Here is a 68,043-nt window from a genome sequence, read left to right on the forward strand (position 1 = left end):
GCCCACGCCCCATCTGCACGCCAGGACCCGGATGTGCAGCGCGCGGGGCGTCGGGGCCCGTGGAGCGTGCACCGCGGTGCGCTGCAAGGCGTCGCACTGCACGCACTGGCGGTCGTTGCGGCGGAGCAACCGTCTCCTCCCTGACGCCGCCGGGAGTCTGGATACGCACCTGGCGGAAGAAGCCGCGTCACCTGGCCGCATTGTGGTCGCTGCCACTGCCCCCCTCCCTCCTTCCTTCCTTCCCTCCCTCCTTCCCTCCTTCGAGGCGACCCACACCCGTCCCCACCTGTGCAGAGCTCGTACCCCTTTAAGGAGTCAGACGCCGCCAGGGGTGGGCGTGGTCGCCGCGAGCTAGAGAAGACGAGGGAAGGAGGGAGGGGCTGGTGTAGGGCGGACCTGATTGGCCCTAGGCCCGGGCGGCGGCCGCGCGCGCCTGCGCAGGACGCAGCAGCGCCCGCCGGCGGCGGGAGGAGCGCGCGCGGGTGCTAATTGGCCCGGGCGGCGGCCCCGCCCGCGAGTGGTGGGAGGTCACGTGACGCGACGGCTGGGGGCTCCCGGCGCGGGGGACGCTGGTGGCCAAGATGGCGGCGGAGCTGGTGGAGGCCAAAGTGAGTGAGCGGCGGCGGCGCCGGCCGGGGCAAGTGGGCGAAAGGGCGGGGGCCGGGCCGCGGGTCCAGGTCTGCGCCTTCCGTCCGGGGCCCCACAGCGCGGTCCGCCCGCGGCTCGCCGTCCCGGCCCCCAGACCCCGACCCCAGGGCTCAGGGTGAGGGCGGGGGGGCGGGGAGGCCGGGGGCGGGGCCCTCCTGCCTCACCCGGGTCTTCGCGCCAGGGGTCGCTCCCCCAGCTTCAGGCAGGGTTCCCCCACCCAGCCGGAGCCTTTAGGGTCCGGGTCCCCAAGCGCCGGGCCAGGGCCGCGCCTCCCGGTTCAGGCAGCGTGCCCCCGGGCTGCGGGATGGGTTGAGCTTCTCGTTGCCCTCTTGCTTCCGAGCCGTAGTCCCTGGTATTTGTCCGGTTTGTGTCGGGAGGAGTGTCTGCGCTTACCGGCCCGGAGGGCTCCCAGGACTGGTGTCTGGGTCTTGTCCCCGCCCAACAGGCCAGGCTGGGGTTCGCGAGTCCTCTGCTCCGAAGGGTCCCCTCAGTCCCGGATAGCGTCCTACCGCCGTCCAGGTGGAGAAATCAGGGCCCTGAGACCACCCCAAGACACAGCACGTCCTCTTGGGGGCTGGAGCCGGTCTTCAGCTGCTGCATTGGTCCCAGGACCCCGCCCCCTTCCCGACACGGTTTCTCAGACACCGGAGTGGACGCTGGGGGAACGCTGGGCTCTTTACCCTCGCCATGGGATGGAGTCCCAAACGCTTGTCTTGGTTAGAAACCTTCCTTGCTCGCCCCTTTTTAAAAACAAGTCTGACATCCTGGACCTGTGTCGTTCCCCGCGGGGCAGAATCTAAGGTTACTGGTTTTGCTTCTCGTGGTTCTAAGCCTCACCTGTGCAGCCTCAGATACTGTCTCCAGAGTTAGCCGCTTCTGTTTCCTACTCTTGAGCGAGTCTGCTGCGAAGATCAGACTCCCTTTCTCCCTGCACAGCCCCCAGCACCTGTCTGCACCCCAGCTTTGGTTTCTGAGGTTCCTTGTCTTTCTGCTTATACTCTTTATTTTGATCTTTGGAGGGTCCCCACTGGGTCCGAGGCCGGCCTCTTTAGAATAACTTCGGCTGCTTCTCTGTCACGGTCTGGGCCCTGTCCAGGTCCCATGTCCGGTAGGTGCCGTCTCCTTCTAGCTTGGAACACCTTTTAATCGTCCTGAGATGGAGCTCAGAGTATCCCCGTTCCTGGGGATGTACCTTCTTGTAGGTGGCTACCTAGAGCTGAGGATCGTCTAAAATCTTCAGAAGTGTCGTCAAGGCCACTGCTTCCAGGGAGGTTAGGGGATCTCTCCCTCCCTCACCCCACTTTAGGTCTTCCCCGCCGGGGTCCTGACCTGTACGTATTTTCTTCCCTCATCACCCGCTGGGATCTGAAAACACAGCCCTCAAGGTTCTGTGATGATAGCATCCAATCCTCTTACCCTTCCAAGCCTTCACTCCGCACGCACTTCTGCCGCTCCCTAGAGTTTTGCAGAGTGGAGACACCCTGGAGATGTGGAGGCCTGAACTCTGTAACCCCAAGGCGGCAGGCTCTGGGCTTGAAGTTCCATGGAGACCTCGCAACTTGGAGCTGTGACCCTGGACCCCACCCCCACCCTGGCTGAGGGCAGGGTCTGCACTCTTTCGTACCATCCAGGCCTTGAAATACGATCTGACGAACTTTTCCTTGACCCTTTGGTGGCTGGTACCCACCCCCGCCCCCCAGTTAAATCAAGTTTGCCCCTTCTTTCAGACTCTCTAAATTGCGAGCCTCCATTCAAGGGGGTGGGACCTTGGGGGGCCGCCTTTCTCCTTGAGTCCGTTTCTATCCCTCCAAATGCCTTAAGGGTCATCGAAACATCCCCTTTTTTACAGGGGCTTTCCCCAGCCTGTCATACTCATGGCTGCAGATTCTGCTTTTGGGGTGCATCACAGACTGCTCGGAGGGTTGAATGGTGAGGGCTTGTTAATGAACTTTGAAATCTGAGACCCTCTGCTTGGGGTCTGGAGGCGGGTTTTGGGGCAGGGGTGTCGTGAAATAGTCCACAGCGTTTAGCACAACACACATCTCTGTTCTCCTGGAGAGGGGCGCCTTCCTGAGCTTCCCCGGTGCTCCGAGGGCCCCGTGCTGGAGGAAAGGTTCAGCGCAGCTGCTGTCTCTGGGCTGCTGTCTCCCCACGAGGCTTCCCGGCAAGCCTGGAGTTGAAACTCGGAAGGGCCTGGGCCTGGCGCTGTTTATAAACACAGCTTTGAGGGCAGGTGGGTCAGGATGAAGCCAGGGCAGGAAGTGATCTCGGGGCATTGGGTGCTTCTTCCTGAATTCGTGTCCTCCTGCCCCCCTCCAGTGTCCAGGGCAGGCTCCTCCGAGGTGGCAGCTGCCGGGAAATCTGAATCGTGAACATATGGCTGCCTAAGGGGTGTGCTCCGGAAAGCAGGAGCTGCAGCTCCACTGTCCAGCCTGGGCAGGGCAGGGGCTCCTGGGGTGCCAGGACGTCAGCGGGTTCCCAAGCCCACCTGCCTTCGGCCGGGCTGCCAGTGCGAAGTGTCCACATGACATCGCCTCTCCTTGCTAAGGCCTGGGCAGCTTCCAGAAGAAACATCTTGTCCGCAAGCCCTTTTGTTTTCTGCATGAGGTAGGAAGTCAGGCCGAGAGGGATGAGGCATTTTTGTTTGCAAAGCCTCGCTGACTCAGGCCCAGCAGACCACGCAGGTCCCCGTAGCCAGTGTGCTGGTGAGCGAGGGTCCCCTGGGCCTCGGACGGGAGCACTCTTGGGGGCCCAGGGGCCGATGCCACCTCCGTGCTTGTGCTAGGGAGGCTGTGGGCCAGCTGCTTCCCTCTGTGAGCCTCGGTTTCCTCACCTCCATGATGGGTGTGGTCATTGTGAAATTGGCGACACGGGAAGGCCCTGCTGGTGCCTGGCAGGGAGCAGACACTTGTGTCCCTGATTCTTTACAGTCTCGGGGTCACGCATCCCTGATAGGGAAGAGGGTTCTCCTCAGGCTCTTTGGGCAAGACTGGGCCACCTGCACATGCGTCCCTGTCGTTTTCAGCCTGGACAGCCTCTCCGTCTCCAGCAGGACCCTGGGCCGGTACAGCTGGAAGAAATGTCAGCTGGCAGATGAGGATTCCGCCACTAGGCCGGGGCTGCTGCAGCCTTGCTGCTAAAATGTGCTGCTGGGCTCCTGGCCTCACCCTTGGGTAGCCGGGAGCCGGAAACCCCTGTGCCTCCTGGCACGGAGGCTGCGGTGCAGACTGCCCAGTGAGGCTGCCTCTAGCTTCGCCCCTCAGGGTCTTTCAAGAGTAGTTTGAGGGAGTGATTTCCTCGGGTGCCCGTCAACTTTCCTCAGCACCCTCGGCACCAGCTTTTTCCCATTCCTTCCGGAAGTTTCTCCTTCCCACGTCTCATTCATCCCAGGCCAGCTTCCGGGCCGAGGGTGTGTGGCCCCGACACCCTGCCAGCCGGCCCTCGAGGACACCTGGCTTCTGCGGCTTGTTGAGGAGCCCTCCTTCCCCTTCAGAGTCCTACCCCTCATGGAGGGGGGCCAGAGCCAGGCTACCCCCAGTCAAAACCTAGGGTCAGCTGGGCTCTGCTGTTGCTTTTGATTTCACTGCAGGGCTCCTGCCGGGAGATGAGGACCACGTCCCGCAACAGCCCCGTGGCTGCTGCCCTCCCCTCAGACTAGACCCCCAGGGGGAGTCTGGGCAACATCTGGACATGTATTTGGTTGTTATGAATTGGGAGGTGCTTAGCACCCTACAGTGCCCGGGACGGCCCCAGCGTCCACAGGGCTGAAGGGGAGAAACCCCACACGGGATGATGAGCAGATGTTTTGGAGGTCCCTGAGTTGACTTTCGGAGGTCCCTGAGTTGACGTCCGGAGGGTAGTGTGGGAGCAGGAGCCGCCCCTGGTGTCAGAGCCAGGCCTGGGCCTGAATCTTGTCACTGCTGCCCCTAAGGCGGCAGTTCCTCGTTTGTGACAGAGCTTGCACCAGCCAGCAGAGGTGTTAGAAGGGTCAGAGTTAAATATGTAATCACATGACCGGCTCGGTTCCCGGCAGGTGATTAGTGCTAAGTAAACTGGCTGCCGTCGGCGAGACCCAAGGGAAGTGTGTTTGTGGCCGACGGGGGTCGAGGCCTGCCCAGCCGTGCTTTCTGTTCTTATCGTCCCGATGAAGAGACTGAGGGTCAGAGAGGCACTTGGCATTTGCTGGCTAGGCACTGGCAGAGGGGGTTTAAAGCACGATTCCCAGTTCCTGCCCCAGGGATACTTTCAGGCCGAAGACAGGGGAAGAGAACCTAAAATAGAAGGGGGGCCTAGTCAGAGGTGCTTTTGCTGCGTTGGCGGTGCTGGGGAAAGTTTGATGAGGAGGGAGGGGCGAGGCTCTGCTGGGGGGGGGCACCGTAGGGGCAGGGCACACCACCGCCCCCGCCAAGGCTGGTGCTTCCTGGCGAGTGGGTGTTTCTCAGGCCCCCGTGTCGGGGCCTGGCCTCCACGGCACCCCCTGCCTCGGCAGCTCTGGCCTCTGAGAGTGTTTGTCTGCTTGCTTTCCCTCAGAACATGGTGATGAGTTTTCGAGTCTCCGACCTTCAGATGCTCCTGGGTTTCGTGGGCCGGAGTAAGAGCGGACTGAAGCACGAGCTTGTCACCAGAGCCCTCCAGCTGGTGCAGTTTGACTGTAGCCCAGAGCTGTTCAAGAAGATCAAGGAGCTGTACGAGACCCGCTATAAGAAGACCTCGGAGTCTGTGCCACAGCCGCACCGGCCCCTGGACCCCCTGACCATGCACTCCACCTACGACCGGGCCGGCGCCGTGCCCAGGACTCCGCTGGCGGGCCCCAATATTGACTACCCTGTGCTCTACGGGAAGTACTTAAATGGACTGGGACGGTTGCCCACCAAGACCCTCAAGCCAGAAGTCCGCCTGGTGAAGCTGCCCTTCTTTAATATGCTGGACGAGCTGCTGAAGCCCACTGAGTTAGGTGAGTGGCCGCCGCCCCGGGTAGGCTGCGCCCAGAGGTCTCGCCGAGGCCCGCCCAGCCCAGCGACGTGGCTGACCTCCAGGGAGGTCCTGTGTGGCGCAGCCAGGGCGGGGAGCCACAGTGGCAAGGGTGTTCTTCCCGGGAAGCAAAGGGACCATCTTTGATATTGTTCACCCCTTGGTGTGTTACACGTTACCCGCAGTGGAGTGGCCGGAAGCAGTGGCTGTCTGTTAGGTTCACTGTGGGACGTTGGGGCACGGGGCTCTCACAAGACTCAAGTCAGGCTGGAGCTACCTCATCTGGAGGCTCGACCGGGGCTGTAGCAGCCACATCCTTGTGCGGTGTCTGGCAGGCCTCAGCTCCTCGCTGGCTTTTGGCCACAGTCCCCAGGTCCTCACCGTGCAGCCCCCTGTGTTGTCTGCCTTGTGGCTGCCTCGCCCTGGCCAGTGAGTGTTGCCCACCAAGCTGGGAGCTGGAGCCCTTTTTATAAGCCAACCTCAGACGCCTCACCGCCTCCCGCACCGAGTCCATTGCTCACACAGATACTGTGGCGCAGGCAGGGACCACACCAGGCTGTGATTGCCGGGGCCATTTGGGAGCCTGGTTTCCCTGCTTATTCCCCATGGAAAGGGTGCTGGACAGGGGCATCAGCCTTCCCTCCTTTCCCCAGGCTGTGGCTCCTTGCCTGCAGCCTGCACGAATAGCCTTGGTCAGCGGGCTCAGGCCACTGCCAGGCTGCAGGAATGTCTGCCTCAGCCATAGCCCTGAGCTCAGGGCCAGGGAGGCCTGAGCAGCCCCAGCCCCCAGGGCAGAGAGAGTGCAGCCTCTGGGGCTCCCAGATAGTGAGCAGAACCTACGCCCTGAGGAGCTCTGGTTTACAACCGGGACCCTCCGTGCCTGGAGACCTCTCCGTTGCTTCTTCTTCCTGCCTCCCCTCCCCTGCCCCCACTCTTTCCTTCATGCAGTAAACATCAGAGTGCCTGCTGGGTGGGTGCATGACGGGCACCAGGCGTGGGCACGTGGCAGGGAACGGGACCAAGGCTGCAAGGTTCAGAAGCCCTGTACACGCCCCTCCCACCCTGCTGACCCAGCGAACTGCCTGGCCCCTGCTGTGGCCTGGGGGCCCCTCTCTGGCACTATTCAGTCCACTGGGTGCCAGCTGGCCCCCCTCACCCCTGCTTTGGGAGGTGGGGTTGATGGGGTGGGGAGAGGGGGTATTGGCTGCCTTTCCCCTCCCGCCTACAGACCTGGGACTTTGTGAGGTTAGGCTGGAGGGGCTGAGCTTCCTGGTGACAATGGAGGAGGTGGAGGAGGGAGAAAGGCACTGCCAGTGGTTCCTGGGCAGCCGGGGCTCCGCCCTCCAGCCTGAGGCTCCGCCTTCCCAGTGAGGCTCCGCCCCTACCTTTCTCCTGGCGGGAGGTATCTAGCACAGCCTCCCACAGAGCAGGTTGGCCCAGCAGCACCTGTCCTGGGGGACTCAAGGCCTTGGCCTGAGTTCCTTCAGGCTGACTTTCTGTGCCTTGCTCCCTCGTGAGGGAAGCCATTCTCCATGCTGGGTTCTGGGGCAGAGCCGGCTGTCTCTGAAGGTCAGGTCTTGAGAGGGACCCGCGTGGCAGGGAGGCTGGGCTTTCCTGGGAGCGGCAGGGCCAGCTTGGTGCAGGGTGGGGGAACGGCTTCCTTCCTGCACGGGGACCAGTCGCTCCGCCCTACAATGCTTCGCTGTGCCCTGAGCCCCCAGGGACCCCGGTCACCTGATCTCCGGGAGAGCCTGCTCCCCTGTCTACACCAGGATGACTCTGCTGGCGGCTCAGAACAAAGAGGCCAACCCCGCCCTGCCTCTCCTGCCCGCTGCTCCCACCCATCCCAGGGCCTTGAAGGGTGCTTCCCTCCGGTGAACCCTCTTCCCTGGACTCCCATGCTCTCGGAGGGGCCCCCTGGGTTCTCAGAGCATAGATTGGCCCTGAAGCAGTGGTCCGCATGGTTTGAGGACCTGAGATGCCATCCGCATGCCCACACTGACCCTGGGCTGTGTCCCTCCCCAGGTGCCCTCTCTGGTGCTGGCGTTGCTGGGGTCCACCTCAGGAGGACTCAGCTCCACTGGTTCCCCTCGCCCCAGCCTGTGGCTGTGACCCACCGTCTGCCATGAGGCCCACTGCTCTCTGGTCTTTTTCCCCGGAAGAGCCGCCGGCCGGCTCCAGGATGGAGACCGCACCAGGCAGACAGGAGCCATAAATCACGCGGCGCGGAATGCCGGGCTGGGGGAGGGGGTGACAGAGCCGCAGAGCGGGCTGCGGGGACCTCGGGCCACAAATGATCAGCTCCATCGGGGGGGTGCTTGTGTGGGGAGGGGCCGGTGCCCAGAACAGTGCGGAGAATGGCCCAAGGTCACACAGCAGCCCGCCTTCCTCCTCCCAAGTCCTCTGGGTTCTGCTCCTGAGCAGAGGCTCCAGCCAGGACCTCATGAAAGCTGGAGACTGTCCTGTCTCTCAGCGAGATAGTCAGCTCCACCCCTGCCCAGCCTGCGCCTCCGACTAGGGGGCTTGAGCCTCCTGTCAGGGCGTGTGGGGGTAGAGGCTGTCAGGAGATAGAGGGCAGAAGGAAGGACTCACTGGCTGGGCACAGAGCTGCTCTCCAGGGCCTCGGCCCTCAGTGGGCGCCCCAAGGAATCTGCCTGCCCGCCCACCTGCCATGCAGAGTAGAGTCCCTGTCTTCGTGGCTCCAAACGCCCCCAGAGGCAGGTAGCCCTGGCACCGGCCAAGAGCCGCCGGTGTAGCTGTGCTGTGCGGAGGCACATGTGCCTTTCATTCAGCCCTGAAGCCCTCAGGCCAGTATTGCTCAAGCTGCAGGCAGGGTAGCATGGTCCCTGCTCAGGCGCAGCACAGCAGGTGACGAGACAGTGCCAGTGATAGGTGTCTCATAGCAGATGGAGGGCTTTCAGGGACAGCTGTCAGTAAGTAGTAGGAGCCATTTACTGTACATTTGTGAGGCACTGGCAGTCAGGAAGGCTTCCTGGAGGCAGCAGCATTCCAGTCCAGACCCAAGGGTGACTCCCAAGAAGCCAGGCAGAGAGGAGGGGCAGGGGAGTGTGTTCCAGGACGAGGGCAAAGGCCAAGGCGAGAGAGGGCTCTTTCATGAGGTTGAATGGAGTCCATTGTGACCAGAGCATGGGGCACCCAGGAGGAGGGACACAGCAGCCTGAGTGCGGGCAGCAGAAGCTGGAACCCGAGCACGCTGGGCTGAGAACGGTGGGCCCAGGGAAGGCTGGGGGCTACCCTCCCCCACCTTGTCCCAGGGCTGCAGCACCCCTGAGGTTCCAGGGAGCTCTTCTGGTCTCAGATTCTGGTGTCATTTTTGGGGTCATTGAGAAAACTGAGGGGTACAGGAGGCAAGTGGCCGCCAGCTATCTCCATCCAGGCCTACCGCCTGTCCATCTGTGCACTGGGAGACAGGGTGGGCATGGCCATCCTGTGTCACTGTCCCATGTGCGGGGTGGTCTGACTCACGACCCACTTGGCCTGCCGGGGCCTCCCATGCCTGTGGTTGGGGAATGGGGATTCCGCCACCTCTGTCTCAGGGCCTGGCCTCCGGGGACGCATACCTGGTCGAGGAGGAGGAATGAGCCCACCGTTACCCGTTGAGGGGTTGCCGGCAGCCACCACAATGTCCCAGTGGTTCTTCTCCTGTCCCCTGTGACCCCCTGCCCCGTCCAGCCCAGTTCCCACCTGCCCGCCAGCCGCAGCCTCCTGCTCTGCTTCTGCCCGCTGGTCCCCTCCCATGGCAGCTGGGAATGTTCTTGGATAGAAGGTGAGCCACAAGCCTGCTCCCCTCATAACAGCCCCCACCCCGGACCTCGTTGCCTCTCCTGTTGCGTCCCCTTCTTCCTCCCATCCCCTCCTCACTCTGCTCAGCCACACGGGGCTCCCTGCTGGGCCTCCTGGATGTTCACCGTTCACAGTTCCTCCAAGGCTCCAGGCAAGGTCTTGCCGTTGGGCCTTTGCACGGCTGGGCCTGTCACTCACCTCACCAGACCCTTCGAGGCTCCTCCCCGGGCTCCTTGTTGCCCTCTCAGAACAGCCTCCCAGTGTAGACTTTGCTTTTTATTTCTTTATTTTTTGATGTCGTTTCTTTATTTGTGCGTCTTATTTCACACTGGGGACTTGGACCGCCTCGTTCCCTCTGGATGGGTCGGAGCAGGATTGGGGGCCCAGGTCAGGGAGGACAATGAGAGCAACAAAGAGCCAGCGTTCCTGAGCCCCTCTCTGCATGTCCCGATTGTCCTGATGGCCCCGCTGATGGGAGGCAGCCATCCTGCTTGGCTGAGTGTGAAGCTGAGGCCGAGACAGCCTGGCTCCTCGCTGTGAGTCAGGGAGCTGGGGTTAGAACCCGGAGCCCCAGCTGGGCGTGTCGTGCTCTGTCCATGCCAGGCAGCCTGGCTGATGGGTGGAGCCGTCAGCGTCGCCCCCTGCACCTAGCCAGCGGCACTTGTTCCCCACCCCTCCAGGACAGGGCCTCCTGTGTCCCTCGTACCTGATGATGCTGCTTCCACTCTTGACGTGGGAGAGCTGGGTGGGGAATCAGTGCTGATAGCTCTTGGCTGGACGGGTGGGGCCCGGCGTCAGAGGACTTGTATGTGTTCAGGAGGGGACATTCTAGAGGAGGGGGCCAGCTGGAGGGGAAATAGTCCCATCCATCAGCTGCTGCTGGTTTTTTTTTGAGGTGGAGTCTGACTTTGTTGCCCATGCTGGAGTGCAGTGGTGCGATCTTGGCTCACTGCAACCTCCTGCCTTCAAGCAGTTCTCCTTTGGCAGCTCCCCAAGTAACTGAGATTACAGGCACACACCACCATGCCCATCGCCTTCTTTTTTTTTTTTTTTTTTTTTTTTTTTTTTGAGACGGAGTTTCTCTCTTGTCACCCAGGCTGGAGTGCAATGGCGCGATCTCAGCTCACCGCAACCTCTGCCTCCTGGGTTCAGGCAGTTCTCCTGCCTCAGCCTCCCAAGTAGCTGGGATTACAGGCACGCGCCACCATGCCCAGCTAATTTTTTGTATTTTTAGTAGAGATGGGGTTTCACCATGTTGATCAGGATGGTCTCGATCTCTTGACCTTGTGATCCACCCGCCTCGGGCTACCAAAGTGCTGGGATTACATGCTTGAGCCACTGCGCCCGGCCTCTTTTCTTTTTTTTTTTTTTTTTTTGAGAGAGAGTCACTCTGTCACCCAGGCTGGAGTGCTATGGTGTGATCTTGGCTCACTGCAACCACCGCCTCCAAGGTTTAAGCAATTCTCCTGAGTAGCTGGGATTACAGGCACGCACCACCATACCCGGCTATTTTTTTATATCTTTAGTAGAGACAGGGTTTCACCATGTCGGCCAGGCTGGCCTCAAACTCCTGACCTCATGATCTGCCCGCCTCAGCCTGCCAAAGTGCTGGGGTTACAGGCGTTAGCCACCTCGCCCAGCCCTAATTTTTTGTCTTTAGTAGAGACAGGGTTTTAACATCTTGGCCAGGCTGATCTTAACCTCTGGCCTCAGGTGATCCACCTGCCTCAGCCTCCCTGAGAACGCCTTCCCCACCTTCTCAGTGGCCCAGTGAGAAGGATCCCAAAGTGCTGGGATTACAGGCTTGAGCCACTGCACACAGCCTAACTTTTTGTATTTGTAGTAGAGATGCGCTGGGCACGGTGGCTCACACCTGTAATCCTTGCACTTTGGGAAGCCAAGTGGGGGGTGGCGCGGATCATGAGGTCAGGAGTTCAAGACCAGCCTGGCCAACATGGTGAAACCCTTTACTAAAAATGCAAAAATTAGCTGGGCATGGTGGTGCATGCCTCTAATCCCAACTGCTTGGGAGGCTGAGGCAGGAGAATTGCTTGAACCGGGACCCAGGAGGTGGAGGTTGCAGTGAACCTAGATTGCGCCACTGCACTCCAGCCTGGGGTACAGAGCGAAATTTCTTTTTTTTTTTTGAGACGGAGTTTTGCTCTTGTTACCCAGGCTGGACTACAATGGCGCGATCTCGGCTCACCGCAGCCTCCACCTCCTGGGTTCAGACAGTTCTCCTGCCTCAGCCTCCTGAGTAGCTGGGACTACAGGCACGTGCCACCATGCCCAGCTAATTTTTCTATTTTTAGTAGAGACGGGGTTTCACCATGTTGACCAGGATGGTCTCGATCTCTTGACCTTGTGATCCACCCGCCTCAGCCTCCCAAAGTGCTGGGATTATAGGCGTGAGCCACCACGCCCGGCCCAGAGCAAAATTTCATCTCACAAAAATTAAAAAAATTAAAGAGGGTTTCCTCATGTTGACTAGGCTGGTCTTGAATTCCTAACCTCAAGTCATTCACCTGCCTTGGCCTCCCAAAATGCTGGGATTACAGGTGTGAGCCACCGCGCCCAGCCCCAATTGGGTTTTTTAAATCTCCGGGTAGCCAGGTGCAGTGGCTCACGCCTGTAATCTCAGCACTTTGGGAAGCCGAGGTGGGCCGATCGCAAGGTCAGGAGTTCAAGACCAGCCTGACCAACATGGTGAAACCCCCTCTCTACTGAAAATACAAAATATAGCTGGGCACTTGTAATCCCAGCTACTCAGGAGGCCGAGGCAGGAGAATTGCTTGCACCTGGGAGGCAGAGGGTGCAGTGAGCCAAGATCATGCCACTGTACTCCAGCCTGGGTGACACAGTGAGACTTTGTCTCAAAAAAAGGAAAAAACAATCTCCCTGTGTTTAATTTTTGTTTAAACTTTTGTACAATTACGAACTTGTCTTAGAAAACGAGTTGGCAGTGGAGCGGCTGGGCCGGCGCCCTGCCCCCCGGAGTGGCCGTCTGGGTGCACCGGGCCGGTGCTTGCCGCCTTCTCCCTTTGCATGTGTGACTGTAGGAACATGTGGCTGTGTCCTGACTGCTATTTTATAACCACCCCCCATATTGTGAGCATCTGCTCGCAGTGTTAAATATTCATCATCAGCAGCATCTCGTGAGGCTGCCTGGCAGGCTGGGGTGGAGCTGATGGCTGAGCCCTTCTTGCCGGGCTCTGGGATCGTGCCCAGGGGCTGCTTTGCTTGCTGGGGCTGGAGGGCCTCGTCTCAGAACCCGCTCCGCACGGCAGGGCCCCAGGGGTCACCCTGCCTTGCACCTGGCCTCGAAGGTGCATTCTGGTTCAGCGGCACCTGCGTCTGTGTCCTGCAGCCCTGTGGGTGCCAGGCAGCTCACAAAACCATCTCCTCCTCGGGGAACTGCATGCTTCAGTAGCCCAGCGAGGAGGAGCATCAGAGTGATGTGGGAGAACAGGGTCGGTCCTTGGGAGGGAGAAGGTTTGGAGAAAAGTGGGGCAGGAGGTGTGGCTTTTAGATGAGGTGCTCAAGCAGCCTTTCCTTCTGGTGACATTTGTGCAAAGACAAATACAGGGCCATGAGGCTGGTTGGGGGAGGAAGGGTCCAGAAGAGGGAACGGCATGTGCAGAGGCCCTGAGGCAGCATGGCTGGTGGGGCAGGAGGAGGAGGCCAGGGTGGTGGCTGTGTGTGTGGCAGGGTGGGTATGGCCCTGAGCAGTGGTGCTGAGGGCCAGGGGTCCCCTGCAGAGCCAGCCTAGGGAGCGGCCGCCAGCTGCTGAGCCCAGCAGAGCTAGGGGAAGGGGTAGCAGCAGGTGGGGTTTGCAGGCAGAGCCGACAGCGCTAGTGGAGGGAGTGGATGTTTGCAGAGACGGGCTTCCTGATGCCTCCCAGGTTTCTGGCCCCGAATAGCTGACCTTGAGGGCAGAATCGCAGTCTCGTGGTTACTTCCGCAGAGTAGGGGGGCTGGGGCCAGTGGCATAGCAGAGCAGGCAGAGCACAGGCCACCTGGCCTCCTTTAGAGGGAGGGCCCCTCACAAGGCAGGGACCCTGGAGCCTTGGGCCCTGTCTACTCCGGGCACAGGCTACCAGCAATCCCTGGGCAGCTGGGTGGCTCCCTTGCTGCATGCTGGGGACCCACCCTCCTCCTTGCCTCCTTCTGAGACACTGAGGGCTGTGGTGTCAGTGTTTTGACCTCCATCCCAGCCTCGGAAGCCTAGGGCCCAGCTCAGGTGTCAGCTCCTGGGAGGCCTCCCTGCCCCTGAACCACCGCTCCCCGATCCTCGGGGCAGATTTGGGCACATCGGCAGGTGGCCCGTGTGCCCAGCCTCCCTATTAGGCAGCCTTCTCAGGAGCCCATCACCCAGAGACCAACTGGCTGTGCCCTCAGAACATAAACGGGAGCTGGCTGTGGCAGTGTGGCCCTTGTGGCAGTGCCATGGCTACGGCAGCCTCCTCTTCCTGAGCACCAGCCAGACCCGGCACCAGTCCCCAAACAGGTCAAGCCAGGTGCAGTGGCTCATGCCTGCAATCCCAGCACTTTGGAAGGCTGAAGCAGGAGGATCACCTGAGGTCGGGAGTTCGAGATCAGCCTGACCAACATGGAGAAACCTTATGTCTACTAAAAATAAAAAAGTCAGCCGTATGTGGTGGCACATGCCTGTAATCCCAGCTACTCTGGAGGCTGAGGCAGGAGAATTGCCTGAACCCAGGGGGCGGAGGTTCCGGTGAGCCGAGATCACGCTGTTGCACTCCAGCCTGGGCAACAAGAGCAAAATTCTGTCTCAAAAAAAAAAAAAAAAAAAGAGGTCAGCATGGGTAGGAGCAGGGCTGGGATCCAAGCCCTGGCAGTCTGGCTTCTGAGCCTAAAGCAGATGTGTTTTTACGTCGTTACCTCTTCTCGTGGGTTTTAATTCAGAAAGTTCCAAGTCAGTGCTGGCTGTTGAGGCCGAATCCCACGGCTGCCAGTTTCGGAAAGGCCCTGTCATTGCCGCCCTGGGACGAGGCAGTCTGTGGTCATGACACACACAGTGTAGCCTGGACGGGGCCAGTTTGCTGCCCCCATTACAAAGGGCTTGCCGTCGTCTTCCCCAGCCACTCCGAGTCTGCCGCTGTGGCCGGACTCTTGCTCCGCTGTGTTCCTCCAGAATCCTTTGCACTCATAAACAATCAGCTGTTCACTCATACGCTTCCCTCCCTTTTCATTACAAAACAATAGCAGAGCACATGCTGGGCAGCGGTTTTGTTTTAGATCTGTATATACACACACAGCCTCACACAGCTATATATATACGTGTATGTGTGTATACAGACGGAGTCTTGCTCTGTCACCCGGGCTGGAGTGCAGTGGTATGATCACCGCTCACTGCAGTCTCCACCTCCCAGATTCTTGCAGTTCTCCTGCCTCAGCCTCCAGAGTAGCTGGAACTACAGGTGCCGCCACGCCTGGCTAATTTTTTTTATTTTAGTAGAGACAGGCTGGTCTCGAACTCTTCTGCCTCGGCCTCCCAAAGTGCTGGGATTACAGACGTGAGCCACCATGCCCAGCTATATATATATATATATATAGAGAGAGAGAGAGAGACAGTTTTGCTCTGTTGTGAGGCTGGAGTGCAGTGGTGTGATCTTGGCTCCCTGCATCCTCTGCCTCCCAGGTTCAAGTGATTCTCCTGCCTTGGCCTCCTGATTAGCTGGGACTACAGGTGCGTGCCACCATGCCCAGCTAGTTTTTGTATTTTCAGTAGAGATCGAGTTTCACCAGGTTGGCCAGGATGGTCTCAATCTTTTTTTTTTTAAAGATGGGTTTTCACCATGATGACCAGGCTGGTCTTGAACTCCTGACCTCAGGTGATCCACCCACCTCGGCCTCCCAAAGTGCTGGGATGACAGGTGCCTGGCCTAGATCTCTCTCTGTGTGTGTGTGTGTGTATATTTTTTGAGATGGAGTTTCACTGTTGTTACCCAGGCTGGAGTGCAATGGTGCAATCTTGGCTCACTGCAACCTCCGCCTCCTGGGTTCAAGCAATTCTCCTGCCTCAGCCTCCCGAGTAGCTGGGACTACAGGTGTGCCCCACCATGCCCAGCTAATTTTGTATTTTTAGTAGAGATGGGGTTTCACCTCGTCGACCAGGATGATCTCGATCTCTTGACCTCGTGATCCGCCCACCTCAGCCTCCCAAAGTGCTGGGATTATAGGCATGAGCCACCATGCCCGGTGATCGGTAGATATTTTTAATCATAGACACAATTTTGCCGTATTACCCAGCCTGGTCTTGAACTTCTGAGCCCAAGCAATCCTCCCACTTCAGCCTCCTGAGTGGTGGAGATGGCAGCTCTGCACACCACCGCACCTGGCTTATTTTAAAACCTTTTTTTTTTTTTTTTTGAGATGGAGTAGGTAGGGCGCGGTGGCTCAAGCCTGTAATCCCAGCACTTTGGGAGGCCGAGGCAGGTGGATCACGAGGTCAAGAGATCGAGACCATCCTGGTCAACCAGATGAAACCCCGTCTCTACTAAAAATACAAAAATTAGCAGGAGGTGGAGGTTGCGGTGAGCCAAGATCACGCCATTGCACTCCAGCCTGGGTAACGAGCGAAATTCCGTCTCAAAAAATAAAAAAATAAAAAGAGAGATGGAGTCTCGCTCTTGTTGCCCAGGCAGTGCAGTGACGCAATCTCGGTTCACCACAACCTCCACCTTCAGGGTTCAAACGATTCTCCTGCCTCAGCCTCCCTAGTAGCTGGGATTACAGGCATGCACCACCACACCTGGACAATTTTTGTATTTTTAATAGAGACAAGGTTTCTCCATGTTGATCAGGTTGGTCTCGAACTCTTGACCTCGGGTGATCCACCCACCTCGGCCTCTCAGACTGCTGGGATTACAGGCGTGAGCCACCGTGTTTGGCCTAAAAACATTTTTTCAGAGACAAGGTCTCACTGTGTTGCTCAGGCCTGTCTCCAACTCCTGTGCTGAAGTGATCCTTCTACCCTACCTTGGCCTCCCACAGTGCTGGGATGACAAACATGACCTGCCATGCCTGGCCTGCAACTCCTTTTGGATGCATGTTTCCATTTATTTTTTATTTTATTTTATTTATTTATTTTTTGAGATGTAGTTCCTCTCTTGTTACCCAGGCTGGAGTGCAATGGCGCGATCTCGGCTCACCACAACCTCCGCCTCCTGGGTTCAGGCAATTCTCCTGCCTCAGCCTCCCGAGTAGCTGGGATTACAGGCACATGCCACCATGCCCAGCTAATTTTTGTATTTTTAGGGGTTTCACCATGTTGGCCAGGATGGTCTCGATCTCCTGACCTTGTGATCCACCTGCCTCGGCCTCCCAAAGTGCTGGGATTACAGGCATGAGCCACCATGCCCGGCCTATTTTTTATTTATCTTTTTGAGATAGAGTCTCGCTCTGTTGCCAGGCTGAAGTGTGGTGGCGCGATCTCGGCTCACTACAACTTCTCTTTCCTGGGTCCTGGTGATTTCCTCTGCCTCAGCCTCCGGAGTAGCTGGGACTACAGATGCACTCCACCACGCCCGGCTACTTTAGTACTTTTAGTAGATATGGGATTTCACCATAGGGTCAGGCTGCTTTCGTATTCCTGACCTAGTGATCCGCCCACCTCGGCCTCCCAAGGTGCTGGGATCACCGGTATGAGTTCCTCCACCCAGCCCTGTTTGCATTTATTGAGGAGATACTTTGGAGTGGGATTTCTGGGTGAGGGGTAGGTCTGTGTTTACCTTTATAAGGGCAGTTTCCCAGAGTGGTTATACCTTCTTTCAGCCCTGCCAGCCGAGAGTTCTGGCTGCTCTGTACCCTTGCTACCTCTCAGTTGTCAGTCTCTTAATTTTAGCCACACTAGTGGATGTATAGAGAGGTGTTTTATTTTATTTTATTTTATATTATTATTTTTTTGATGCAGAGTCTTGCTGTGTTGCCCAGGCTGGAGTGCAGTGGTGCGATCTTGGCTCACCGCAGCCTCCGCCTCCTGGGTTCAAGTGATTCTCCTGACTCAGCCTCCCAGGTAGTTGGGATTATAGATGTGGGTCACCACGCCTGGCTAATTTTTGTGTTTTTAGTAGAGATGGGGTTTCATCACATTGTCCAGGCTGGTGTTGAACTCCTGACCTCAAGTGATCCACCTGCCTCAGCCTCCCAAAGTGCTGGGATTCCAGGCCTGAGCCACCGCGCCCGGCCTGGCTGTGCGAGAGGTTTTCAGCCAGTCTTGCATTTCCCACACAGATCCCAGGGGCCGGAAATCCTGGCTGAGATTTTGTGGAGGGTTCCATGTCTGTGTTCATGAGGGGTATTTATCTGTAATTTTCCTTCCTCGGTGCTTCGTTGTAAGATTTGCGTATCAGAGTTATGTTGGCTTTGTGAAATACGAAGTGTTCATTCCCTTTATGTTTTTTCTAAGAGTTTATGTACGGTTTATATGGTTTATTTCCAAAATGTTTTATAGAAATCGCCAATATGGACCTGCAGTTTTCTTTTCTGTTTTTCTTTCTTTCTTTTCTTTTTTTTTTTTTTTTGAGTTGGGGTTTGGCTCTGTCTCCCAGGCTGGAGTACAGTGGTGTGATCATGGCTCACTGCAGCCTCGACCTCCTGGGGTCAAGCAATCTTCCTGCCTCAGCCTCCCAAGTAGCAGGTGGAATTACAGGTACCCCCCCCCCCACCATGCCTGGCTAATTTCTTTTCTTTTCTTTTCTTTTTTTTCTTTTTTCTTTTTTTTGGGATAAAGTCTCTATTGCCCAGGCTGGAGTACAGTGGTGTGATCTCGGCTCACTGCAGCTTCCACCTTGCAGATTCAAGCTCTTCTCCTGCCTCAGCCTCCCAAGTAGCTGGGACTACAGGCACCTGCCACCGCACCTGACCAGTTTTTTTTTGTATTTTTAGTAGAGGTGGGTTTTCACCATCTTGGCCAGGGTGGTCCTGAACTCCTGACCTTGTGATCCGCCCGCCTGGGCCTCCCAAAGTGCTGGGATTATAGGTGTGAGCCACCACGCCCAGCCACTTTTCTTCTTTTTAAGAGATGGGGCAGCTGAGCGCAGCGGCTCACTCCTGTAATCCCAGCACTTTCGAAGGCCGAGGCGGGCGGATCACCTGAAGTTGGGAGTTCAAGACCGGTCTGGCCAATATGGAGAAACCCTGACTCTACTAAAAATACAAAAAATTAGCCTGGTGCAGTAATGCATACCTGTAATCCCAGCTGTTCAGGAGGCTGAGGCCGGAGAATCACTCCAACCTGAGAGGTGGAGGTTGCAATGAGCTGAGATGGCGCCACCACACTCTAGAATGGGTGGCAGAGCAAGACTCTGTCTCAGAAAAAAAAAAAGAGAGATGGGATTGGCTGGATGCGGTGGCTCACACCTATAATCCCAGCACTTTGAGAGGCTGGGGCAGACAGATCACCTGAGGTCATGAGTTGGAGACCAGCCTGGCCAACATGGCAAAACCCCATCTCTACTAAAAATACAAAAATTAACTGGGTGTGGTGGCATGTGCCTGTAATCCCAGTTGTTGGGGAGGCTGAGGCAGGAGAATCACTTGAACCTGGCCAGGCAGAGGTTGCAGTCAGCCAAGATTCTGCCACTGTCCTTCAGCCTGGGCAACAGAGTAAGACTCCATCTCAGAAGAAAAAAACAGTGTTTTCTGCCTGTGCCTCTGCTGCTCAGCCCAGCTGTAACTAATAGGGTAGGACCCAGACTTGTCAGCACCGTGGCCTTGTCCCCTTTTAGTACCCGTGGCTCGACCTCTGTCCTGGTGACGTGGGCGCCTTGCAGGCATGAGGAGAGCTGGGGCCGGGTCCAGTTCATGCTGCCAGAGGTAGAAGGAGGAAGGACAGTCGTGTCCTCCAGGCCTGGCGGGGCCCAGCTCTCCCCCCAGGCAGCTGGACGCCTGCATCCCGCCAGCTGCCAAGATTGCCCTGCTCTCTGAGTGGCCCTCAACAGGGCATGGGCCATGTGAGCGGCCCCAAGAAGGGGACGGGAGTCCTCCCTCCTCCTCCTCCTCCTCCCTGCGCAGCCCCCACCTCTGCCCCACATATCTGTCCAGCCAGCTTCTATTTCCTGTTTCCTGGTCTGAAGAGGCCCAGGCCCGGAAAAGTGACTGGGCCCGGGGGACCTGCCAGGGACCTGACGCGTCCCCGAAACCCATGTTTGTCTTCAGTCCCACAGAACAACGAGAAGCTTCAGGAGAGCCCGTGCATCTTCGCGTTGACACCAAGACAGGTGGAGCTGATCCGGAACTCCAGGTGCGCGGTGCCTCCCCCAGCCCAGTGCCCTGTGTCCTGGGCTCACGGGACAGCTGGCAGCCACGTCCACCACAGGCCTCGATCGAGCTCAGTCCAGATCCCTGCTGCAAGGCAGTGGTCGAGTTCTCTTCCTTCTGTAAAACCCTGTCCTGGGTCTCAGGTGCTGGGCTGTGTGCTCACTGCCTGTGCCCTGCAGCCCGAGAGAGGCTGTCCACTTTCAACACGGTTGACTGTCCACTTTCAACACGATTGTGCCCTCTGCATGTGGGACTATCCTGGGCACAGCAGGGTGCTCAGTCGCATTCCTGGCCTCCACCCACTCCATGCCAAGAACATGCCCCTGTTGTGACAACCACAGATGTCCCCAGACACTACCTGATGTTTGTCCCCTGGGGCAGCGGCACCCTCAGGTAAAGATGGCTGAGCTGTAGCAGGTGAGGGCTGGCACGGCTGCCCTGCTCCTCCCTCAGTCTCTCCAAGGCTGCCCTATTCCAGCAGAGACATTCCTGCTGGGGCAGCCATGTGGCAGGTGCTGGGATCTCAACACAGGGGAGGCCATTTGCCCAGGTCACACCTGAGTCCGTGTCAGGGCTGGGGTGGGTGCCCACATGTAATGCCCGACCTCTCGGGCCCAGCTGCTTCTGACCCACTGCCCCCATCCGCTGTGGGCCCAGGTCCCCGGGGCCTCCCAGTATGGTCCTCACACCTGGTAAGGGTTCGGGATCAGCCTAGCCAGGCCTGGCCACCGAGGCCTCCCTGCCTGGGAGCCCCAAGGTGGTGACTCGCCTTCCTCAGCTTCCTCTTCCTCGTCTTGAACCAGGGTCAGCACAGCCTCTGCCCCCACTGGGTCCCTGCTCTGGAGCGTTCAGAGCCAGCCACGCAGGGGCTTGGTTTCATTTTTTAATTAAATTAATTTTACTTCTTGAGGCGGGGTCTCACCCTGTCGCTATGCTGGAGTGCAGTGAGCTACCTTGGCTCACTGCAGTCTCCGCCTCCCTGGGTCAGGCGTCTCCCTCAGCCTCCGGAGCAGCTGAGATTACAGGCACGCGCCACCACACCCAGCTAGTTTTTGTACTTTTAGTAGAGACGGGGTTTCACCCTGTTGCCCAGGCTGATCTCGAACTCCTGACCTCAGGTGACCCACCCACCTCAGCCTCCCCAGGTGCTGGGGTTACAGGTGTGAGCCACCGCGCCGGGCCCTGCATGGTCTTCTGTGTTTGATGTCTCACGGGGTGGGACATCCTCACCGTGCATCTGCACCGAGGCCTGGGTCTCAGCCTCGCTCTTTTCCAAGGCTGGGTCGCATCCAGTGGTGTGTGAAGGACACGCAGGCAGCCGCTCCTTTGTGGCTGTCATGGTTGGCTCTGCCGTGCACATCCGTGCAAGTGTCTTTGGGTAGATAGATCTTTCTCTTTTTCTGGGGGCGTTCCTTGTTAAAGTTTATCTTTGGGTGTTCTTGGGGTTTGTTTGTTTTCTCTTTGTCACCCATGCACTGGAGTACAGTGGTGCAGTCATAGCCCAGTATAATCTCCACCTCCCTGGGTTCAGCTGATCCTTCAAGCAGGAGGGATCCTCCTGCCTCAGCCTCCAAGCAGCCGGGACCACAGGCACGCACCACCACACCCAGATAATTTTTTTTTTTTTTTTTGAGACAGATTTCGCTCTGGTTGCCCAGGCTGGAGTGTAATGGCACGATCTCGGCTCACCGCAACCTCTGCCTCCTGGGTTCAGGCGATTCTCCTGCCTCAGCCTCCCGAGTAGCTGGGATTACAGGCACGCGCCACCATGCCCAGCTAATTTTTTGTATTTTTAGTAGAGACGGGGTTTCACCACGTTGACCAGGATGGTCTCGATCTCTTGACCTCGTGATCCACCCGCCTCGGCCTCCCAAAGTGCTGGGATTACAGGCGTGAGCCACCGCGCCCGGCCTCCAGATAATTTTTTGTATTTTTTGTGGAGACAGTTTTGCAGTGTTGCCCAGGCTGGTCTCAAACTCCTGGCCTGATGCACTCTGCCAGCCTTGGCCTCGCAACCTGGGTGCTCTGCAGTTGAGAGCTGGCCGCTGGATTCCAGCGTGCGCGTTTTAGCTCCGGTTCCTCGGAGCGAGAGGCAGCTGCCTGCACACTCTGGTTCAGGGCTTTGTGGTAGATTCTTTTCCATTTTCCAGGGAGGCCGGCCCCTCTCCTGGCCCCACAGCCACTTTTATCTCAGCCTGCACAAAAGAGTCCTGGACCTCAGTTTTCCCAGCTTGGGGGAGGGAGCCTTTCAGGGAGGAAGTCTCCACCTTGTGGGGTGGGCTGGGGTCGTGCCCGACTCACTCATCTCTCCTTTCCATTCCTCCGGTTTGCTCCACACCCACAGAGAACTGCAGCCCGGAGTCAAAGCCGTGCAGGTCGTCCTTAGGTATGCCCAGGTGTGCCCACCACCCCAGGGCTGGGCCCCCAACCACCCGCCTCTCCAGTCCCACCATGGCTCCCCAAGTCCTGGCCCAGGCCCATCTCAGTCTCCCCTGCTAGCAGCAGAGCCCAGCTCCCCCATCTGCCGTCTGTCCCTGTCTATCCCCCATCCCTGCCCAGGCCACACCCAGATGCCCCGAGACCCCCCCACCCCCATGCAGTCCAGCCACGTGTCACGTTTTATAGCACCTCTGTCACCACCGCCTGTGTTCCCCTGGGCCCAGCCCCTCTTGTGTCTCCCTGCCTGCTGCCCCATGTCCCTGTGGTCCCCTGCAGCGACCCAGCCTCTCCTGTGCCCCCCCCGCCTGCCACCCCTTGGTCCCTGTTGTCCCCCACAGCAGCTTGGCCCCTCCTGTGCCCTCCTCCTGCCGCCCCTCCTGTGCCCCCCTCCTGTGCCCTCCTCCTGCCACCCCTTGGTCCCTGTTGTCCCCCACAGCAGCTTGGCCCCTCCTGTGCCCCCCTCCTGCTGCCCCTCCTGTGCCCCCCTCCTGTGCCCTCCTCCTGCCGCCCCTCCTGTGCCCCCCCTCCTGTGCCCTCCTCCTGTGCCCTCCTCCTGCCGCCCCATGGTCCCTGTTGTCATTGCAGAATCTGCTACTCAGACACCAGCTGCCCTCAGGAGGACCAGTACCCACCCAACATCGCCGTGAAGGTCAACCACAGCTACTGCTCAGTCCCGGTGAGCATGGCCGCTCTTGTCTGCTATGAGGGTGGGCGGGACGGAGGGGTGTGGGGGCCATTGGAGTTCCTGACGGTCCTTACACTCCTGTCTGAGCGGCCTGTCTGCTTGCAGGGTTACTACCCATCCAATAAGCCTGGGGTGGAGCCCAAGAGGCCATGCCGCCCCATCAACCTCACCCACCTCATGTACCTGTCCTCGGCCACCAACCGCATCACCGTCACCTGGGGGAACTATGGCAAGGTGAGTGAGTGCCTGGGCCGCCTCCCTACCCTCTGCCCTGTTGTCACCGGCCCTGCCCTGCCAGCCCTGACCCAAGCCCTCTCTCCCCAGAGCTACTCAGTGGCCCTGTACCTGGTACGGCAGCTGACCTCGTCAGAGCTGCTGCAGAGGCTGAAGACCATTGGGGTGAAGCACCCAGAGCTGTGCAAGGCGCTGGGTGAGTGGGGCTCAGGGCCACCTCAGCTGAGGGACGGGCAGAGCTGCATCCTGGAAGCCTGACCTGTGCTGGGTGAGGGGTGGGCCCTGCACCCGAAGGAGATCAGTCAGGGGCCACCTGTCACTCTGGGGGTCTATGGCCCGCGCTGCGGCTAGGGAGGTCTCTGGAGGATGTGGACGGCAGAGGTGGCGCTCGGCAATGGGAGCTGCTGTGTAGAGGCCTGCAGGGACACACCCTGTATCACTGGCCCCAGGCGCCCCAGCACAAAGGGGTCCAAGCATTCCAGGACAGCACAGAGGCCAGGAGGGTTGAGAGGGAGCACAGCAGGAGCTGCACTCTAAGCAGGCCCACCTGGCTGCCACGGCGAGGCCGAGGGTTCTGCGGGCGTAGCAGATGGACAGTGAGGGCCGTGCAGTCCGTTGCTGTGGGAGGAAGACTGACGGTAGAGGTCTGACCTCCCGTGGTCAGGCCCCATTTTATATTTTTTTTTTTTTAAAGAGAGTCAGGGTCTCTGGGAGGTGGAGGCTACAGGGAGCTGAGATCTTGCCATTGCACTCCAGCCTGGGCAACAGAGCAAGATTCCTTCTCAAAAAAATGTCCACTGTATCACCCAGCTGCAGAGCAGTGGTGCGGTCATGGCTCCCTGCAGCCTCTAACTCGGCTCCAGCGATCCTCCTGCCTCAGCCTCCTGGGTAGCTTGGGACCACCCACATGTGTTCACTACCATACTAGCTAATTTTTTAATGTTTCGTAGAGCTGGGATCTTGCTGTGTTGCCCAGGCTGGTCTTAAAGTCCTGGGTTCAAGCAGTGCATCTGCCTCAACCTTCCCAAGTGCTGGGATTGTAGTTGGGGCTTCTTTTCACACCTGGCCTCTTTGGTATTTGTAACAGTGAAAAGAGTTTTTTTTTTTTAAGTGACATGCAAGGCATTTTAAACAAAGCCTACCGAGACTGGCAGCCGATCATTCCTCACCCAAGCAGCCTCCCGGCACAAAGCCAGCGCTCAGTTAACCTTCCTTGGCAAGCTGTGTGGCCTCAGAAAGTCAGTGGCCCTGTCTGGTGGCTGCCGTCTTCACGGGAACAGGTCTGAGACATCTTGAGGGCACCTGGACCTCTCTCTGGACCCACATGCTTGGGGCCCAGGCCTCAGTGGGCTCTGCAGGCCTGTCCTGTGGAGAAATGCGGCGTAACCTGGAGTCCTTTGGAGCTGGGAGTGAGAGTTGGGCAGGTGGGCGAGGACTGGGACTGCCTTCCAGGCTGAGTGGAGGGCAGTTCCAGGCCAGCCAGCAGCCGGGTTTGCTCACATCTCCTTCAAGAATGGTGGCTCTGTTCAGGTGGCTCCTGGGTCCCACCCCAGCCCCTTGGCAGAATGTGGGCCAGAGGGTCTCCCAGCTGCCCCTCCTAACTGCTCAGGGCCCCTGTGCCCAGGCCCAAGAGTCCCTCGTGAGCACTGCCTTCCTGGCACAGCTGGACCCAGGCCTCTGGCCCCTGCTCCAGACCTCCAGAGGGCACTTCCTAGCCTGGGTGTCCGGAGCCTGGAGCAGTGCTGGAATGGCCAGGGACTTGTGAGTCCCTTTATCTTGAAGCCTGCTACACACTCCAGCCCCCCAAGTCAGGAAGGATGGCCATCAGCATGCCCTCTGCAGAGCAGGACAGGGAGGGGTGGGGTAGGGAGAGCCTGGCGATGTTTCTGACCAGTGGGGACACTGAGGCTGAGTGGCAGAGTTAGGGTTCTGTGACCTGGGTTTCCCATCCCCCACCTCCCTCTTGCCTCAGAGGGCCCTTTCTTCAACCCCCGCTTCTCTGCCTGAGGCATGATGGCCAACTTGAGCAAGGAGGCTGGGGCCAGGCAGACCTCTTCCAGGCTTACAGGGCAGGGGCTGGGCCGAATCTGTCAGTGACCACGGCTTGCCGGGCCGTGGCTGGCCCTGCGGGGTCAAGTTTCCTCTCTGAAGTGGTCCTCAGGCGCTGCCCACCTGCGGCCCCTCGTCACTGGGTCTCTCTTGTTGTACCAGGAAGTCCTCGCCTTTGTCTCACTTGAGCCCTTCTTGCCGCATACGTCTTGTTCTACATGGAGGAGGGAGAGCTTGCTTCAGAATCAGATGGGCACCTGCATTCCCTCCTAGCTGCCCAGGGCCCCCTTACCAGGCCTGAGGGTCTGCCTGGGCACCTGGTAGCCAGAGCTGGGACCCAGGGCTGGAAACTTGGCCAAGGCTGGGGCAGTCTTGGCTCAGGCAGGAGAGCTGCTGGGGCCCTGCGAGGGAGCAGACCGTGGCGGCCAGCATGTGGCTGCCACCGCGTCCCCATGGGAGGAAGCGCCCACTGGTCCACACACAGACTGCGGGTTGGGCCAGGGGGCTGGGTGGAGTTTAGGAAGGAGGAAGTGGCTCCTACACGGCCAGAGATAAATGGTGTTTGAGGGCAACAGCGGGTGGTGGGGGCAGTTCCAGGCAGAGAAACGTCAGGGCAGCTGGGGGCAGTGGGAGGACAGGCTGGCACCGTCACTCTGGACCCCAAGTCAGGTGGGCAGGTGGCTTCCTGGAGGAAGCAACTCGGGTCCACCAGGCAGCTGAGGGCAGGTCGTGGATAGAGAGGCCCTGTGGGCTGTGGGCCAGTGTGGTCTCTGCCCCGAAGGGCCCAGAGCTGGGATTCTGTCCTGAGCTACTGGGGGATGGAATTTGGCCACATCCCAGAAGCATCAGGAGGGCAGCCAGGTGCCTGCGTGAGTTCCTCCTGTCGGTGGCCTGCAGCCTGTCGAGTGGCGGACATGTCTATTCCTTTGTGGAAGCAGCTATGCTGCTCCTGGGCGTGCCGGCTGCCCAGGGGCACTGCCTGGGGCTGGGTGGCAGCCGCTTCCTGGCTCCTGGTCAGGAGTTCCAGGGTCCGTCTCATGGCTCGGTTGCTGCCTTATTTCCAGCTGTGGCCTTGGGGATGGTGCTTTGGTGACAGGATTAAGTCACAGCGATGACCCTGTTGGTGGCTGTGTTGCATGAAACTTTCCAGAAAAGTCCCGTGGGTCATAGAACGCTGATGCGGGCTGGGGAGAGGCCTCATCTGCGTGTTGGGGCTTTGGCTGGGCGTATGATGCGCGCAGGCTGTGGCCAGATGTAATGGTGGTCGCCGCCCAGCCTTCCCTGATCCCTCGTAGCCCTGAGCCAGCAACAAAGCTTGGGGCTTGTCCTCAGGGTACCTGTTCTGGGAGGTGGAGGTCAGTGCTGGCGAGAACCTGAATCCCAGGCCCGTACCCCGCTGCCACCTCCCCCTGATGGTGTCCTCTCTTCCTTTCCCACAGTCAAGGAGAAGCTGCGCCTCGATCCCGACAGCGAGATTGCCACCACTGGGGTTCGGGTGTCCCTCATCTGCCCGGTGAGTTGGGGCGCACACCCCTCCTCGGGGCCTCTCTCCTGCCCGGTGGTCCTGGTCCCGGGGCAGCTTGGCTGGGCCGAGAGCCTGAGTGGCAAGGCTGGTCTTGTTCCCCTCCGTGTCCCTGAGACACGAGCGATTGGAAGGAGCCACAGGATGGAGCTGGGGGCGAGGGGCACCGGTCGGGCACAGCAGTCAGGGGTGCCCTGCTCACCCAGCTCCTCACCCGCAGCTGGTGAAGATGCGGCTCTCTGTGCCTTGCCGGGCAGAGACCTGCGCGCACCTGCAGTGCTTCGACGCCGTCTTCTACCTGCAGATGAATGAGAAGAAGCCCACCTGGATGTGCCCGGTGTGCGACAAGCCAGCCCCCTACGACCAGCTCATCATCGATGGGTGAGCCTGGGGCCCTGGGGAGGGAGGCCAGAGCCAGACACCGTGGAGGTCTCAGCGGCACCCTGCTTCCTGCAGACCCTGTGCTGCCCCAGCAAGACGCAGTAGTGAGGGCACTTGGTCCCAGAGCTCCGGGAGCACCGGGGCTGCGGAAAGAACCCATTTCTTCCCCAGGGAACTTGTCAGAGCTGTGCAGGTGCCAGGTGTGTAGCTTAGGCTGCAGAAGGTGGACTCGGGTCCACCCTTGCTCCCACATGACCTTGGGTGAGTGTGACCTTGCATTGCAGGAGTATGTATAGTTTTTGCCGAGAAAAGCTGAGCCAGGCACGGCGTTTGTACGGCGTTCCACCCCAGGAAGTGCAGACTTGGCAGACTGGGTCGGGGGTGACCTCCTCAGAGAAAGGCAGAGGAGGCAGCGGCTCCCGGAGTGCTCTGGCCACACCGCACCCTACCCTTCCTGGGTGGCACAGCTGGCCAGGTGGTCCCCAGGCCACAGGATAGGAGGGCAGGGCCTTTCTACCTGGACGGAGGCTCTCTCTGCCCAGGGCTTGTTTCCAGAAACTGAGCGTCGTTGTCTGTGGTGCCCAATTTGGCTCCTGGCTGGTGCCAGCCACGCTGCCATTTTGTCCCCAGAGCCGCTGGCAGGGTGTGAGGCCACATCGGCACGAGCTGGTGCCCTCACAGGTGGGAGCAGGCCCCGCCCAGGGGAGTGGGCCCAGCCCCCAGCCCTCAGGGGCATGGCCTCAGCCAACCGTTCAGGTAAAGGCAGGACTGGCCCACCTCCAGGGTTGTAGATTTGGTCCCCCAGTAAAGGTCCTGGGAGGCAGACCTTCGAGCCTCCCCATCTTACAGACAGGGAGATAGGCTCAGAGAAGGCAGCCAGCAGCTGGAGCCGCCCCGGCCCACAGGTGGACTGGCTGGGACTGGAACCCAGCCTGAGTCTGCTCCTCTCCTGGGAGAGCTGCATTGCCACCCCGCTGCAGGCCAGTTTCGGGTGGAGAGAGAGGCCCTGGGGCCTGGGCACACGGGCTGCCTGAATGGCCTCTCTGTTCCCGGCCTGACAGCTGTGCGGCCGCTGCCCGCCTTCCCCCACAGGCCTGAGCTGGGCTTGGGCTCTCGGCTCCAGGGCTGGCAGGGCTGGGCCAGGCAGCCGTGACCCACGTAGGCCTTGGTCTCAGCAGCCACCGGTACTCCGTGTAGCCAGGGAGGCTTCCTGAAGGAGGGCTCCTTGGTTCATACATTTCTCCATGAGGCCTGTCACCTGTCTGTCCCTAGCCCTGAGCTGGGTGACCCCAGGGTTCCCAAAAGAGTCATTTCCCAGACCCTGCCTTTGGAGAGCCTTGCTAGGGGCGGATGGAGGAGCAGAGCCAGGCATAATGTTCCTGCTGCTGTGCCTGTCAAGGAGGGGAAGGGACGCTGTGGGATGGGGTTTCAGAGGCTGAGTAGGAGTTTGCAGGCAAAGAAGCAAGCAGGCAGAGCTGGTCCCATGCCTGGGATGGCCCTGGCACAGTGAGCTCTGAGCATTGCCTCAGGGTGAGGGTAGGAGGGGTGGGCGGGGCTGACCTGGGTGAGAGGAGTCCCATAGGCCTCAGAGGGTGGCCCAGAGCGTGAAGAGGCCTCTTCTCCTTGGTGATGAGAGTGACGCTGCCGCAGGCACCTGGGAGCCGCTGCAGCCTTGACAGTTACAGGCCAGCCTGCTCTGTGATACGTGGCCCTGCCTATACCTGTGGGCATGGGGGGGTCTCCCTTCAGATGCCCCCGTTGGCCACTGCACCCTTCCCATTCTGCAGGTGGGGAGACCGAGGCCCTTTGGCTAGGATGCCCCAGAACCAGGGCCTGCCTCCGATTGTCCTTGGGTCCTCAGGACTCATCCGTTTCCTGGGCCTCTGTTTGCCCATTTATAAAATAGGGCTGTTAGGACTCTTGAGTAAGAAGGCCGGACACTGGGTGGGGTGCAAGCTCTGGAGAGGCTGTGGCTGTGATGGGCATGGGGGGATCCCCGCTCTGCTCCCAGTGCTACCCTCACAGCCTCTGCAGGATCTTTGAGCAGCCCACACCTTCCCCCCAAGGAGGTTTCCTGGTCTGCTGGCACACAGTGCAATGTGAAGGCATGAGTGTGCGCACCCCCACAGGCTCACACTTGGCACGTGCACGCCACATGCTTACATGTCTGCAGCCTGCGCCTTCACATGCACGCGTGCCTACATTAACACAGCGCATGCCCATGTATGCACATGCTCATGTGCCCACGTCCGAACAATCCACATACACGTGTGTGCACATCCACACATGCATACATTCACATGTGTGCACGTACATACACTCACACGTGCTCATGGCCACACCATCCACATATGCATGTGTGTACCTGCAGACCTGCCTAGGGCTCAGCAGCTGCAGGGGCCGTGGCAGGGAAGGAAGGCAGTGCTCCTGGGCCGCCCTGGTCGGGGTGGTGAAGGCGCTCTGGCACAGAGAAGTGGGCAGTGGCTGGCTGCATTTGAACGGGATGGTGTGCTGTGGATTGCGTGGGCGGGGTGCCCCCAGCCCAGGGCTCAGCTTCTCTGCCTTGCTCCAGCCTCCTCTCGAAGATCCTGAGCGAGTGTGAGGACGCCGACGAGATCGAATACCTGGTGGACGGCTCATGGTGCCCAATCCGTGCCGAGAAGGAGCGCAGCTGCAGCCCACAGGGCACCATCCTCGTGCTGGGTGAGTGCCTCGCCACCGCTGACTGCACGGTCCCCAGCCAGGCCGCCTCAGTTTCCCTATTTGTCAGTAGCTGCGTCCTAAGTACCTTCGTCCTGTGCCTGTCGCCTGCAGGCCCCTCAGATGCCAGTGGGCTCCTGCCCACTCCCAGTGTCAACGGGAGTAGTGCACTGGGCAGCACGGGTGGCGGCGGCCCAGCGGGCAGTGTGGAGAATGGGAAACCGGGCACAGACGTGGTGGACCTCACGCTGGACAGCTCATCGTCCTCGGAGGATGAGGAGGAAGAGGAGGAGGAGGACGAGGACGAGGACGACGAGGGCCCCCGGCCCAAGCGCCGCTGCCCCTTCCAGAAGGGCCTGGTGCCAGCCTGCTGACCCTGGCCGGACACGCGACTTTCCTGGTGCTCACCACGCAGAGGGGCGCGGGGCCGGCCTTGGGCGCAGAGGGAGGAGTGACCTTTTTTTTCTTTTTATTGTCGTTCGTTTTGTTTTTCCACCCCGTTGCCTGGCTCCTGGCACCTGTACCTCTGGACTCTCCTGTCAGGGGATTAAAAAACAGTAAAATGACAAAAAAAAAAAAAATACAAAAAAAATGAAACGAAAAAGTCAAACTCTTAAAAACAAGGCCGGCCACCCACACAGCCACCTCCCCGGCTGGAGTCAGAGCCGGGCAGGGGTGGTGGGCGGGAGGGACCAGGACGCCGCCCCGCATCCTCCCCTCAGGACACCCTGCTGCCCGCTGCCCTCTTCCCATGACCATTTCAGCCAGGGCGCAGGGACCCGGGCGGCGGGGTGGGGCGCAGCCCCTCTCTGGCAGCCACTTTGTCGTGTGTCTCTTCCTTTGCTTTCTCTCTGCAAACGCGGCCTCACCCAGAGACCCTCACGCTCCTAGCAGCGAGCGTTTTAGCCAAGAAGCCATGGAGTGGGTTGGGGCAGGGAGGGGCAGGAGTGGGAGGAGGGCGGGCAGGTTGAGGGCACGGTTGGGGGCTGGGGAGGGTTTAGCCACAGATGTGTTGTATTTTTTGAAAGTGCAATAATTTGGTATTTTGAAGACCCGGCGTGTGGCCAGGAACCCCTGGGGAAGGTGGGGGTCAGGGTGCGGCACCGTGTGGCGTGGGGGGGTCTCAGTTTTCTAGCCAGCTACCTCGGTAATTCCAATTCAGGTTAACTTCCCTACGGAACAGCACAGATGTCCACAGATGTCCACAGCTGCCACCGCCGCCACCACCACACCCTGGTCCTCAGGACGGGGGGTGGTGGCTTCCCAAGGGGCAGTGGGGACTCCGGCCGCCCTGGCTCTCGGTTTGGGTTGATTCCTCTCCCTTCTTTTTGCTCTTGGGTTTTCCGACGGGTACGAGGCTGGCCCGGCACCCTGTCCCCCGGGAGCCTCGCTCTTCCAGCGGGACCAGACCAGACGGGGCCTCCCTCCTGTCCCCAGGGGTTCCTTGCCCCTCATAGGCCCCACCCATGCCCTTGGCCTCAGGGTCCAACAAGGGGGGGCTTTGGGGGCTCTGCCTCCAGGAGCCTGTAGCTGGGCGACCCCTCGCCCCCCAGGAGACCGGGGCGCAGGCGGGGCGCCGGCCTCACCTGGTTCTCCAACACCGCTCCTTGCGGTCTGTTTTGCTTTTGTCTTCCCCGGCCCAGAATCTTCCTTTGTATAAACAGAACTCCTAGTCAGGAAGCAATATCATTTCAGGTCTACAGAAAGGGACGTGCATCTGGCCCAGGGCAGCTCAGTCTCTGCAGAGCCGGCAGCCCGGCCCCGGGCAGCTGAAGGCCACAGTTTTCTAGTATTTGTATTCTAATTTAATTGTTTTTAAAAAATGGAAATAAAAAAAGGTCGAGGTGAAGCCACCCAGGTGTCGCTTTTCTGTGCCCTGTGTCTCGTGTGCCTTGTAGTGGGGGGCGGGTGGGGAAAGGACAGAAACTCAGCCCCACGCACATCTCTCCTGATCATTGCCTGCGCTCCAGAAGTCAAAACCTGCCACACCTGGTCAAATGAGGCAGATTTGTGTTTTTTATAGAGATGGGGTGTGGGGTCAGTTCTCAAACTCGGGTCCTCAAGTGATCCTCCTGCCTCAGTCTCCCAAAGTGCTGCAGGGTGGAGAAGGGGATGGGACATCCTTTGGGCAGATAGAATGTTCCAGAATTAGTGGTGATGGATGAGTAATTTTTTGAAGGGTTTTTTTTGTTTTGTTTTGTTTTGTTTTTTGAGATCCATTCTTGCTGTAGTCCAGGACTGAGTACATTGGCTCGATCTCGGCTCACTGCAACCTCCGCCTCCTGGGTTCAAGCGATTCTCCTGCCTCAGCCTCCTGAGTAGCTGGGATTACAGGCACATGTTGCCACGCACAGCTAATTTTTGCATTTTTAGTAGAGACGGGTTTCACCATGTTGGCCAGGATGGTCTGGATCTCCTGACCTCATGATCCACCTGCCTCAGCCTCCCAAAGTGCTGGGATTACAGGCGTGAGCCACCTCGCCCGGCCTTGAAGGGAAATTTTATGGTATGTGAATTACTTTTTTTTTTTAATTTTCGAGACAGGGTCTCACTCTGTCATCCAGGCTGGAGTGCAGTGGTGCAGTCATAGCTCACTGCGGCCTCAACCTCCTGGGCTCAAGCAATCCTCCCTCCTCAGCCTCCAGAGTAGCTGGGACCACAGGTGTGCTCCACCACACCCGGCTAATTTTTGTATTTTTTGCAGAAATATAGTTTCACCTTGTTTGTCAGGCTGGTCTCGAACTGGGCTCAAGCAGTCCTTCCTCAGCCTCCCAAAGTGCTGGGATTACAGGCAAGAGCCACTGCACCGAGCCCTCTCTAAGGCAGGGAGGTTAAGGAGCACCTACCCCCCGATTGGTGGTCCTGAGGGTGCTCCTTCAGCTTCTCGATGCTGTGGGACCTCTGAGCAGAGGCCTGTGTGCCCTGAGGGCCTAGGAGGCAGGGGGCTCAGGACACGGCCTGGCTGTAGAACTGATGATCTGCCCACCCTGCTCCAACTCACGTTGGAGACCTGGGCTCGAATCCTGGCTGCAGCAGGGTTATGGGTGGCGTCACACAGGTACAGGGCTTTGACGTGGGGTCCACACAAAGACCCAGTGGCCCTCAGACTCTGTGGTGTGGCCTTTGTGGTGCTTCCTGGCGAGGGCTGGGCCGGGCTTTGTTGACTTTCTGTGGCTACTAGGGAGGGCCCAATCCACAGAAGAGGAGCCGGGGCTCTGAATGGACCCAGAGCCCGACTCAGCGCAGCCACGTCTGCCTCATTCATCCCTTGGAGCCGGCCCCATCCCCACCCTTGCTGGCCTGGACAGACTCCGTGGGCATGGGCTGAGTCTGCTTGGAGGACGGGCAAGAGGAGGCTCTCCCTTAGGGACCCCACCCAGAGGTAGTGGCTGCAGCTAGCTGAGACTTCCAGCTCCAGATCCTGGCTCGTGGCCCAGGGGCCTGGCATGGGGCAGCACACTGGGGTCCTCTGAGGCCCTAGCAGTCTAGGTGAGGCTACCCCGCCTGGGGCCTTGGGAGAGCCTGGAACCAGGGGTGCCCAAGACCCACCCCTGGATTCTGCTAATAAACCTGCCCGGCCGGTTCTCCCTGCTGCCCCTCTGGCCTTATCCCGTGCCAGCCGCCTGCCCACGAGAGGGGCTGTGGGTCACCTTCCCCGCAGGGGCCTCCGGGCCTGGGACCTCGCTGGATACTCAGCCCCCACCCCTCATGCTGGGTCACTGTCCACACCCTGCCTCCCACCACGGGACAGACGGATCCCAGAGAGATGGGCCTGGCTTCCAAGGCCGGGCAGGAAGGGTCAGGGACCTGGGGTTTCTCTCCTTGAGAGCCAAGGTCAAGTCACCCTGGGCCCAAAGGTGTGGTGTGGACCAGGTGCTCAACCCATCCAGTCTCTTCAGGGCGAAAAGAGGAAAAAGGGTACCCCCCCCCAAGCCCTCCACCTCCGCTCCCCGCCCTCCCCCCAACAAAACACAGAACATCAAATGAGGCAACCGAGGCAGCAGCGGTCGTAACAGGCTGCGTTTAGTGGTTCTTTTTATGTACAAGAAAAATGAATTTTTTTCTGCTTTTTCATCTTTTGTGTTTTTGTTTGTATTTTTTTTAATTACTTTTAAAGCTTCTCCCTCCCCACTCCCAAAAAGTGCATTTTTATCAGTTTTTTTTTTTTTTTATATCTCCCACACTTTATAAAGACTCTCAAATACAGTCTCTGGAATGTCTGTCTGTGCTCTGTACCCTGAAGGCGCCATCCCGCCCCCCATTCACCAGTCCTGGCCCCCGCAAAGTCCAAGGCACCTGGATTCTGGGCCTGGGGTGGGGCGGGGGGGTGGGACCTGGGCATCAAACCCCCGTCCACAGCCTCCAGGCAGCCCCGGCAAGGGATTGGGGGTCTCCCTGGCCCCCTCCACCTCCTGGCCCCAGTTTCCCCCACCCTTGTAAATCTATGTATTTAATGCAAGCTCGCCTGAATTCTGAGGTTGTAGCTCCTGGGGGCCCCCCAGCTTCCAGGCCCCTGACCCGTCCTGTGTCAGCCACCCCCCACCCACCTCCGGGAAGGCTGCTTCAACTTAAATAACTTTTTAAAATAAAACTGCAAATATAAATATCTTTCTTTCTCAAAAAATAGGATTTTTGCTTTTTTTTGTTGGTTTTTTTTTTTTTTTTTCTCTGTTTTTCATTTCATTCTGTCTCGCCAGCTGCCTGGACTGTCCCCATTTGGGGAGGTGGGGCGCCCTGTGACCCCTGCCTCAGTGCCACCGAGTGTGAGGTGACTGCTCCTGCCACAGCCCCGGGGTCTGAATCATGCCAAGACCCCCCCCACCACCTTCCCCGCAGTACCCCACACTTCCAGGGAGAGACCCCAAAAGAGGCTGAGGATCCCCCTTGGAAGAAAGCAAAAAGACAGCTATGGACAAAAGGTGACAGGGCTCCCATGACCACAATGGTGGCAGGGGGGTCTCCTGAGCGGACCACCCAAGGCGGGGACAGACTTTGGTATTGCCCGCTAGAGCCTGGCTCGCCACAGGCCCACACCCGCGCCAGGCTGGACCTGGTCCGGCATTTTACATTCACTGGTTTATAATTTTTTTTTTCATTTTTAAAAATTTTTTTGCCTTTTTTTTTTTTCTTAATCTCAAAAGGCGGGGTGGCTTCGGTGGGGCCAAGGCAGGAAACAGCAAAAGCTGGTAGCAAGGATGCTTCTCTCTCTCCCCTGGGCCCGGCCACCTCCCCGGTCCCCCGGGCGCCCCCGCCTGAAGCCCCCCGAAGCCTGGACCTCACTCCCGCTCTCGCACACACGCACGAAACTTCACCATGATAATGGAAGCCACAATTTCGCATTTTTTTTTTCTTTTTTTTTTTTTTGTACCAGGCAGTTAAAAAAAAAAAAAACACCCCAAAAAAAGAAAACACAAAATAAACCCCAAACAACCAAACAAAAAAGCTTTTAGCTGTGTCCTTTCTCACGGAGTCACACGACCCTCCTCAAATATCACTTTCTGTCTGTTTCCTGAAACGCGAGAATTCAGCAGGTATCTTTGGCAACACTTTATCACGACCTTAATTTAAAGAATAAAAATAAAATTGATCCACGTCTATATACAGTATGTGATTGCGCGGAGTCTGGGGAGGGCGGGGCGGGGCTGGGCTGGGGGGTCCCGGCTCTGGGCCCATGCAGAGGCTGTGGCCCCCAGGACGGGCGGGCAGTTAAGGCAAAGTGGGCGGGCAGGACAGGCGAAGCTGAGTGCGGAGCTGGGAACGCGGGGTTAGTGCAATCCCAAGGAGGTCTGTGTGAGCGTCTCGGTGGGCAGCAGCCCTGGCTCCTACGGAAGTCCCAGAGGGCTCCACCCCCCCAAGTCCGGTCGCCCCCACTGGCCAGGACGACAGCTGTGATTTTGGAGTTGGTTTTATTGCGAGGGGGTGCGTGGAGAGGGGGAAGTGGAAAGAGGGCTCACCCCTCAGGGGGCCGCTCTAGGAGCTGGAGCAGGGGGTGTCCCTGGCCTGGGTGTCCCAAGCCACCACAGATGGTTCTCTCCAGAACAGCTCGCCCTGTACCTCTGGGGTGTGAATGCGGCCGGGGTGCCGTCACCCAGCCCCAGGGGAGAGGGGGGATCCTGAGACATTGGAGGGGGCTGACAGGCTTAAGGGGGGGTGGGAGGGGAACCAAAACCATCCTGTAGAAACAATATGGAAATTGCCTTCTTAAAAAGCTTCCCTTTAAAAATGAAAGAAAAAGAGACGAGATGTGTGTGTCACAGAGAAGGGGGAATGGGGGGATGGGGGCAGGGAGACACCCCCCTTGGTTGGGCATTGACAAGGAAGTGTCAGTGCAGCAGAGCGTCTATTTTCGGGGTCCCATGCTAGGCATTGCATATGCAAAAGGGCCGAGGGCGTCCTGGCATCTGGCGACGTTGTCTCCCCAACCCCGGCCCCTGTCCGTGGCCTGTGGCTCGGTCAACGCCGGGCCTTGTGGGAGCCAGAGGTTGGGGGGAGGCAGGTCCCAGCCCCCTGGATTACAGTCAGTGCCTTTGAGTAAAAAGAGAGGTGCCTGGGGCGGGGAGGGGGTGGCGGTGGTTCTAAGGCCCTGGAGGTGGGGGGCCCCTGTCACCCACCTCAACAGGGCAGGCGTGTCCAAGGTCCAGCTCCTTGGTGGCCATGCGGGAGGACTGGGGGACTGGGGGTGTGGGGCAGCAATCGGGGTACTCCGGCTGGAAAGCCCATCCCTGAGCTAGGGAGGAGGAAGGAGAGACCCCAAAGACAGAGATGGCCCTTTGTATGTCTAGTGGGCGCTAAGACCTGTACACGTCAGAACCAAAAAAGGGGACAGAAAGGGGGGCGGGGAACACAGCACAGACACCCCACAGTCCTGCCTTCAAGGCCGGCATCCAGGGGTGCAGCACAAACACCTCGGGGCGCCTCCCAGGGCCCCTGCAATGGCTTCCTCCTGAACCCCCCTTCTCGATTTTTGGGGAACAGAAGTGGATTCTACGTTTGTGATGGGTTTTTTTTTTTATTATTTTATACAAAAATAAATCGACTTTTAGGAATTTCTGCTCTCGCTCTCTCTCTCTCTCGCTCTCTCTCTCGCTCTTTTTTTTTTTTTTGTCTTTTCAACTTTTCATAGAAGTTGGTTGTAACTTGTAAACATGTTTTTAAATTAAGAATTAAGATAAAGTGTAGTACCCGTTCCATTACAAAGTGCCAAGACTTCTAATGTGGTTGGTTACCTTTTTTTTTTCCTTCCTTTCGTTTTGTAAAATCTTTTTTTTTTTTTCCTTTTTTAAGTTTGTTTTATTGCTTTTGTGACATTGGAATTTGTGGATTTTCTCTCTCCCCATCCCTGCCATCACCAGACCCTGGGGTTCCTCTGATCATGACTCTGTTTACCCCACACTTCGCCTGCTCCTCTGAGGAAAAGTATATTATTTATATATATATATATATAATCTATATATAAATTTTGTTTTTTAAGGAGGAAAGAGAAAAAAAATCTAAAAAGTGCTTTAAAAACTTGGGAGAGGGGGCTCAGGGGAGAGGACCAAGACAGAAGTTTTGAATCTCCAAACATGGGGGTCGAGGTGGACAGGATTGGGGTGGGGGGGGGCGCCCTGAGGGGTGGTCCCTGGGGGTCCCGCCAGTTGTAAGTGCCGTGAAGGGAGGCGGCGGGAGGCCCCCCCGGGAGCCATCCTGGTGCCCCCCTGGGAACCCCAGTCCGATCTCCTTTCTCCAGGCCTGGAAATAAATAGGTTTGTGTCTCGAGGCCAGGAGATGCAGGGGGTGGAGGAGGGGGGCCACAGGCAGGGTTGGAGGTGGGGAGGCCATTGGGGAGATGGAGAGGGAGACCCCTCCCTTAGTAAGTGCCCTGAGGAAGGAGGGTGCAGGTCAGGGGCGGGGGCCCATTTTAACGTCTGCTCAGAGCAGACAGAAATCATTTAAGGTCTTGTCTGAAAGACTCATAGAAACCAGCGAGGGGAGGAAATTAAAAGCCCACCCCATCCTCCCCCAAGCTCCCCCCCATCCACCCTCACCCCGGCCCAGGGCCTCAGATCGGCCCCGGGCCCCATGCCGGGTGCTCAGGGGGCTATGTGGGGTCTCGGATTCCTTTTGTCCCACAAAAAACCCCAAACCAAGCCCCGAAACCCAGCGATGGGGTGGGGGGGGGAGGGGAGCCAGGGAGGGCCGGGGCCCCTGTCGAGGGAGGAAAAACGTCAGAAAAGAGGGAAATCTGAGAAAGCGCTACCCTAGATTCTGTGACGCGTCATATATATATATCTGTATATATATATAGATATAGATATCTGTATATAGATAGATTTTCTTTTTTTGTGTTTTTGGGGGGGTGGTGGGTGATTTTCTCTCTCTCTCTCTGTCTCTCTCTCTCTCTCTCTCTCGGGTTTCTGTTTTCTCTTTTTGGTTTTTAGACGAGTCCCGCTGTGAAGTTACCGTCGGTGGCCGCCCCGGGCCCGCCGCCGCTGTCGCCTCCTCCGCCGGCGCCCGCTGCATTCAAGCGGCCCAAGCCGTCGGGGCTGGCCACGTCCTCGTCCTCGTCCTCGTCCTTAAAGTGCTTCTCCTGGCCGTTGCGCCGGGCGTCGGGGGAGCCGGGCTGGGCGGGGGCGCCGGGGGTGGCGGCGGTGGCCCCCGGGCTGGGGTCGGGCCCCCCTCCCCGGACGCGGGGCTTGCGGCCGCGGCGCGAGGGGACCCCGTTGCAGCCGTCTTTCTTGAGGTGTCTGTGCAGGTGGTCGGAGCGGACGAAGGTCTTGCAGCAGCTGTCGCACTGGTAGGGGCGCAGGCCCGTGTGCACGCGCATGTGGTTCTTCAGGTCGTAGTTGTGCGCGAAGGCGGCGCCGCACTGCTGGCACAGGTACGGCTTCTCGCCCGTGTGCTTCCGCATGTGCACCTTCAGCTTGTCCTGCCTGTGGACGGGGCACGGGGCGGGCACGGTCAGGATGCGTCAGACCCCCCCCACCGCCACCCCAGAGGGGCGCGGATGTGTGGGCCGGAGGGTCCCCCGACAAACGGGACGAGTCGGGGCGACTTCACATTCTGAACACCTGAAGAGGGCCTGTGTGCTGTGCGGCCTTGGGAAAACGCTGACCCTCTCTGAACCCCGTTCTCATTTCCTTTTTCACCTTTTTTTTTTTTAAAGACGGGGTTTTCACCATGTTGGTCAGGCTAGTCTTGAACTCCCGACCGCAGGTGATCCGCCCGCCTTGGCCTCCAAAGTATTTGGATTACAGGCGTCAGCCACCACTCCCGGCCCCTTTTCAAAAGGTCTAGGCCAGGTACCGAGGCTCAAGCCTGTAATCCCAGCGCTTTCAAAGGCTGAGGCACGTAGATCACCTGAGCTCAGGAGTTTGGAACTAGCCTGGCCAACATGGCAAAACCCCGACTCTTCTAAAAAACACAAAAAATTAGCCCGGCATGGTCTAGTGCGCCTGTAATCCCAGCTACTAGTGGGGCTGAGGCAGGAGGATCGCTTGAACCTGGGAGGCAGAGGGTACAGTGAGCTGAGATCATGCCGCTGCACTCTAGCCTGGGCAACAGAGCGAGGCATCTCAAAAAAAAAATTAGCCAGGCGTGGTGGCGCGTGCCTGTAATCCCAGCTACGTGGGAGGTGGAGGCTGCAGTGAGCCGAGATCATGCAATCACGCAGCTGCCCTCCAGCCTGGGTAACAGAATGAGGCTGTCTCCAGAAAAAAAAAAAAAAAAAAAAAAAAAAAGAGAGAAAGAGGCAGGCTCTGGCTTTGCTGCCCGGGCTCCGGGCTGGAGGGCAATGACATGACCATGGCTCCCTGCAGCCTCGAACTCCTGGGCTCAGCCTCCAGAGTAGCACATGCACCGCCTCACCCTATTAAACAATATATACATATGTATGTAAGTTTTAGAAGATGGGGGTCGAGCTATGCTGCCCAGGCTAATCTCAAATCTCAAACTCCTGAGCTCAAGCCATGTTCTTGCCTCAGCTTCCCAAAGCTCTGGGATTACGGGTGTGAGCCACTGTACCCGCCCTGAACCCACTTCCCTACTGCAAAAGTAGACAGCGGGCTTTGGCGCCTCATCCTGTCCCTACCCCTGGGGTGGGGCGAGGCCAGCCAGTGCCCGATGCCTTCATTCACGCCACAGACGTTTGCCGAGCTCCTGCTGAGGGCCAGGCCCTGTTCCAGGTGCTGAAAATACCACCGGGAACAAGACAGGCAAACATCCCTGCCCTCTCCAGGCCGACGGTCGTCGGGGCGTTTGGTGACAGACAGGGTGACCAACTGTTCTGGTTTTAGCACTGAAAGCCCTGCATCCTGGGAAACCCCTCTGTCTGGGACAAACTGGGGCAGTTGGTCACCCTAGTAACTGAGTCCCCACCCCACAGCACCCAGACCCGCCCACTTTCCCCTTTCCCCTCAACTCAGCCTCGCTCCCGATCTGGGCTCCACCCTGACCCGCAAAGCGTGAGCTACCCTGGGCCCTTTGCACGTGCTGTTCCTGCCGACCAGGGCGCTTCTTTTTGCCCCCTGGATCTTTACAGTCAAATTTGGGCTCCAATGTCACCTCCTCCCTTAGCCCCGTCTCCATCCTCGTGCCATCACCACCTGACTCTCTTTTTTTTTTTTTTTTTGAGACTGAGTCTTGCTCTATTGCCCGGGCTGGAGTACAGCGGCGTGATCTCGGCTCCCTGCCATCTCCCGGGTTCAAGAGAGGCTGGTCGGATGGTAGTGGGTTATCAGAACTTATTAACATCAGTGTCACTAAAGTTGGCGTACAACCCCTCACTGCTAAATTTGACTGGCTTTAAAAAAAAAAAAAGAGAGATTAAGAGATTCTCCTGCCTCAGCCCCCTGAGTAGCTGGGACTATAGGCACCCGCCACCACGCCCAGCTGATTTTTGTATTTTTAGGAGAGATGGGGTTTTCCCATGATGGCCAGGCTGGTCTTGAACTCCTGACCTCAGGTGATCCACCCACCTCAACCTCCCAAAATGCTGGAACTACAGGTACCGGCCACCACGCCTGGATGATTTTTTTTTTTTTTTTTTAAAGACGGGGTTTCACCATGTTGGTCAGGCTGGTCTTGAACTACCGACCTCAGGTGATCTGCCCGCCTTGGCCTCCAAAGTGCTTGGATTACAGGTGTGAGCCACTGTACCCGGCCTGATTTTTGTATTTTTAGGAGAGACAGGGTTTCGCGTGTTGGTCAGGCTGGACTCCTGACCTGAAGTGATCCACCCACCTCGGCCTCCCAAAGTGCTGGGATTACAGGTGTGAGCCACCGCGCCCAGCCAGTCTCTCTCGTTTCCATTAATTTCCTTGTTTCTCTTCTGTCTCCCTGATTGGACTGTGAGCCCTGAGACAGCAGGGATTGAGTGTGACTAGAGGGCCCCTCCCTGCCCATCTCGCCTCATGGAGGCAGCGTGGACCCAGCTCAGTCTGGGGCCTTTAGCCTACAAAGCCGGTCACTGCATCAGCCCTGGGGTACCTGTGACCTAGGTGGCTCCTGAGCCCTTGAAATGTGGCCCGCCGCAACTGATGTGCGCTGGAAGTGTGAAAGGCACCCCAGCTTTTGAAAACCTGATACGCAAAAGGTGATGTAAAATAGCTCACTGAGGCTGGGCGCGGCGGCTCATGCCTGGAATCCCAGTACTGTGGGAGGCCGAGGTGTGTAGATCATGAGGTCAGAAGTTCGAGACCACCCTGGCCAACATGGTGAAACCTCCGTCTCTACTAAAAATACACAAAATTGGCCAGGTGTGGTGGTAGGCACCTGTAATCCCAGCTACTCCGGAGACTGAGGCAGGAGAATCACTTGAACCCAGCAGGAGGAGGTTGCAGTGAGCTGATATCTCCCCACTGCACTCCTGGGTAACAGAGCAAGACTCCACCTCAAAAAAAAATAAATAAATAAAAAATAAATATAAAAATTAGTTCACTGAGGATTATGCATATTGACTCCACACAGAAATGCATCCACTGGGTGGGTAGGATATGTTTCAAGTCACTTTCACCAGCTTCCTTTCACTTTTTTTGAACGGGGCTGTCAGAAAATGCAAAAATACGTAGGTGGCTTGCTGGCCAGGCACAGTGGCTCACCCCTGTAACCTTAGCACTTTGGGAGGCTGAGGTGGGCAAATCATCTGAGGTCAGGAGTTTGTGACCAGCCTGGCCAACACTGGAAACCCAGCCTCTACTAAAAGTACAAAAATTAGCCAGGCTCGGTGGTGGCACGCCTATGATCCCAACTACTTGGGAGGTTGAGGCAGGAGAATCGCTTGAACCTGGGAGGCGGAGGTTGTAGCGAGCTGAGATCCTGCCAGTGTACTTTAGCCTGGACGACAGAGAAAGACTTTGTCTCAAAAAAAAAAAAAAAAAAAAAAAAAAAAGAAGAAGGCCGGGCACGGGGACTCACGCCTGTAATCCCAGCACTTTGGGAGGCCGAGGACGGTGGATCATGAGGTCAAGAGATTGAGACCAACCTGGTCAACATGGTGAAACCCCGTCTCTACTAAAAATACAAAAAATTAGCTGGGCACGGTGGTGCGCGCCTGTAATCCCAGCTACTCGGGAGGCTGAGGCAGGAGAATTGCCTGAACCCAGGAGGTGGAGGTTGCGGTGAGCCGAGATCGCGCCATTGCACTCCAGCCTGGGTAACAAGAGCGAAACTCCGTCTCAAAAAAAAAAGAAAGAGTAGCGGTGTCTCGCCTATTTCCATTGCATGATGCCAGCCCACGGTAATAAAGGAGGCTGCTTCTGGGATCTGGAGGGCAGGAGGGAGCCCTGGGTCTCAGGAGCCCTGGCTAGAATCTGACCTGCTCCTTGCTGCTGCCTATTGTGCCCCATACCTGAGCCACTTTGGGTTTCTTCCTTCTCACACTCAACAGACTGAAGGCTTTTTCAGTGTGGGGACTGGCAAACTCCTATGCATCCCTCAAAGCCCTACCTTGAATGCCCCTCTACTTTTCCTAATTCCCAAAGACCTGGCTCCCCTCTGGGTTCCTCCAGCTTTAAGTCCCTCCCTCTGGCGCTAGCTACAGAACTGTTGTCCCTAACTTTAACCCCTCCTTGGCTCTCCGTTTCCCTGAGGATCAAGGCCTGGCTGTTTGCAACCAGACCCTGACCTTCCCTCTAGCCTTGCGGCCCCACTGAAGCCAACCGAACATGGTAACTTGAGAACAGAACCCTGGCCTGCCCAGCTCTGGTAGCCGCCTCCAGGCCTCTGGTGTCCACTGGTCACCTCCTGCAAAGCCCATGCACAAGGTCTCTGGGCTGCCCTGCCCAGATCTGGCAGAGGGCCAGGGTCACAGAGGGGATGGCAGCCTCAAGGTTTTGCTAGAATGTGCAGAGACTCCCCAGATGAACCTGGGAGGCCCAGAGGGAGGAAGTGTCTTGCCTGGGGCTGCACAGCCGGCTGGAGGCCACACAGAGGCGGGGGTGGGGGGGGAGAGGTATCCCTAGTTTCATCAGCCTGAGCCCCAGCCTGGGTAATTATAGCCCCAGCCACCACAGGCCCCACTTACTCAACGCCCCGCTGTGACTCAGAGGGGCCTCGGGCTCCCAGGCTTTTGTTGGGGGGGTGCTGGTACCCAGGAGAGCGGGGACTGAGGCCCGGAGTGGGGAAAAGAGGAAGCAGGGGGGTATGCCTTGGGGTGGGAGGAAGAGCCTTCAACGAGTGTCCCTCTCTCAGCCTCAGTTTCCCTGACTGATGGGATCAGCCCCGGGGTCGAGTAGGGTGTACTCGGCGGTGCCCGAGTCAGAATGAAACTGGGCCAGGGAGGTGGAGTGGTGGGGGCAGCATCTTAGCTCAGTCTGATCCTCTCTGCAGACCCGGGCTCTCTGTACCCACCAAGCTGCTCTTCCTGAGCTCAGAGGTGAACCCACAGTGACCTCAGGACCCCTGCCTGGAGGAAGAGGAGACCCCTAAGATCGCCAGTACCCCAATCTCACCAAGGAGGGGCAAGCCACCAGCTACAATGCCCGCCTCCCAGTCAGTGACCTTTGCCCCCTCCCTGGCACTCCTGGGCGCCAGAGTCCAGGCCGCACCCTCCTCTCCTGGCCTGCTGGGGAGGGGGCCAGGGTGCTGGGCATGGGGAGCTGGGGAGGGGGTCAGTCCTAGTTCCTGTCCCCACAGGGCGGGACTGGGAAGCTGGGACAATGGCCTCTTTCTTCGGCCCCCCCGGTGGGCGTGGCTGGGGGAACCCCAGGGCAGTAGAGGGACAGGGGGTGGTGCTGAGTCACCCAGCCTGGCCAGGTCCCTGCCCCCACCGCTGCAGCCCGCCCTGGACGTACGAGGCCCAGCCAGCCACCTCTGGACTCCTAAGACCAAATCAGACACTGCACGGCGCGGCCTTGAACTCCTGCTGTTCAGGGACCAGGCCCCAAGGCTCCCACGGGGACACAGTGATCTCTCAAGCTGAGCTGGCCTCAGGGCCTCTTGCACTGGCTGTTCCCTCTGCCTGGAATGCCCGTTCCTGCATCTCCTCCCCCCATCCTTCAGGACCAGCAAGGCCTGTCCCCGGCACCTACGACAGGGCTTGGCACCAGAAGATGCTTCAGACATGCTGGCTGATGAAGCCGATGACCGGGCTCCGGGCTCACAGGAAACTCAACAGCCTGGGCTCTCCCGGCCTAAGCCTGAGCGCCTGTCACCCTCTCCCAAAGCAAAAAGGGAAAAAAATCCAAACGTGCAGAAGAGCGACTGTGCCTTCCCGCCCGCCCCCCGCACTTCAGCCCCGACCTGCACGCTTCGCATGCGACACAGCTGTCATCTTATGCCTGGCCTGCGCTGTCACCTACCGGATGTCCACACACGAGGGCAGGGGCTGGTCTAGGCTATTCTTAACAGGCACACCGGCCAGGGACACGGCAGCTTTGGGCCTGAGGTGGGGTGTCTGTGTGCACGTATGCGTGCCCGTGGGTGCATTGTTTGCACGCATGTGCATGCATGTCTGTGTGTGCATGTGTGCCTGTGTGTGCGTGCATATGTGTTCATCCATGTTTGTGTGCCTGTGTGTGCGTGTGCATGTGCGTGTGTGCATGTGTGCCTGTGTCTGTGTGTGCATGTGTGCCTGTGTGTGCGTGCATGTGTTCATCTGTGCACGTGTGCATCTGTGTGTGCGTGCATGCCTGTGCATGTATCTGTGTTCGTCCATGTGCGTTTGTGTGCCTGTGTGCAGCATGTGCGTGTGTGCATGTGTGCCTGTATGTGTGCGTGCATGTGTCTGTGTGCATGTGCGTCTGTGTGTGCATGTGTGTGTGCCTGCGTTGTGTGCATGTGTATGTCTGTGGATCTGTGCGTGCGTGTATGTGTCTGTGTGCCTGTGTACATGTGCATCTGTGTGCACGTCCGCGCATGTGCATGTCTGTGTGCGTCAGTGTGCCTGTGTGCATGCGTGTGCCGTGCAAGGGGAGAGGCGGGGAGGGCCCGCAAGCAGCGGGTGCCGGGGCAGAGTGCGGACGCGCCTCCCCTCCGCGGCGCAGGCAGCTCACCTGGTGAAGCGGACCTTGCAGATGTTGCACTCGTAGGGCTTCTCGCCCGTGTGGGTGCGGATGTGTCGAGGCAGCTTGCCGGCACCCTGGATGACCTTCTCGCAGATGGGGCACTTCTGGAAGGCCTTGGCTCGGATCTTCTTCTCCACCTTCTGCGACCAGGCCGGGTAGACGTCGCCGTCGTGGGCGCCGCTGAAGTACTTCAGGTAGTAGTCCATGACGCCCTTGTCGTCGGCCCGCGACTCCTCGTCGCTGTCCCCCGCCGCAGTCCCCGCCCGGCCCACCGACGACATCATCTGCTGCAGCAGCGTGCTGGCCGCCAGCCCGTCCACGTCGGGCCCGTCTCCGTCCTCACCCTCGGCGGCTCCCGACAGGAAGCCCGGGGAGTCGCCCGGCTCGGGGGCGGCCTCCGACAGCGAGGCGGCCTCCTCCTCTCCGCCCCGGCCGTAGTGGCCATTCTGCGTGGCAGCTGGCGGGGCCACAGGTGGCGGAAAGAGACCCCCGGTGGGGGCATCCTCATCCCGCTCCGGCCACAGACCCGGGTTGCTGTCTCCCTCCTCCCCGTCCGCCGTCGGGGGCCGCTCGGTAGGGGGGCCCGGCCCATAGAAGTCTAAGCCGTTGCAGTCACCCGCCACCGCGGCCACAGCGGCAGCCACGGCCTCCTTGGTGGCATCCAGGTCATCGTCAGACGCCCCAAAGGCGGACCACGGGAAGCTGGCGGCGGCGGCGGCGGCGGGGGTCAGGCTGTTCATGGGGTTGCTCTGGAAGAACTCGAGGTACTCCTTGGCACGGAGGAGGTTGCGCTGATCAATTTGATCTACAAGGTCCAGCTGCCCGGCGTCGGCGCCCGCGTCGGCCGCCAGGATCTGCCGGTCCAGGAGGTCGGCGCACACGTGGCTCACGGCGGGGATCTCCAGCAGGCGGGCGGCGCTGAGGATGTCACCCACGTTGGCCGTGCTGACGGTGAGCGTGGCCGTGTAGGCGAAGTCCATGAGCGCGGTGAGCGCCTCGGCGCTGACGAAGTCGATCTCGTACACGTTCTGCTGGTCCACCACGGCGCCCGACGTGAACAGCTTCTTGAAGTACTGGCTGCAGGCGGCCAGCACCGAGCGGTGCGTGGGGAACTCGCGGCCCTCCACCAGGATCACCACGTCGCACAGCAGGCCCTGCGTCCGCTGCTCGTTAAGCCCACTCAGGATGTCGCTGCTGTGGTCGGGGAACGGGATCCCGATGGGGCCGTCCACGCCGCCGGCCATCTTCCGCGCCGAGACCTGCAGCGGGGAGGAAGACGGCGCTCGTGAGTGGGGGCACGGGGGCTCCTGCAGCCACTGCCAAGGCCCCGAGACCCTTGAGAAGCAGCGCTCCACCTGCCCCCAAGCCTCGGGTTCCCATCTGTACATGAAGGCAGTCAGGTATCTGCCCCCCCAGCCCATTTCCCCAGCTGTGCATCAGAGCAACAGACTCCCGCCTCCAGCCTCTTGTTTTCAGTAGAGACGGGTTTTCACCATGTTGGCCAAGGTGGTCTGGGACCCCCGAACACAAATGATCCAACCGCCCCGGCCTCCCAAGGTACTAGGATTACAGGTGTGAGCAACCGCGCCCCGCCAAGCCTCAGCATTTTCCACCTGAGCATGAGGACCGCCAGATGTCCTGGCTCCCCAGCCTCAGTTTCACCAGCTGTTCCCAAGGGCAGTCAAATGTCCTAGTTCTCTAGCCTCAGTTTCCCCAGCTGTGCATGAGAATGGTCAGATGTCCAGCCTGTTTCCCCAGCTCTGCACAAAAGCGATCAGATGTCCTGTCCCCAGACTCAGTTTCCCCAGCTGTACAGGAAGGCAATTGGATGTCCCACTCCCAGCCTGATTCCCATCTATACATGAGGGCTGCCACATGTCCTGCCCCCAGCCTCAGTTTCCCCAGTGGTGCCTGATGATGGCCAGGTGTCCTGCCCTTGCCAGCCTCAGTTTCCCCAGCTGTGCATGAGAACAGCCAGGTGTCCTGCCTCCCCCCCCATCCTCAGTTTCTCATCTGTACACGAGGGCAGTCAGATGTCCTGTGCTGGCAAAACCCACAGTGGACGCTTAGTGTCACAGGCACACTGGCCCCACCCCTCCCAGGAGGGCCCCCAGGAATGCATGTTGAAAGGACACATTGGGAGGCTGAGGTGGGCAGATCACCTGAGGTCAGGAGTTCAAGACCAGCGTGGCCCACCCGGCCGGCATTTAGCAGAAACGCCGTCTCTACTAAAGATACATAAACCAGCTGGGCAGGGTGGCATGCACCTGTAATCCCAGCTACTGGAGAGGCTGAGGCAGGAGAACCCAGGAGGTGGAGGTTGTGGTACGCCGAGATCGAGGCACTGCACTCTAGCCTGGGTGACAGAGCGAGACTCTCTCTCAAAAAAACATAAAAAAGGAAAAAGCACACAGTAGGTGCTCAAGAACAGTGCCCTGATCTCAGCCATTTTCCTGTTGGTCTGTGTTGGGCTTTGGCGAACACAGAGGGGAGGTCACACAGTCACTTTTACAAAACATCTACTTAGGCCGGGCGCGGTGGCTCACGCCTGTAATCCCAGCACTTTGGGAGGCTGAGGCGGGCTGATCACGAGGTCAAGAGATCAAGACCAGCCTGGCCAACATGATGAAACCCTGTCTCTACTAAAAATGCAAAAATTAGCCAGGCGTGGTGGCGCGTGCCTATAATCCCACTACTAGGCAAGAGAATCACTTGAACCCGGGAGGCGGAGACTGTAGTGAGGTGAGATGGTGCCGCTGCACTCCAGCCTGGTGAGGGCAAGATTCCATCTCAAGAAAATACAAAAAACAAAACAAACCCCACTAAACACCTACTTCAGGCTAGTCCCAACCGAACCCGACAGGGGCACCCGCTCGGTGGTGAGCTGTGGCCGCCTGCCCCAGCCCCACGGTCAGAAGACAGTGGCATCTGAACTCAAACTGGGAGTGGGCCTAAGAGCCGGCCCCCCAGCCTCCTGACCCTGCCTCCTGGTCGGGCCTGGTTCTTTTCAGGGGGCTCTGAGTCAGCAGGAAGAGGTGTGGTCGAGGCCGGGGACCCAGAGCCGAAACCCAGCCGAGGTCAAGGCCACCGTGGGTGTGCCCCGTCGGGGCAGGGCCAGTGACTCCGCAGGCTAAACCCCTTCCTGCCCCTCAGAGCCCCCAGCCTGCGGCCCAGCCCTAGCTGTGAGTAACAGAGGAGCCCAGGCCCCCGCCCAGGAGGAGCAGGGAGCCAGGGAACCCCCATCACCTCCTGCCACAGGCCTGTCTGGCAGCTCTTCCCGAACTCCCAGTCACCCCAGCTGGGCTGTTCAGCCCCAGACAAGGCCCTGGCCCTCTCTGGGCCTCAGTCTCCCTATCCGTCAAATGGGCAGAGGTTTCGGGCAGCGCCAGGCCCTAGGGGGACTGTATCTGTCCCACCCCTCTCCCCCCTCCCTCCTTTTTTCCACCTTCCCCTCTGCTGTGACTCATCCGCCCACTTGGAGCTTGTGCAACCCTCTGGCCCCTGTCTCCACCCCTCCGCCCTCTCCTGGGAGCCCCCGGCTGCCCCGAGTCACCCAGCACAGCTCGCATTCCTCCTGGCCTGCCGGCAGCTCTCGAGCCAGAGCCCCTGGGCAAGGCCCCTGGGGAGAGGGCCCGAGCCAGGCCTCTCATGGCCTCCTCTAGGCCATGGGACCCTCCTGCCCCCCACAGCCTGGCAGCCAGATGGGCTTGAGCCAGGCCCCACAAGGGAGACACGGTGTTGGTCCAGCCGGACCCAAAGCCCAGGGCCCTCCTCACGGGGCCTGAGCTGCTGGGCGACACAGAGGCCTTTGTGAGCTTGCTCAGCACCACCACGCTCCCCAGGTCCCCTCCGCCCGCCCTCCTTCCCTCCTTCCCGCCTCGGCCCAGGCCCCAGCTGCTCAGCGCCCGCGTCCTCTCCGAGGCCTGCAGTGGGGCAATGGGGCTCAGATGTGGCTGCTGGGAGCAGGGAGGGTGGGACCCCACCCGAGTCTCCGCCCCGGGAAGCCTCCGAGGAGCCCCCTTCGGTGGTGTCCACCCCCTGCCACCATCTGCCGTCTGGCCCTGGGCCGCAGGGAGCGTGAGAGCAGATGGAGCTCTGGATCAGACAGGCCTGGGCCCTCCTACCCACTCCAGCACCCACCCTCTGACCCAGGCCACCAATACCCCAAGATGGCCACGCCAGGCCTGCAGGGCCGCTCTTCCCCTCAGGTGACCATGGTCCCCGCTCTGGGTGGCTCAGAGGTGTCTCTCCTGGGGCCTGGAAGATGGGCCCAAAATAACCCAGGGGGCTCAGCCACCTCTGGGAGTCCCAGCTATCGTGAAGACCCCAGCTCCAGCCTGGGACCCTCCCTTGGGCTCCTGCCCCCCACTAAGTATCACCGAGGCCCTCCCTCAAAGCAGCCAGGCCCAGGTGATGTCAGCCAAGGAAAGCCCCCATGAGAGGACCATTTCGCCCGGGCCCAAGGGTGCCTGCCAGGGCTGACTCCCAGGGGCTGGGGGCCAGGAAATGATGGAGGGCCTGCCCCCCACCTGCCCAGGGCACGGCCCTGCCCTCACCCTGGAAACCAAACTCGCTCTGGGACAACTGACCCACGCCCTCACTCCAGGAACACAAGCCACCTGCCGGCCACGCCCCACACCCCCACCCCCACCTGGGCCTCCTGGAGGCTGCCCCTAAGGAAAAGGCGGAAGACCCTGCCTCCAAGATGGGAGAGCGGAGGCCGGGCCCCGGCCAGAGCACCCCCGGCGGGGCCACGATGCTGAAGCCCCACTGTGCGCCCGACACACAGTCCTCGCCTGCAGAGGTGGCGGCCTCGTTCCCCTCCTCCGGAAAGCCCCAGCCCCACGCCAGCCGGGTCCCCACCTCTGCTGCCCAGGGTCCCCCGGGCTCGGCCCACACCCACCCAGGGCCCCACCTTTCACCACGGCTCCTCCCCTGCGCTGGCCTCCGTGGGATTTCCGGGGCTGCTCGGTGCTGACTCGGCGGCCAAGGGGCAGGCCCTGGCAGGCCCCTCCTGGGCTGGAGGTGGGGCACCCTCCTCCCTGGGCCGCTCCCGGGCCCCTAAGCCCAACCCTCTCAGGGTGGCGCACAGTAGGAGCACAGCAAACCACCGGATAAACCAGAGACAGCCCACGCCCGGGCCGCCCACCGGGCTGCAAGGCACACCCAGAAGCAGGGGGCTGTGCAGGCTGCCAGTCCCACCTCCCGTCTAACCTAAGGGTCATTTGCTGCAGTGTCTGTCGGGAGCCACTGCACCCAGGCCGCCTTTAGAAACCAACTGGGTGCCCTTCATTTTGTCTTCCTGGGGTTCCAGAGAGGCTCAGAGAGGCTCGGCGGCCCAGCCCAGCTCACACAGCAGCCCTCTGACCTGGGCGGCTGCCACTCCCAGATGCTAAGGACTTGCCGAGAGCTCGGAAGTACCCTGATGTGGCTCGGGAGCCGCAGGTGTACTCGGGAAGGCCCCCGGCATCCTGAGACGGGCGTCCCGGCACAGGGAGTGGCAGAAGCTGAGGCCTGGAGGTGGCTGACTGAGGACAAGCAGAGAGGAGGCGGCATCGCCAGTACAGGGTACGGGAGCTAGGGGACTCCCCAAGGTCACACAAGGTGAGGGCTGGGGCCGGCCTTCCCCGACCCCCAATCCTCAGGATGGAGAAGGGGCCGCCAGCCAGGGGGCTGGGCAGGCCACTACCACACACTGCCTTCCCGAAGGACACTTCCTGGGGGCCGTCTAATGAGGGGCTCAGGGCCCCCATACAACCCTCTACCCAGGGAGAGCAGGAGAGGAGGCCAAAGGGACCTCTCACCCCTCCTGTGCGCTGTGCAGAGCAGCATGGGTTCAAGCCCCAGCTCCCCCACCTCCAAGCTGTGTGAGTGTGGACAAGATAGATGCAAGACTTCCCTGAGCCTCCGTCTCCTGCGGGATGGGGTTCGTGACGCTGGAAAGGGCCCCCCCAATGTGGTCAGGGTCCCGCTCACACCCATGCAGCAAACAGCCCAGGGACCTACTGCACGCCAGAGCCAGTCCCCAGAACACACTGCTAGGCCGGGCGTTCAGCACCCCACTCCAATGGGAACTTCGCCCCTGAATGCTATTCCGGGAAGCTGGTCCCCCCTCACCTACTAAGGGAGTGGGTGGTGGGGTCCGAGGAGGAAGCTGGAGGGGGAGACCAGGCCCAGAGAGGGTGGGTGGCCGGCCCAAGGTCACCCTACCAGCCTGGTGTGCAGGTGTGGCTGCCAGGCCCGCACCCGGCAGCCCCTGCCCCCTCCCCGCCCAGCGGCCTGTGTTGCAAGGTTGGTCCCGACGGGTTACCCCGCCCTGACCTGGTGCCAAGCCCCGCCTGGCCCAGTCCCCGGCCCGGGTTTAATGAAACAGGAATGCAGTGTCCTGATCGGGGGGCACCAACGGCCTGGGGTGGCTGCCAGCTGCCAGCCCGCCCCCTGCCCGCCTGTCCTTGCCCGAAGGCCTCCTTCTGGGCCAGACTTGAGCAAACAGGCCCTCGGCCATTTTATGTGTCCATTTATTGCCCTAAATGGGGAGGGGCTTCCTGCCCAGGGCCTTAAAGGGCCAGAAGCAGGAAGGCTGCGGTGGCCCAGTGGGAAGTGTGGCGGTGTGGATGGGGGCAGCGATGCGGAGGCCAGGGGGATCCCATCTGACGCCCAACTCAGGGCTGGGACCGAGGCCCACCTGGTTCCCACACTCTGAGTGCTGTCATGGGCCAGGAAGCCCAGCCTGGAGCCTCAGCCTAGGTTCTAACAGGAAGCTTCACAACAGCAGTGGAGGGGCTGAGCTTCCCGTCACCGGGGGCAAGCAAGGCCAGACTCTCAGACGCCCATCCTTGTCCACCTTGCCATCAGCCCAGGCTGCACCTGCTTAGCCGAGATGCCTGTGAGAGGCGGGGGTGACCTCTCTCCCTCCCCTGAGGGAGGCCCGCAGCACCCCCACCCTGGCCTGAGCAGGTGGAAGGCTAGGCCTGGGAGCCCAGCGGCCTGCAGAATCCAGCCAGATCCTTCTCTCAGGTATCCTGATAGGTGGGATGGGCCTTGTTTTCCAGTCAAACCAGAAAGGCGTGGGTGGCGACACTTCCACCCAGGCCGTCCACAGCCTGCTGGGGGGACAGATGGAGGGGCTGGTCCTTTGGCCACGCTCCTCCCGAGCGCCGGATCCTCCGAGGGGCGCCTTCTGCGCTTCGGGGCTCTGGACTTGGCGCTCGGGGAGGCTGGGCCTCAATAATCACCCCAGAGACCCACAGTACCCGCCGGCCCCCCACAGTGCTGGAAGGCAGGATCTGTGTGTCCATGCCCCATTTTGCAGAAGGGGACAGGATCAGAGAGGGGGAGCGGCTTGGCCGGGGTCGCAGAGCAGAACTGGAATTTGAGCCCGGGCCGCCTGTCTGGCTCCAGCCTGCCTAACTAGTCCTCCCACGGCTCCTTCCATCCCCCTTCCTGGCCCCCGGATACCAGCAGGAGGTGAAATCCCCCTACCCTGGGGCTGACGAGCTGAGAGGATGGCTTATTCTCATACCCTCAGCGCTGCGCTACAGGGCGCCCGGGGCAGGGCTGGAGTCCAGCTGACAGAGGTGACCTCAGGGAGGGGTCCCCTGGCCCTGGAGTCCTCAGGACAGCCCCCAAGGGCCCAATACGGTACACAGCAGTCACTCAACAAACATTCCCAAGGACCCACTGAGTCATCCCTGGGGACAACATGCTAGGGCTGACAATCCTCTCCCCACTGTCCAGATGGGAAGACTGAGGCTGGCCAAGGGGGAGTGACTGCCCGGGGTGGGCCCAAGGCCAGGGCTGGGATTCGACTGCCCTCACCTCCGCCAAAGCTTGTTCCTCTGGTCCCTGTTGCCCAGGGCTACTGCAGGGTGGGTTATGGTCTGGCAGGTGAAGGCCGGGGTGCAGGTCTCTCATGCAGCTCTGACCCACACCCCACATTCTGGTCCCTGCCATGCCCTGAGCTGACCCAGGAGCTCCCGCCATGGAGAAGAAGATAGCATGGGTGGCTTTGGAGGCATCAGCTGGGGGACCCTCAGCGCCCCACGCACACAGCACGCCCAGGCTGCAGGGGTCAAGGGGCTCGTCCAAGGTTGCAGAGCAAGCAGGCCGGCATTCCGACCCCCAGGAGCCCTCCTTGCAGCATCTGGGCTGCAGAGGGTCGGCTCTGGTGAGGTGACCTCCAGTCGCTCTGGTAGTAAAACGCAGAGCCCTGCCTGCCTCTGAGGGCCAAGGTGAGATGGGCTGGTGGCTCGGCAGGACTGGAGAGGGGCGTCATATGCACGTGCACCAGCAAGGGCCTGCCCGGTGAGGCCGGGAGGGGAGAGGGCTGTGGCTTGTGCTGTGTGACCTTGGGAGCCATGCTGGCCCTCTCTGGGCCTCAATGTCATCTTCGGACACAGGGTTTAATAAGCCTCAGTGACGCTCCATTTGCAGGCAGGTGCCTGCAGTTGAGCCTCTACTGCCAACCTCCAGCCCTGCTCAAAGACAGGTGGGCAGGCACCCCTCGGCCACCACACAGGGGGGACTTTAGCCAGGCTGGGAGCTAGAAGGATGGACCACAGGGGACAGCTCTGCCTCCACCTGAGTGACCTTGGCAGCTCTCTGCTTCTCCCCACGCCTCAGTCTCCCCTGCCCAGCACCTGCTCTGAGGCTTGCTCTAACCCCCCAATTTCCAAGCTCACATTCTGCCTCCCTCCCAGCCTCAGTTTCCCCCTCATATGGCAACGGGGATCTGCCACCAGGTGGACCCAACTATCGGTCAGAGGGACTCAAGGAAAGAAAAGAAAAAAAAAACAATAACAAAAACCCCAGCAGGAGACTTGTGACCGCCCCAAGAACCTTCCCGACCAGGGCCCAGGCTGGGCTCTGCCTTGGCCCTTGCCTGGCGTCCGTCTCATGCACAGAGCAAAGGACCCATCGCCTCCCTGCCGCCACCCGCGGGGCTCTGCCGAAGCGTGGCTGCCCGCCCGGGCCCGGGTGCTGACTGGCCGCCACGCAGCCAATCGGAACTGAATAATAAATACCCCCGGACTGACCCACGAATTAAAATTTCAGTGTCCCGGTTGGCTCTTCTTTCCTGCCTTAGACTTCGCTTTTCCAGCGGCCGGCTCCTGCCCCCCCTTCTCCCCCAGGCTCTGTCTCCACAGCAATGGCTGGTGGTAAACAGAGGCCCCAGCCCTGCCGATAGGTGCTCTTGGGGGTGGCCCTCGGGGACAAACGCCCCCGGCCTGAAGCCCTCAGGCCCCGGCAGCGGCAGGGCCGGGCTTCGGCCTGGCCTCCCGGGGACCTCTCCCAGACCAGCTTGCCAATAGGAAGTGATCGCCGGTGGTGGTGGGGCACCCCCAGTGTGGGAGCGGCACGGTCCGGGTTACGCCCTGGTCCAGTTCTAGGGTTGGGGGGGGGCTGACACGGAATCCCGACGCCCTCTCTGGAAGCAGCTGGCCCGGAGGTGGGGGGGGGCCCACCGAGCCCGCCACCCATGGGTGAGCCAGGTGGGCGCCGCTGGTGGCAGGGGCACCAGCACCTCTGTAACTTCCGCCGGCTGCCTAGTGGGGAGAGGAGTTGCTGCCTCCCCCCTCGCCGCCAACTCCTGGCTGCATTCCGCCAACATTTAGTGGGCGCCGACTGGGTGCCCGGGCCGGGTGGACAGCACCCTCCCGCCACGGCCCACCGTGCGCCCCCGCCACAGCCAGCCCGGGCAGCACCTCCCAGAACCCGCAGAGGCCCGGGCCCTGGGGGGCACCCGCTCCTCCGCTCGGCTCAGCCCCCGGCCAGGCTCCCAGGCCCCGGGCTGGGGCGGAGGGCGGGCCGGGTCTCCGGCCCGGGAGGTAGGGAGCGGGAGGGAGGGGGCCGGATCCCACCAACTCCCCCTCCTCTGGCCGGGCTCGGGCTTCGCACGTGGTGGTGGCGTCAAGGGGAAGGAGGGGGGGGTCCGGGCCAGAGGAGACGGGGTCACGCGCATTGGGGGCGCGGGCGGCGGGGACTGGGGTGCCCTCTCCGCCCCCTCCCGCGGGTCGGAGCCGGACGGCCGCCAGGGCAGGGCGAGGGGCCAGGCCGGGCCCCCCACCCGAGGCTGAGTCAGGCCCAAGCGGGGGCAGGAAGCGGCCCCCTCCCCCGCCCCGGCCGCAGCGCGCGGCCCCCGCCCGGCCCGCGGGCCCCCGCCATCTCGCCCGCGCGGGGGGCTCCTACCTCCTTCCCGGGGCAGCGGCGAGGGGGCCCGGCCCCGGCGGCGGCGGCGGTGGCGGCTGCGGCTGGGCTAGCTCCCTCCGAGGGGCCGGGAGGCGGCAGTGAGCCTGGCCCCGCGCCACCCCCCGCCGCCGGCGGCCAATCCCCACCCGGGCTGGGGGGAGGGCGATGCAAATTACCCCGGATCTGGGTCCGCCCGCCCGCCTCCCCCACGCCCGGGCCCGGCCTGCGCTAGGCCGCGCATCCCCGGGCTCGCCTGCACCGCGCGGCCGCTCGGGCCGCCGCCCTCCCCGGGGAGAGCGGGGAGGGTGACACCCCCCCCCCGGGCGAGGGGCCGAGGGGAGGGGGGCTGGGGACGGTTACACAACCAGGCGGGGAGGGACCCCGGGGCGGGGAGGGGGCCGGCCCGCGGGCCGCGCAGCCGGAAGCCGGGACCGCCACCGGCCCCTGGCGAGGGGAGCCCGGCTCCAGGCCCCGCCCCCGGGCCGGCTTGCCCCGCCCCCGCTCCGCGCCGCGCGATCGGCCCGCGCCCATTGGCTCTCCGGTCCGCCGCTCACCGCCCCTCCTCCGCACCGCCCCTACCCGCGGGCCGCGGCGGACTGCCGGCGCGAGGCACCCTGGGACTTGTAGTCCAATCCGCCTGCCACCTGCCGGCCGCAAACGGCGAGGGGACTACGACGCCCAGAGGTCCTCGCGGCCCCGCCCGCCCACCCGGACACCCTACCCCTTCCCCTCCTTTGCAAAGCCCCCCTCCCTGTTTTTTCAGCCCCCTCCCCCCCATCCCCCATGGAGCTCAATCCTGGCCAACTCCAACGTATGCACGCAGCACCGAATAGGCCCCCGGGGGGCGAGGGCGCCCCTCGTCTTCAGCTGCAAACTTAGCAGGCGACGCGCCCCCCTATCTCCCCACGCCGGCTCCCCCCATCCTCAATGCAGCCCTGCTTCCCCTCCCCCGCTCCCCGCGCGCCTGGGAGCCCCGAAAAGCACCCGGGTTGGGGGGCTGGCGCACAAGCCCATGCACTTCGCCCCCAGTATCCCCTACCGGGCGGCGCCCCCTCCCGCGCTCGGGATTCAGGGAGCCTCCAGCCTCCGGGCAGCTGCCAACCACCCCCTCCTCCGAAACTTGGGGGAACGTCCCCGGCTCCCCGGATCTCCCCTTCCCGAGGGGGCAGCGGTGGGCGCAGCGCCCCCCGCCCGTCCCCGCCTGGAACCCCGTGCCGGGGTCCGCGCCGGGCACTGACTTACCTCGCGGGGCCGGGCCGGGCCGGGGCGCGCGGGGCCGGGGCCCGGAGTTGGGACTGGGCTCCCTCGGCCGCTCGCCTCCGGGGTCCGCGGCGCTCGCTCTGCCCGCGTCGCGCTGCCCTGGTCGCTCCCTCGCGCGGCGGCGGCGTCACTGCCCCTACAGTAACTGTACAGTACAGCCAAAGCCCCGTATGATGCTCGCGACTCCCTTCCTGGTTTCTCCGAGGGCAAGAGGGGTCCTCCCTTGTCTTAAAGGTGCCGCAGCCGCCGGCCCCCCCACGCCCAGCCCGCCCCCCCCCCAGCCCGGCCTCGGAGGCCAGAACAGGCTCGGCAGGTCCCCTCTTGCCACGTCTCTGCCCTCCCGTGGGGCTTCGCCCGCTGCGCCGGGGAGACCGGGCTGTTATTAGGTTTTGTCAAGTGGGGGGGGTCCGGCCCGCCCCGGCGCGCCCCCCCGCCTCTGACCTCTCCGCCCCGCCGCGCGGCGCCGTGCCAGCTTGCCAGCTTATCTGGCCCCAGAGCTCCCCGGGGCGCGGGGGGAGCGGGCCCCCCGGGGTGGAGGGGGGTGGGGGCCTCCAGATAAACAGGCCCCCAGCCTCTGCGCAGGGGCGGGGTGCGGGGGGGCGCGGGCTGTGCCCCCGACGCCCGGGGCGTGGCAGGATGGCAGCGGGGGCGGGGAGCGCGGTGCGCACGGCGAGGAGCGACGCGGGCGTGGGTCGCGCGGCCCGGGCTGCGGGGGATGAGTGTGGGGGGGGGGCGAGGCGGTGGGGACCCCCCCCCAGGCCAGGCGCCGGGCCTCAGTGGGCCCCGCCGCGCGCGAGGACCCGGGGGGTGGCCTCGCCAGGGACGGCCCGGGTCCGCGGGGCTCCCGGGCCCCTAAATGAAACCAGCAACCTGCCCGCCCGCGATTATATAAAGGAGGCGCCTCCACCCCGCTGCGCTAGGGGCGTCGGCGGGGGAAGGGGTTGGCGAGGGGCGGGGAGGGCGGTTGTTTTCCCCGCTTCGCGAGGTCCCCGACCCGGCTGCGGGCCGCAGGGCTGGACGGGGCCCGGGACCCGGACGCCTGGGTCCTCGCGGGCCTCTCCTTTGCACCAGGGGGTCGGCGTGGCTCGCGGGGCGCGGACGTGAGGAGTGGGGAGGCGTTGGCTCAGCGCGACTTTTTTTTTTTTTTTTTTTTTTTTCCCCCTGTCCGTTTCTCCCACTTCCTCCCCGGTCGTGGGAGAGGTCCGGCGGGGGACGGGGAAGGGGGAGGAGGGCACGAGCGTTGACAACGTCCTGGCCCGGCCCGGGGACGGCGGGCTGCTGCGATCGGCCGCCTGGGAGGCTCCGGGACTCAGTTTCCCCCTCCGCACGGAGAGTGCTGACAGCCGCTTGAGCTGCCGTTTCGTGAGCGCTCATCCAGTGGGTGACCCTGTCCCGGGTCTCGGCGCGCCTTCCTTCTAACGCCTAATCCCAGGGACATGATTATTTCTTCTTCTTATTATCTGTCATTCTTCTTACCAACACCACCTGACAGCGGGAACTATCACCGGCCTGAGTCAAGTGTACCCAGCCTGTCCTCTGACTTCAAAGCTCGTGTATGGCCTCTTCGCACGGTTTTATTAAAAGCGCCTTTCAACACCCAAACGGGTTGAATTGGCTTTTGTGATAATAATTTGGGAACCCGGGAGGACCCCCAACCCCGGAGGGGAAGTGAACTGTCTCAAGACTTCAAGCCTGAAACAGCCGAGGAGGTGGGAAGGCACCCAGGGAGGGGCCGCGTGCGTCTAGGGCGACAGTGTCACCCAGGGACTTTGCTCCGAGGACCCTGCCTTGGATAGAAGCCCTTCTTCCTTCAAGCACCAGCCATCAGCCTCGGGACCAGGGGGCCGCACTGAAGCAGGATTCTTCTTAGATCTGATGCCCAGGCCTTTTTTTTTTTTTTTTTTTTGAGACGGAATTTCGCTCTTGTTGCCCAGGCTGCAGTGCAGTGGCGCGATCTCGGCTCACCGCAACCACCGCCTCCCGGGTTCGAGCTATTCTCCTCCTTCAGCCTTCCCAGTAGCTGGGATTACAGGCACGTGCCACCACACCCTGATAATTTTGTATTTTTTAGTAGAGTCAGGGTTTCTCCATGTTGGTCAGGCTGGTCTTGAAGTCCCAATCTCAGGTGAACTGACCAACTTGGCCTCCCAAAGTGCTAGGATTACAGGCATGAGCCACCGGGACTGGCCTTTTATTTTTTAATAAAGATTTGGGAGGGGGACGGGGTTCTCTCTGTGTTTCCCAGGCTGGTCTCAAACTCTTGGGCTCCAGTGATCCTCCTGCCTGAGCCTCCCACAGTGCTGAGATGACAGGCATGAACCATCGTGCTGGTCAGACACCTAGGCTCTGAACTCTACATGGTCTAACCTCCCCCACACCGGAAGCAGTGTGTGACTCAGTTTCCCCTCCTGTACCACCAGCCTCAGATCTGATCCTGCAGGAAAAGGAGAAAGCCCCACACGGATTCTCCTTGGTGAGAACCTGAGTCAGACGAGACAGGAGCTTCTCTGTAAGAAAAGCATTGACCCTAATCCTCATCTCAGCCCTGAGGAAAAGCAGAGACCACGATTTCCATCATACAGTTGGGGAAACTGAGGCCCAGAGATGGAGAAGGAGCAAGGATGTTAAGTCCAGCATTCACGTGTCTCTGGACACTGAGGGGACCCAAGGGAGGTCCTTCAGGAAGAGCCAGGATGTGGCATACCCCAAACCACGCCCCCCACCCCTGTCATGAAAACAGAAGGAAGGGGGCCCAAAGCTTCCTCCTGACCTCTGCCCTTCACTTCCTTCTTCCTCCCCCCCCAACAACAACAAAAAATCGAGTTGATACAATTTCAAAACCTAATAACGTATAAAAGATTGGGTTACTGTGTGATCTCCAGCAGGTGGCTTAACCTCTCTGATCCTCAGAGTCCTTTGAAGAATCGATGCGACTTCCTGGGGTTCTCACAAGGGAGAACTGAGACTGTGCGTGTAATTCTGAGACAGCACAACCCCTGCACCAGGAAGGCCTTCAATACATGAGACATGTGACTGTATTATTAGTGTTTGGGTCACACGTGTTATTTTGGTCTCTGTGTAGCCAGGGTTTTGTTTTTGAGATGGAGTCTCGCTCTGTCGCCCAGGCTGGAGTGCACTGGTGCGATCTCGGCTCACTGCAACCTCCGCCTCCCGGGTTCAAGCCATTCTGCCTCAGCCTCCCAAGTAGCTGGGATGACAGGCATGCGCCACCACACCCGGCTAATTTTGTATTTTTAGTAGAAACAGGGTTTCTCCACGTGATTCAGGCTGGTCTCGAACTCCCAACCTCGGGTGATCCACCTGCCTCAGCTTTCCAAAGTGCTGAGATTACAGGCATGAGCACCGCGTCCGTCTGTGCCATCCGATCTCATTTATTCACTGGGCAAACACGCACCATGTGCTTCCACGGGCCAGGTCCCTGCTCTCCTCCAGCTTATAGGCTAGAGGAAGCTAAAGACAGTAACAGAGAAGACAAATGAATACAAGAATTGCAGACACCATGAGTGCAGTGAGGAGCAAGCCGGAGGGGTGGAAACACAAGCGCCAGATCCTGGGGAACTGTGTGCGGTTTTTTTTTTGTTTGTTTGTTTGTTTGAGACAGAGTTTGCTCTTGTCGCCCAGGCTGGAGTGCAGTGGCAGGATCTCAGCTCCCTGAAACCTCCACCCCCTGGATTCAAGCGATTCTCTTGCCTCAGCTTCCCGAGTAGCTGGGATTACAGGTGTCTGCCACCACGCCCAGCTAATTTTTGTATTTTTAATTTGTATTTTATTTTTTTGTGACGTCAGGGAGGAAATGTTTATATTTTTAATAGAGAGGGGGTTTCACTGTGTTGGCCAGGCTGGTCTCAAACTCCTGACTTCACGATCCATCTGCCTCAGCATGAGCCACCTTGCCTGGCCTGTTTTTTTTTTTTTTCATTTTTGTTTTGTATAATTGGGAGCCAAGCCCAGTAGTGCATGCCTCTAGTTCCAGCTATATGGGAGGCTGAGGCAGGAGGATCACTTGAGCCCAGAAACTATGCCTGTGAGTATCCTCTGCTGCACTCCAGCCTGGGCGACAGAGCAAGACTCCATTTCTAAAATGTAAAATAATAATAATAGATCAGGCATGGTGGCTCAGGCCTTTGGCAGGCCGAGGCAGGTGGATCACCTGAGGTCGGCAGTTCGAGACCAGCCTGACCAACATGGTGAAACCCCATCTCTACCAAAAAATACAAAATTAGCCAGGCGTGGTGACGCATGCCTGTAATCCCAGCTACTTGGGAGGCTGAGGCAGGAGAATCACTTGAACCAGAGAGGCGGAGGCTGTAGTGAGCCAAGATTGCCTCACTGCACTGCAGCCTGGCGACACTGCTAGACTCTGTCTCAAAAAAGAATTAGGCCGGGCGCGGTGGCTCAAGCCTGTAATCCCAGCACTTTGGGAGGCCGAGGCAGGTGGATCACGAGGTCAAGAGATTGAAACCATCCCGGTCAACATGGTGAAACCCTGTCTCTACCAAAAATACAAAAATTAGCTGGGCACAGTGGCGTGTGCCTGTAATCCCAGCTACTCGGGAGGCTGAGGCAGGAGAATTGCCTGAACCCAGGAGGCAGAGGTTGCGGTGAGCCGAGATTGCACCATTGCACTCCAGCCTGGGTAGCAAGAGCGAAACTCCGTCTCAAAAAAAAAAAAAAAATTAATAGTAATAATTATTACTATTACGGTGGCTCACACCTGTAATCTCAGCACCTTGGGAGGCGAGGTGGGTAGATCACAGGTCAGGAGGTCGAGACCATCCTGGCCAACATGGTGAAACTGCCCCGCTATCTCTACTAAAAACACAAAAATTTAGCCAGGCGTGGTGGTGCACACCTGTAGTCCCACACTCAGGAGGCTGAGGCAGGAGGATCACTTCATCCGGGGAGGTGGAGGTTGCAGCGAGCTGAGATTGTGCCGGTGGACTCCAGCCTGGGCAACGAGCAAGACTTTGACTCAAAAGTAAAGAGGAAATGCTGGAGTGAATCTACATACAGAAGGAAGACGTGACGATATGGAATGAATTTGCTTTCTTGTGGACAAGAATCGTTGAAATTATTATCAGTTTTCTACAACTTACTGAGTTGTGAAATAACTCAAAGATAGCAAAAGACGAAGAGATCCCACAGAATCAGACAAAAGCTACTTGTGCCTTGGGGCTATTTTATTTTTTAAACAGTCCTGAGGGCTGGCACGGAGGCTCGCATCTGTAATCCCAGCACCTTGGGAGGCCAAGGCTAGAGGCTCCCTTGAGCCCAGGAGTTCAAGATCAGCCTGGGCAGCGTAGTGAGACCCTGTCTCTACTTTAAAAAAAAAAAAAAATGATCGCTGGGCGCGGTGTCGCGTGCCTGTAGTCCCAGCTACTCGGGAGGCTGAGGCTGGAGGATCGCTTGAGCCCAGGAGTTCTGGGCTGTAGTGCTCTGCCGATAGGGTGTCCACACTAAGTTCAGCATCAGTATGGTGACCTCCTGGGAGTGGGGAACCACCAGGTTGCCTAAGGAGGGGTGAACCGGTCGGAAACGGAGCAGGTCAAAACTCCCTGCTGATCAGTAGTGGGATCATGCCTGTGAATAGCCACTGCACTCCAGCCTGGGCAACATAGCGAGACCCCATCTCTTTAAAAAAAAATGTGCATGAAGATGATTTCTTCAAAGGAAGTAATGTCTGAGCAGAGATCTTTTTTCTTTTTTTTTGAGACAGAATCTCGCTCTGTCACCCAGGCTGGAGTGCAGTGGTGCAATCTCGGCTCACTGCAAACTCTGCCTCCCAGGTTCAAGAGATTCTCCTGCCTTAGCCTTCTGAGTAGCTGGGATTACAGGCTCCTGCCACCATGCCAGCCTACTACTTTTTGTATTTTTAGTAGAGGTGGGGTTTCACATTGTTGGCCAGGCCAGGCAGGCTGGTCTCGAACTCCTGACCTCATGTGATCCACCCATGTTGGCCTCCCAAAGTGGACTCCACCAGAGATCTGAATGAACATAGAATCAGATGAAGACCTGTGTGTATTTCCTAGGTGAGGGGAACAGCCAGGGTTTCCAGAGTGACTGCAGTTGGGAGACAGAGGGCAGTGGGGACCTGTGGGCCATGGTACAGCTGTGGACTTTATTCAGAGTGTCCTGGATTCAGGCATGAAAAGGAAGGAGGCAGGAGACTGTGACTCAGGCCACTGCGTGGATGAACCCTGAGGACCTCACACCCAGTGAGAGAAACCAGACACAAAAAGCCACACGGCGTGTGATCCCATTTCTATGAAATGTCCAGGACAAGCCAAGCCGCAGAGACAGGAAGGGGATGGGTGGGTGCCGGGGCTGAAAGGGGGATGGGTCGTGACTGCTGATGGGGATGGGGCTTCCTTTTCGGGGTGTTGGGTTCTGAAACTAGATAGTGGTGATAGTTGAGAAACTCTGTGAATGTATTAAAAATGACCGAGTCGTATCCTTTAAAGAGGGCAGGCTCCCTCCCGCCTGTAATCCCACCACTTTGGGAGGCCGAGGCGGGTGGAGTTACCTGACATCAGGAGTTCAAGTCCAGCCTAGCCAACATGAGGACATGCTGATTTGTGTACTAAAAATACAAAAATCAGCCTGGCGTGCTGGCCGGTGCCTGTAATCCCAGCTACCTGGGAGGCTGAGGCAGGAGAATTGCTTGAACCCGGGAGGCAGAGGTTGCAGTGAGCCGAGATTGTGCCTCTGCGCTCCAGCCTGGGTGACAGAGTGAGACTCCATTTCAAATAAAATCAATCAATAAATAAGGCTGGGCGCAGTTGCTCACACCTGTAACTCCAGCACTTTGGGAGGCTGAGCGGGGAGGATCACCTGAGGTCAGGAGTTTGAGACCAGGTTGATCAACATGGAGAGAACTTGTCTGTACTAAAAATACAAAATTAGCCGGGCATGGTGGCGCGTGCCTGTAATCCCAGCTACTCGGGAGGCTGAGGCAGGAGAATCCCTTGAACCCGGGAGGCGGAGGTTGCAGTGAGCTGAGATTGCACCATTGCGCTCCAGCCTGGAACAAGAGGGAAACCATCTCAAAAAGAAAAAAAAAAAAGGCTGGGCACGATGGCTCACGCCTGTAATCCTAGCACTCTGGGAGGCCAAGGTGGCTGGATCACCTGAGGTCAGGAGTTCAAGACCAGCCTGGCCAACTTGGTGAAACCCCCATCTTAAAATTAAAAAAAAAAAAAAAAGATTAATACATATATACATACATAAAGAGTGCATATTCTGGTATGTGGATTGTATCTCAATGTATTCATTTATTTTTTATTTCATTTCGCTTTTTGAGATGGAGTCTCACTCTGTCACCCAGGCTGGAGTGCAGTGGTGTGATCTTGGCTCCGCTTCCCAGATTCAAGCGATCCTCCTGTCTTAGCCTCCTGAGCAACTGGCAATACAGGTGTGCGCCACCACGCCTGGCTCAGTTTTGCATTTTTACTACAGATGAGGTCCCATCATGTTGGCCATGCTGGTGCTGAACACCTGAGCTGGGGTGATCCGCCTGCCTCGGCCTCCCAAAATGCAGGGATCACAGGCTTGAGCCATCACACCCAGTCTAGGATAAATACTTTCTGAGCTGCTAACCGCTCCACAGCTCTGAATTCATAGTGGTTGGGGAGAGGATGCCTGGATATTTTCACCTGGTTGGCTAAGAGGCCATTTTGATTTGTTCCAGAAGGCAGAAACTGTGGTAGCTATGCTGGGACTGGGATGCCCTCCACCCCACCTTTCAGTATTCCCTCCTGTGCAATGGGTCTGTCTGTCCCATCTTCACCCAGCCCAGGCGCCTCTCTGCACCTGCGTGGCAGCCTCTTGCCCCGTCCCCTCTCTTGCAGACCGGCTGGCTGCCTCCCAGGCACCTCTCAGGACCTGGCCACAGAACTCCAAAGCCCGGGGCCTTTGGCTTTGAACTCCTGGGTCATGGCTCAGTGCTGGGTCTCTCCCTCTGTAATTCCAGCTACTTGGGAGGCTGAGGGAGGAGGATCGCTTGAACCCATTTAGCCCAGGAGGTCTCATCTGGGGTCACTCTGCCTCCTTCCAGGGGTCACTGGGTGATAGCCGGAGATGTGTTTAGGTGTTGTGATTGGGGAGGGGGTGGGTGGAGGCCAGAGACACTGCTCAGCACCCTGCAGAGCCCAGGACAGACCCATCCCAGAGATCAATCCAGCCCTATTGCGTCCACGGTGGGTGCCGAGGGGCTGAAACCCTAGCCTGTCTTGCTTGCTGTAGAATGCACCTGCACACTTCTTCCGTCTCTGTGCTCTGCAGAGAAAAAAGCCACCAGTCAGTGGTCTCTGGACAAGGGACTTCAGCCATCCCACCACTGCCCTGGGGTCGATCTAGGGAATCACTTGAACCTGGGAGGTGGAGGTTGCACCCCCTTGTCCAATGGGTGACATTGGACAGTCTGACTCTGAGATAAGGTTGGGGACCCTAGCCCCTGGCTTTACACACTTTAGGGTGATTCCTGGATCCTGGAGATGAACCCCAGGGGTCAGCCTCACCCCAGGAGACCCGCCTCCACAATGCACAAGGCCAGTCTGTCCTCTACCCCAGCCCCCAGTCGTGCAGAATCCTCAACATGCCACAACCAGTGTGGGGCTGAAGACTCCAGACTTCAGGAGTGGGGGCAGGGGCCGTGGGAGGGGAGAACGTGGCTGCGGTTCTGGTCCAGCCAGACCTTCTGGGTTTGTTCTTTTTTTTTTTAAATCACCGCAATTTAAAGAGCAGCGTCCTCCCTCCAGCCCGCCTGCCACGTGGGCTGGCCCCAGGCCCCCTCTCCTTCTCTGCGTCTCTGCCTGCTGGGCTTGGCTGCGGGGGCCGGGGCTTCGGTTTCACTTTGGTATCACGGGTTTCACTTTCAGGGCTGGGGACACAGAGAGGAGAGAGGGACAGAGAGAGCGACAGAGCTGGGAAGGGTGGCTTTCTCAGGTCGGAGGTCGGGGTCGGGGGGGGGGGGGGGGGGAAGCCACCACCTGCTGCTCTTCTTCTGGCCTGGGGGAGGGATCCTGGAAGTCAAGGTCAGGGGGTCAAGGTCAAGCTCTCCCTGTGCGACCTTGGGTGGGAGAAGCAATGCAGCGTCCTACCAGCTCTGAGCCTCCTTTCCCAGACCCTCCAGTTACCCAAAAGTGGGGCTAAGAATCACGTACACCCCATCCGGCAGTGGGAAATGCTCTTCCACTGAGAAAGGCTCTTCCAGCACCGGCACCGAGGACCATCCCATAATGATCCCAAGGGAGGGGGCAGGGCAAAGCCCCAGGCAGAACAGGATGTCCGAGGCTCCTTCGGCCAGGGAGAGACCCTTGGCCAAGAAACCACGGGGAAGGAGGCTCCGGGCTGCCTGAGTCCGGAGCCACTGTCCCCCGAACTCCCAGTGGTGCCTGGAGCTCTGTCCTCTCGCAGATCCAGACTGGAAATTCAGCTGGGCATGGCCTCCTCCCTGCCCTACCTCCACCTCCATCTCCACCAAACAGGAAGGACCCCATTCAGGTCCTTCCTGCTTGGTGGGGGCCTGGGGGTTTGAGCCACTCACTCAAGAGCAGGGACTGGGACCCACTGACCTCCCTGTCCCCAGCACCCACACAGGGCCCAGTCAAGGTGAGGCAGGTGCTTGATGCTGGTCAGACAGGATAGGGGAGTGAGCATTTGCGTGTCAACATCAGTAACATATCTCGGTAGAGATAGGCGGTTAGCCTGTCAAAATGTGAGAGGGTGGTAGTTTGTTTGTTTGTTTTTTTTAAACAGTTTTATTTATTTATCTATTTTTTGAGATGGAGGAGCCTTGCTCTGTCGCCCAGGCTGCAGCGCAGGGTGCGATCTCGGCTCACTGCAACCTCTGCCTCTCTCTACCTCAGCCTCCCGAATAGCTGGGGTTACAGGCGTGAGCCGCTGCACCTGGCCAACAGCTTCATTGAGATATGATTCACATACCATTCTCCCATTTAGAGTATACAGCTCAGTGGGGCTGTTTTTCTTCTTTTCAGGAGGGCAGTGCGATCTCAGCTCACCGCAGCGTCTGCAGCTTCTGCTTCCCAGGTTCAACTGCTTCTCGTGCCTCCGCCTTCCCAGTAGCTTGGACTACAGGTGCCCACCACCACGCCTGGCTAACTTTTGTATTTTACTAGAGGCAGGGTTTCACCATGTTGCCCAGGCTGGTCTTGAACTCCGAGTTCAGGCAATCTGCCAGGTTCAGCCTCCCAATATGCGCTAGGGTTATAGGCCTGAGCCACCTCACCCAGCCTCAGTGTTTTTTATTTTTGTTTTTTTTTTTGAGACAGAGTTTCGCTCTTGTTGTCCAGACTGCAGTGCAATGGCGCGATTTCAGCTCACTGGGACCTCTGCCTCCTGGGTTCACGCAATTCTCCTGTGTCAGCCTCCCGAATAGCTGGGATTATAGGCATGTGACACCACGCCAGGCTAATTTTGTATTTTTAGTAGAGATGGGGTTTCGCCATGTTGGTCAGGCTGGTCTCAAACTCCTGACCTCAGGTGATCTTCTCACCTCAGCCTCCCAAAGTGCTGGGATTACAGGCGTGAGCCACCCTGCCTGGCCTTATTTTTATTTTTATTTATTTATTTATTGAGAGGGAGTCTTGCTTTGTCACCCAGGCTGGAGTGCAATGATGTGATCGCGTGGGAGTTTCACCATGTTGGCCAGGCTGGTCTTGAACTCTTTTTTTCCTTTTTCTTTTTTTTTTTAAAGATGGGGTTTCACCCTGATGGCCAGGCTGGTCTTGAACTCCTGACCTCAGGTGACCCACCCACCTCGGCCTCCCAAAGTGCTAGGATTACAGGCGTGAGCTACCGCGCCTGGCCGGTCTTGAACTGTTGACCTTGTGGTGAACCTGCCTCAGCCTTTCATGCTGGGATTACAGGCCTGAGCTGCCGTGCCTGGCCCTGAACTCTTATCTTTTAGGGTCCCAGAGGGCGCTGTACAAGACCCCCAAATATTTGTGGGTTGTGAAGGCAGACTCCTGTTAGGAGAGAGAGCAGCGCGGTGGGACCACAGGATCGTCCATATCTTCCCTGGGGAGGCTCTAGTCACCCTGAGCAGGACTCTGCTGCAGAAGCGATCCCTGACCTCAGGTGATCCACCCGCCTCGGCCTCACAAAGTACTGGGATTACAGGCGTGAGCCACCTCGCCGGGGCTACGATGAGTTCCTTTGCATATGGGGGAACCGAGTCTCTCAGAGGGGATTCTACCTTCCCCAAGGTCATAGGCCCAAGGCCAGCAGCAATATCGTCAGGTCTGCAGCCAAAGTGGGTCACGCCTGTGTGTTAGGAGGGGGGTGAGTGCTTGGGGCCAGGAGTTCCAGGCCAGCCTGGGCAATGTGGTGAGACCCCATCTCTATGAGAAAGTTTT

General features: G+C 59.5%; 2 protein-coding genes across 7 annotated transcripts; one reads left to right on the forward strand and one right to left on the reverse strand.

Moving 5' to 3' along the window:
* The first annotated feature begins 556 nt into the window (after positions 1 to 556).
* On the forward strand, positions 557 to 31,566 carry PIAS4 (protein inhibitor of activated STAT 4). 3 transcript variants are annotated; one of them, XM_002761586.5, is made up of 11 exons: positions 557 to 608; positions 5,179 to 5,602; positions 19,606 to 19,690; positions 22,052 to 22,093; positions 22,732 to 22,822; positions 22,937 to 23,065; positions 23,156 to 23,261; positions 26,554 to 26,627; positions 26,857 to 27,017; positions 29,590 to 29,720; positions 29,832 to 31,566. In XM_002761586.5, exons 1-11 carry the CDS (start codon positions 582 to 584, stop codon positions 30,089 to 30,091), a joined length of 1,530 nt encoding a protein of 509 aa, XP_002761632.1. In that variant the 5' UTR covers positions 557 to 581; the 3' UTR covers positions 30,092 to 31,566. The 3 variants fall into 3 exon arrangements, with proteins under 3 accessions (XP_002761632.1, XP_035139957.1, XP_078217672.1); XM_035284066.3 differs by having other exon boundaries at positions 26,941 to 27,017; XM_078361546.1 differs by lacking the exon at positions 557 to 608 and adding an exon at positions 2,966 to 3,255.
* A 6,463-nt stretch (positions 31,567 to 38,029) lies between these two features.
* On the reverse strand, positions 38,030 to 56,849 carry ZBTB7A (zinc finger and BTB domain containing 7A). Of its 4 annotated transcripts, none has more exons than XM_035287528.3 (3): positions 56,630 to 56,849; positions 45,188 to 46,458; positions 38,030 to 38,629 (listed from the first exon to the last, which is right to left on the reverse strand). In XM_035287528.3, exons 2-3 carry the CDS (start codon positions 46,441 to 46,443, stop codon positions 38,134 to 38,136), a joined length of 1,752 nt encoding a protein of 583 aa, XP_035143419.3. In that variant the 5' UTR covers positions 46,444 to 46,458; positions 56,630 to 56,849; the 3' UTR covers positions 38,030 to 38,133. The 4 variants fall into 4 exon arrangements, with proteins under 4 accessions (XP_035143419.3, XP_035143420.3, XP_078217662.1 ...); XM_035287529.3 differs by lacking the exon at positions 56,630 to 56,849 and adding an exon at positions 55,388 to 55,847; XM_078361536.1 differs by lacking the exon at positions 56,630 to 56,849 and adding an exon at positions 54,235 to 54,519.
* Positions 56,850 to 68,043: the final 11,194 nt, after the last annotated feature.

Source organism: Callithrix jacchus, chromosome 22, assembly GCF_049354715.1.
Source record: "Callithrix jacchus isolate 240 chromosome 22, calJac240_pri, whole genome shotgun sequence".
Classification (NCBI taxonomy): domain Eukaryota; kingdom Metazoa; phylum Chordata; class Mammalia; order Primates; family Cebidae; genus Callithrix; species Callithrix jacchus.

What these genes read in the sequence shown, in the direction of transcription:
- PIAS4 (XM_002761586.5), top strand. Translation starts at nt 582, where the DNA reads ATGGCGGCGGAGCTGGTGGAGGCCAAA. An exon ending in GAGCTGATCCGGAACTCCAG is followed by an intron (nt 19,691 to 22,051) that starts GTGCGCGGTGCC and finishes CCACACCCACAG; the next exon opens with AGAACTGCAGCCCGGAGTCA. An exon ending in AGAGCTGTGCAAGGCGCTGG is followed by an intron (nt 23,262 to 26,553) that starts GTGAGTGGGGCT and finishes CCTTTCCCACAG; the next exon opens with TCAAGGAGAAGCTGCGCCTC.
- ZBTB7A (XM_035287528.3), bottom strand. Translation starts at nt 46,443, where the DNA reads ATGGCCGGCGGCGTGGACGGCCCCATCGGGATCCCGTTCCCCGACCAC. An exon ending in TGCAAGGTCCGCTTCACCAG is followed by an intron (nt 38,630 to 45,187) that starts GTGAGCTGCCTG and finishes CCCCGTCCACAG; the next exon opens with GCAGGACAAGCTGAAGGTGC.